This window comes from Hordeum vulgare, chromosome 7H (genome assembly GCF_904849725.1).
Source record: "Hordeum vulgare subsp. vulgare chromosome 7H, MorexV3_pseudomolecules_assembly, whole genome shotgun sequence".
Taxonomy (NCBI): domain Eukaryota; kingdom Viridiplantae; phylum Streptophyta; class Magnoliopsida; order Poales; family Poaceae; genus Hordeum; species Hordeum vulgare.
In genome coordinates this window covers 417,470,323-417,542,411 of record NC_058524.1, presented here as the reverse complement: position 1 = coordinate 417,542,411, position 72,089 = coordinate 417,470,323, and positions in this window count along the sequence as shown.

Here is a 72,089-nt window from a genome sequence, read left to right as displayed (position 1 = left end):
AGGCCATGACATCCTGCGGAAAGCTTCACCCAGGCTCAAAGAGACGGACAGATATTTTCAAGACCCAATGGCTTACCTGCACAGCCACAAGTCATTATGGGCTCTGGCTTGGTTGGACAACGCGGCGACTCTGGACAGGCGATGCTAGCAGATGTAGAAGAACGGTAGGATTGGATGGGTACCGACAAGGATTCAGAGGGACCCGTTGAAAGACCATGTTTTGATCATCCGGTCTTCAAACACCCTGAAGTGCGAGGACATACACGGAGGCGATCAAATCTTGTGGGGAACGTGTGCAAAACTCTGCAGAGTACTCAAACCTAATTGATTAGCCGTGTCCACGGTCATGGACAACTTGAGCCAAAGGAACTGAAGTTATCTGGATTTCTCAACACCATTATATATATATATTTGATGAGGGTAATTATTGACAACTCGGGTACGAGAACTGGTTGGCGGAACCATGTCGTTAAGAACCAACCTTTGTAGTAATATTTTGCTTTTAGCCCCTCTTGTTGTATGAGAAAATTTTGCTTTACGCTAAAACTTACAACCCCACCTGCCATATATGCATATAGTATAGATGACATTTTACCCCTCTCTTATGTGACTTGCCGGCATATTCAATATGCTGACCTACACGGCTGCAACGTCTTATGTTGCAGATATTTTTCTTCGACGAGTAAGAGTACGATTCAGGGTTACGGTCTACACTCAACTTGCCGTTGGTGTTTATTGGGACTCCACTCCCTTGACTGCTTCCGCTGAGATATTTAAGGTATATATCAGTTTTACGCTATTTTACATGTGATTGCACTTTGATATATACATTGATGTACTGTGTGTGCCAGCATACTGATCCAGGGATGGCACAGATACACAGAGGCTTGACTCGTCTTGTGTCGGGTCGCTACAAGGTTAATCATAAGTGGGATGCTTGTCCAAGTAAGGGCAATACCCAAGCGCTGGTCCACCCACATATCAAACTATCAAAGTAACGAACGCGAATCGTATGAACATGATGAAACTAGCATGACAGAAATTCCCGTGTGTCCTCGGGAGCGTTTTTCCTCCTATAAGACTTTGTTAAGGCTTGTCCCTTGCTACAAAAGGGATTGGGCCACTTGCTGCACCATTGCTACTACTTGTTACTTGTTACTTTTTTCTTGCTACATTTCACCTCGCTATAGAATCACTTGTTACCGCTACTTTCAGTGCTTGCAGTTATTACCTTGCTGAAATCCGTTTATCAGAGCCTTCTGCTCCTCATTGGGTTCGACACTCTTACTTATCGAAAGGACTATGATTGATCCCCTATACTTGTGGGTCATCAAGATTCTTTTCTGGCGCCGTTGCCGGGGAGTGAAGCGCCTTTGGTAAGTGGAAATTGGTAAGGAAACATTTTTATACTGTGCTGAAATTTATTGTCACTTGTCACTATGGAAACTCTTTCTTTGAGGAGTTTGTTCGGGGTATCTTCACCACGGACGGAAGCACAAGGAGTTGCTCCTCAACCTGAGGTACCTACTGAAAATATCTTTTATGAAATTCCTTTGGGCATGCTTGAGAAACTGCTAGCTAATCCTTTTACAGGAGATGGATCTTCACATCGAAACTTTAATCTAATCTATGTAGATGAAGTTTGTGGTTTATTTAAGCTTGCAGGTTTGCCCGAGGATGAGGTGAAGAAGAAAGTCTTTCCTTTATCTTTGAAGGATAAGGCGTTGACATGGTATAGGCTATGTGATGATGCTGGATCATGGGGCTACAATCGGTTGAAATTGGAATTTCATCAAAAGTTCTATCCTATGCATTTAGGTCATCGTGATCGGAACTTTATTTATAACTTTTGGCCTCGTGACAGAGAAAGCATAGCTCAAGCTTGGGGAGGCTTAAATCAATGCTATATTCATGCCCCAATCATGAGCTCTCGAGAGAAATCATCACTCAAAACTTTTATGCTTGGCTTTCTCATGAAGATCGTACCATGCTTGACACTTCTTATGCCGGTTCTTTTATGAAGAAGGATATTGATCACAAGTGGAATTTATTGGAGAGAATCAAACGCAACTCTGAAGATTGGGAGCTGGATGAAGGTAAGGACTCAGGTATGAATTTCCAGTTTGATTGCGTTAAATCTTTTGTTGAGACAAACACTTCTAGAGATTTTAGCGCTAAATTTGGACTTGATCTGAGATAGTAGCTTCTCTATGTGAATCTTTTGCTGCTCATGTTGATCTTCCCAAAGAGAAGTGGTTTAAATGTCATCCTCCTGTAGAAAGCAACGTAGCCAAAACCAATCTAGTTGAGGATAAAATCATAGCTTTTAGTGACCCTGTTGTTCCTTGTGCTTACAATGAGAAACCACCTTACCCTGCTAGGATAAAGGATTATTCTAAAGCTCCAACTGTGATACGTAGGGGTTACATTAGACCACTTGCACACCCTGAGGAGATTAGAGTTGAACCTAGTGTTGCTATTATCAAAGATCTCTTAGCCGAAGACATAGACGGGCATGTTATTAAATTCTATGAGGACTCCGCTAGAATTGCTAAACCTCACGCGAAAGACAAGCCCAGACCTCTAGTTGGCCTGCCCGTTGTTCCTGTTAAGATAGGAGATCACTGTTACCATGGTTTATGTGATATGGGAGCTAGTGTTAGTGCAATACCCCGTTCTCTATATGATGAAATCAAATATGAGATTGCACCTGCTGAGTTAGAACCATTTGAAGTCACTATTACGCTAGCTAATAGAGACACTATCTGCCCTTTGGGAATTGTGAGAGACGTAGAAGTCCTGTGTGGTAAGACGAAGTATCCTACTGATTTCCTCGTTCTTGGTTCTGCACAAGATAGCTTTTGTCCCATCATATTCGGTAGACCCTTTCTCAACACTGTCAATGCTCACATTGATTGCATTAAGCAGACTGTCACCGTAAGTTTCGAGGGTGTGTCTCATGAATTTAACTTCTCCAAGTTTGGTAGACAAACCCATGAAAGAGAGTCGTCTGGTAGAGATGAAATCATTGCTCTTGCCTCTATTGCCGTACCTCCTACGGATCCTTTAGAGCAATATCTGCTTGAGCATGAAAATGATATGCATATGCAGGAGAGAGATGAGATAGATAGAATTGTCTTAGAACAACATCCTATTCTCAAGAATAATCTGCCTGTTGAACTGCTTGGGGATCCTCCCCCACCAAAGGGTGATCCTGTGTTCGAGCTTAAACAGTTGCCTGATACTCTTAAGTATGCCTATCTTGATGAGAAGGAGATTTATCATGTCATTATTAGTGCTCTCCTCTCAGAGCGCGAAGAGAAGAAGTTACTAAAAACTCTGAGGAAGCACCGCGCTGCTATTGGATATACTCTTGATGATCTTAAAGGTATTAGTCCTACTCTATGTCAGCACAAGATTAAAACCGATCCTGACTTTAAACCAGTTGCTGATCATCAAAGGATATTAAATCCTAAGATGAAAGAGGTCGTTAGAAAACAAATATTAAAGCTTCTGGATGCAGGAATCATTTATCCTGTTGTTCATAGTGATTGGGTAAGTCCAGTACATTGCGTACCCAAGAAGGGAGGTATCACCGTCGTTCCTAATGATAAGTATGAACTAATCCCACAAAGGATTATTACCGGCTATAGAATGGTGACATACTTCCGGAAACTGAACAAGGCAACGAGGAAAGATCATTATCCTTTGCCGTTCATCGACCAAATGCTAGAAAGGCTATCAAAACACACACACTTTTGCTTTCTAGACGGTTATTCAGGTTTCTCGCAAATACCTGTTGCACAATCTGATCAAGAGAAAACCACTTTCACCTGCCCTTACGGTACCTTTGCCTATAGACGTATGCCTTTTGGCTTATGTAATGCACCTTCCACCTTCCAAAGATGTATGGTGGCTATATTCTCTGACTTTTGTGAAAAGATTGTCTAGGTTTTCATGGATGACTTCTCCGTTTACGGGTCTTCCTTTGATGATTGCCTCAGGAACCTTGATTGAGTCTTATAGAGATGCGAATAAACCAACCTCGTCTTGAATTGGGAGAAGTGCCACTTTATGGTTAATGAAGGTATCGTCTTAGGACACAAAATCTCTGAAAGAGGCATTGAAGTTGATAAGGATAAGGTTGATGCAATTGAGAAAATGCCTTGCCCCACATATATCAGAGGTACACGAAGTTTCCTAGGTCGTGCTGGTTTCTATAGAAGGTTCATTAAAGACTTCTCTAAGATTTCTAGGCCTCTTACCAACCTCTTGCAGAAGGATGTTCCTTTTGTTTTTGATGAGGATTGTGAGGAAGCTTTCGAAATACTTAAGAAGGCTTTGATAACCGCACCTATTGTTCAACCACCTGACTGGAACTTGCCCTTTGAAATCATGTGTGACGCTAGTGATTATGCTGTTGGTGCTGTTCTAGGACAAAGAGTTGACAAGAAGTTGAATGTCATTCACCACGCCAGTAAAACTCTAGACAGTGCCCAAAGAAACTATACCACTCCGGAGAAGGAATTTTTAGCAGTCGTGTTTGCATGTGAAAAGTTCAGATCTTATATAGTTGACTCCAAAGTACCTGTTCACTCTGATCATGCTGCTATTAAGTACCTTATGGAGAAGAAGGATGCTAAGCCTAGGCTGATCAGATGGGTTCTCCTGCTACAGGAATTTGATTTGCACGTCGTTGACCGAAAAGGTGCTGATAACCCTGTAGCAGATAACTTGTCTAGGCTAGAGAATGTCCTTGATGACCCACTACCTATTGATGACAGCTTTCCTGATGAGCAACTAATTGTCATCCGCACTTCACTTAGTGCACCGTGGTATGCCGATTATGAAACTATATCGTAGCCAAATACATACCACCCAGTTTCACCTATCAACAAAAGAAGAAATTCTTCTTTGATTTGAGACACTACTTTTGGGATGATCCTCACCTTTATAAGGAAGGAGTAGATGGTGTTATTAGACGTTGTGTGCCTGAACATGAACAGGGACAGATCCTACGGAAGTGTCGTTCCGAAGCCTACGGAGGACACCATGCTGGAGATAGAACTGCCCATAAGGTATTGCAATCAGGTTTCTATTGGCCCACTCTCTTCAAGGATGCCCGTAAGTTTGTCGTGTCTTGTGACGAATGCCAAAGGATAGGGAACATCAGTAAGCGTCAAGAGATGCCTATGAACTATTCACTTGTCATTGAACCATTTGATGTCTGGGGCTTTTATTATATGGGACCCTTCCTGAGTTCCAATGGGTACACTCACATCTTAGTTGCTGTGGATTACGTTACTAAGTGGGTAGAAGCTATCCCCACTAGAAATGCTGATCACCACACCTCTATTAAGATGCTTAAAGAAGTCATATTCCCAAGATTTGGTGTCCCAAGATACTTGATGACTGATGGCGGTTCACACTTCATTCGTGGTGTTTTCAATAAGATGCTAGCTAAGTATGATGTCATCCATAGAGTTGCATCTCCTTATCATCCTCAGTCCAGTGGTCAAGTTGAGTTGAGCAATAGGGAGATCAAGTTGATCCTACAAAAGACCGTCAATAGATCTCGAAAGAACTGGTCTAGCAAACTTGATGATGCACTATGGGCTTATACGACTGCTTATAAGAATCCCATGGGCATGTCACCGTATAAAATGGTTTACGGTAAGGCCTGTCATCTACCTCTTGAGCTGGAACACAAAGCTTATTGGGCAATCAAAGAGCTCAACTTTGATTTCAAACTTGCCGGTGAGAAGCGGTTGTTTGATATCAGCTCGTTAGATGAATGGAGAGCCCATGCATACGAGAATGCCAGGTTGTTCAAGGAAAAGGTTAAGAGATGGCATGACAAACGAATATAGAAACGAGAGTTCAATGTAGGTGATTATGTCTTGCTATACAATTCTCATTTGAGATTCTTTGCAGGCAAGCTTCTCTCTAAATGGGAAGGTCCCTATGTTGTTGAGGAAGTATATCGTTCCGGTGCCATCAAAATCAATAACACGGAAGGAAATTTTTCTGGAGTGGTAAATGGGCAAAGTATCAAGCATTACATCTCTGGTACTCCCATAAATGTTGAGACCAATATCATCAATGTCATAACTCCAGAGGAGTACATAAGGGATGTTTATCAGCGTGTTTCAGACCTTGAAAACGAAGATGTATCTGTTTCGGCAAGAAATTGGACTCTGATACTTTTCCAATAGGAAATTTCCTCAGTTTTGGAATTTTTGGAAAATTAGAAAAATAGAAAGCAGTCCGGAGAGCAAACGAGGAAGCCACAAGGGCCCACTCCGCCACCACCCCCTGGTGGCGGTGGGCAAGCTTGTGGGCACCTCGTGTGCCTCCTGGACTCCGTTTTCTTGCGGAGGACTCCTTCTGGCCCAGAAAAAAATCAATATATAGTCACCCGAAGGTTTTGATCTCTGTATCGCGTAGTTTTCCTCTGTTTTTGTTTCGAGCTTGTTTCTGACACAGATCTAGGCCAAGATGTCTTCTCAAGATTCAGAGGGAGAGAGCTATGTGGCTGACTACCTTGCTAGCCCCAAGTTCTATGGGGACTTGGAACCATATGGCTGGACCACTGATGAGGAAGAGGACTATGAGCCCAAGGGGAAGGAGTAAACGAGTTCCGATGAAGATGAGGCACCTCTACCTCAACCTGCAAACACCCATGTGGAGTTCAAGAAGTCAAGCCTCCCTGACCATAGGAACAAGCCTAAGACCTTGTTTATCCCTTCTCGTTTCTCGTAGGAGAGTAAGAAGGAACTTTGCCATAGAGTGTTTAAACTTGAGGAGGAAAATGACGATCTAAGGGAGCAAAACCTTTTGCTCAATTGGAAATTAGACAAGCTCAAGACTTCTCCAACAATACCACCATCACAACCAAAGGAAGACAACTGAGCATTGGTATAGACAATCCCCTTGGCTTCTGCCAAGCTTGGGGGAGTTGCCCTGGTATCGTATCACCTTTATATCTTTTGCTTTTAGCTTTGTTTTAGTTCTTTCCTTTTCAATTTTTATTTCTTATTTTAGAGGAATAAGTCTTTAGTTTTTAGTTTGAGTCTTTTGCTTTTGTCTCTCCCCCGATGTATTCGAGTTTACGAGCTATATAATAAAGAGTTCTTAGTTAAGGGCTTTGCTTTGTGCCATGATCAAAAAGTATGAAAAGAACGATAGCATGAATGATCATGAGACGATCTTATGGAAAGTGATAACTTCACTTATGACAAGTATGATGATTGAAACTTGTTGAGAATAAATCAACATAGACATTAGTCATTGTTGCAATTAATAAGAAGTAATAAGGAAAGAGAGGTTCACATATAAATATATCATCTTAGACACTTTTTACAATTGTGAGCACTCACTAAACTATTACATGCCTAGGAGTAGATGTTGGACAAGGAAGACAACATAATGAATTGTGTTTGCTTGGTTCCAAACAATGTTATATGATTAGAGATCCCCTAGCATGTGATGATTGCTTCCACCTCATATTAGCCAAAACTCCCGCACCAAGTAGAGATACTACTTGTGCATCCATAAACCTCCAACCAGTTTTGCCATGAGAGTCCACCATACCTACCAATGGATTGAATAAGATCCTTCAAGTAAGTTTTCATCGGTGCAAGCAATAAAAATTGCTCTCTAATATGTATGATCTATTAGTGTGTGGAAAATAAGCTTTGTACGAACCTGTGATGAGGAAGACATAAAAGCGACAGACTGCATAATAAAGTTCTTTATCACAAGAGGCAATATAAAGTGACGTTCCTCCGCACTAAGAGGACACGCATTCAAACCTCAAAAGCGCATGACAACCTCTGCTTCCCTCTGCGAAGGCCCTATCTTGTACCTTTACTTTTCACCCTTGTAAGAGTCATGGTGATCAGCACCAATTCCCTTTTTGCCTTTGTCTTGGCTACCGTCACATGCTTGGGAGAGATCTATATTCATATATCAACTTGGAGTTGAGTACTCATGCTTTATTATAGTTGACTTTACCCTTGAGGTAAACCGTTGGGAGGCAAAACTATAAGCCCCTATCTTCCTCTGTGTCCAGCTAAAGCTTTGACACCATGAGTACCACGTGAGTTATAAAAATTGTGGAAAACAAAAGAGATGGTTGAGTATGTGGGTTTGCCTTACAAGCTCTTATTTGACTCTTTCTGATGTTGTGATAAATTGCAATTACTTCAATGACTATGGACTATTGTTGGTTACTTCTCGGTAAGGTTTTTTGCTTCATGCTTTGCTTTGTGAAGGGATTGTTACTTTCCCATAAGAATCTTTATGATAAATTGATGTTCTGTGTGTGATCATGATGCCCTCATGTCCGTATTATGTTTTATCGACACCTTCGTCCCTCAACATGTGGACATGTTTATGGAACTTGGTTTTCGCTTGAGGACAAGCGAGGTCTAAGCTTGGGGGAGTTGAGACGTCCATTTTGCATCATGCTTCCATGTTGATATTTATTGCTTTTTGGGCTGTTATATTACTTGTGGTACCATATTTATGCCTTTTCTCTCTTATTTTGCAAGGTTTATTTGAAGAGGGAGAATTCAGGCAGCTGGAATTCTGGACTGGAAAAGGAGCTAATCCTAGTCCACTATTCTGCACATCTCCAGAAGTCCTAAAAAGTTACGGTAATTTTTTCTGGAATATATTAAAAATACTGGGCGAAAGAACTACCAGAGGGGGCCCACCAGGGCCCCACAAGCCCCCACTCCGCCACCACCCCCTGTTGGCGGTGGGCAAGCATGTGGGCTGCCTGAAGGCCCACCAGCCCCCCTCTTTTGCTATATGAAGCGTCCTGGTCTGAAAAAAAAATCAATCGGGAGCTTTTTCGTGGTTTCGCCGCCGCCACGAGGCGGAACTTGAGCAGATCCAATCTAGAGCTCCGGCAGGACGATCCTGCCGTGGAAACTTCCCTCCCATAGGGGGAAATCGTCGCCATCGTCATCACCAACACTCCTCTTGTCGGAGGGGAGGCATCTTCATCAGCACCATCTCCTCTCCAATCCCTAGTTCATCTCTTGTAACCAATCTTCGTCTCGCAACTCCGATTGGTACTTGTAAGGTTGCTAGTAGTGTTGATTACTCTTTGTAGTTGATGCTAGTTGGATTACTTGGTGGAAGAGTTTATGTTCAGATCCTTGATGCTGCTATTCATTACACCTCTGGTCATGATTATGATTATGTCTTGCGAGTAGTTACTTTTGTTCCTGAGGACATGGGATAAGTCATGCTGACAATAGTCATGTGAATTTGATATTCGTTCGGTATTTTGATATGATGTATGTTGTTTTTCCTCTAGTGGTGTTATGTGAACGTCGAATACATAACACTTTACCATACTTGGGCCTAGAGGAAGGCAATGGGAAGTAGTAAGTAGATGATGGGTTGCTGGAGTGACAGAAGCTTAAACCCCAGTCTATGCGTTGCTTCGTGAGGGGCTGATTTGGATCCACTAGTTTAATGCTATGGTTAGACTTTGTCTTAATTCTTCTTTTTTAGTTGCGGATGCTTGCAAGAGAGGTTAATCATAAGTGGGATGCTTGTCCAAGTAAGGGCAGTACCCAAGCGCCGGTCCACCCACATATCAAACTATCAAAGTAACGAACGCGAATCGTATGAACATGATGAAACTAGCCTGACAGAAATTCCCGTGTGTCCTCGGGAGCGTTTTTCCTCCTATAAGACTTTGTTCAGGCTTGTCCCTTGCTACAAAAGGGATTGGGCCACTTGCTGCACCATTGCTACTACTTGTTACTTGTTACTTTTTGCTCGCTACGTTTCACCTCGCTACACAATCACTTGTTACCGCTACTTTCAGTGCTTGCAGTTATTACCTTGCTGAAATCCGTTTATCAGAGCCTTCTGCTCCTCGTTGGGTTCGACACTCTTACTTATCGAAAGGACTATGATTGATACCCTATACTTGTGGGTCATCACATACCAACCAAAATTTTGATTTATCTCTGTTTTAATGCTCAAGCTCTGGCACCTGTGCAAATCAATGCTTCCCTCTGTGAAGGGCCTATCTATTTTACTTTTCTGTTGAGTCGTCCTCTTCTTATAAAAAGCACCAACTGTAGAGAGCATAGTTGTCATTCTGAGTGTAATGTGCATTGTACCAAAGCACCATATTGTCTTCTGCATGATTGTGGTATTACTTATTCTGAAAAATTTATTTCTAGTCTACTTTAATACTCCACAGGAGCGTTTGCATTTATATTTTGCTTCACTCTTGGGGGCTAGCGAGATACCACTCTAGTATATCCAAATCATGTGCATTGTGATCTTGTTATGATTTTCAATTACATATTGTTCATTCTTAGTTGTTTGAAACTCTTCACATGATCGAATGATTGATTCGTGCATTGTCTTTGTAGCATTACTTCAATACTTGTTGGACTTGTTCGTAGTGCATGTTTATATACATCTGATGAAGCAAAAGAGTTTGTCAAAGTCTTCTTTGTCGCGTTCAGTTCGTTGAACTGAATTGCTTGAGGACAAGCAATATGCTAAGCTTGGGGAGTTGATACGTCTCAAATGTATCAACTTTTCGAAACACTTTTGCTATTGTTTTGGCCTCATTCTGGCATGATTTGAATGAAACTAACCCGGACTGACGTTGTTTTCAGCAGAGCTGCGTGTATGGTTTTCTTGTGTGCAGGAAAATGGATATTTAGACGTCCCAGAAAATTCCCATAAAAATAGAGAAAATCCATGCACTGGGAGGGACCATGGGCCAGAGGGGAGCCACAGGGCCCCCAGGCGACCTGCTGGCGCGGCCTGCCCCTGGCTGCGCCGGGAGGCCGCCTGGGTGGGGCCCACCCCCTGTGATGCCCTACTTCGGCTCCTATTTTTACCCGTGACGGAGAAATCCCAGAACAGAAGTCGTTTTGCAAGTTCTCAACGCGGAGCCACCGCCACCCTCGGTTCTTCTTCGGGAGAGCTAATCCGGAGGCTGTTTTGGCCTCCGGAGAGGGAAAATCGTCGCCATCGTCATCACCATCACCACTCCATCATCCTTCCATGGCTTATCCCATCATGTGTGAGTAATTCCCTGCTGTAGGTGAAGTGGATGGGAGAGATTGGATGAGTTAGATCATGTAATAGTTTGTTAGATTGTTGGGGGCATGTTGCCTATCATCTACTATGGTATTTATCATCTTTGCTAGTACTTGTTACTCTTAATGCTTGTCACTTTGGGCCTGAGTGCCATGATTTCAGATCTGAATACCTTATGTTTTCATGAATATATTTGTGTTCTAGATCCTATCTATGAGTAGTATCACCTACTATAGTCCGGAACCGACGATCCCAATGGTGACATCTTGGGACACCAAAGGGGATGTGCTATAGTTTGAGGATTCCATGTATTCATTGATTGTTAATGCTTTGTTTCGGTGCTCTTTGACAGGAGCACCTTAATCTCCATAAGTTCCTTTTGGCCCCGTTGATAGCGGGATGGTAGGACAATAGATGGTGTGCAAGTTCTTATTGCAAGCACGCACGACTACTCCTAATGTTTGATATATGCCTAGATGATCATTACTTTTCTATGTGCCTTGCCCCAAGTTGAATACATGATATCTCTCATCCATGACCAACCATCCATCTCCTTAGCCTACAGTGTTTTAATCCTGCTGGTCACAAGTAGCTTTACTTTCGCTGTTTTACTTTCGTTGCTTTGCCACTATTATTTCCATTGCTACCATCACCTCCTTTTCACCGTTGCTACTAATATTTCGTTGCCAAGCAAGTATCTTTCAGGTGCGATTGAATTGACAACTCAACTGCTAAAGCTTATAAATATTCTTTGGCTCCCCTTGTGTCGAATCAATAAATTGGGTTAACTTACCCGCGGAAATTGTTGCGATCCCCTACACTTGTGGGTTATCAATCCTACACAAGTGTCACTCTGAGGCCTACGGAGGACATCACACTGGAGATAGAACAACACACAAGGTATTACAATCTGGTTTTTATTGGCGTACTCTCTTCAAGGATGCTCGTAAGTTTGTCTTGTCTTGTGATGAATGTCAAAGAATTGGTAATATTAGTAGACGTCAGGAAGTTCCTATGAATTACTCTCTAGTTATAGAACCATTCGATGTCTAGGGTTTTGATTATATGGGACCTTTTCCAAAGTCCAATGGGTATACTCATATTCTAGTTGCTGTTGATTATGTTACTAAGTGGGTAGAAGCTATTCCAACCAGGAGTGCTGATCATAACACTGCTATTAAAATGCCGAAAGAGGTTATTTTCCCTAGATTTGGAGTCCCTAGATATTTAATGACTTGTGGTGGTTCACACTTTATTCATGGTGCTTTCCGTAAATTGCTTGATAGGTATGATGTTAATCATAGAATTGCATCACCTTATCATCCTTAGTCTAGTGGGTAAGTAGAATTGAGCAACAGAGAAATTAAATTGATCTTGCAAAAGACCGTTAATAGATCTAGAAAGGATTGGTCTAAGAAAATTGACAATGCATTATGGGCTTATAGAATCACTTACAAAAACCCTATGGGTATGTCTCCTTATAAATTGGTTTATGGTAAAGCATGTAACTTACCTCTAGATCTAAACATAAAGCTTATTGGGCAATTAAAGAGCTTAACTATGATTTCAAACTTGCTGGTGAAAAGAGGTTATTTGACATTAGCTCACTTGATGAATGGAGAACCTAGGCGTATGAGAATGCTAAGTTGTTTAAAGAAAAGGTTAAGAGATGGCACGATAGAAGGATACAAAAGCGTGAATTCAATATATGTGATCATGTCTTGCTATACAACTCTCGTTTAAGATTTTTTGCAGGAAAACTTCTCTCTAAATGGGAAGGGCCTTACATTAACGAGGAAGTATATCGTTTCGGTGCCATCAAGATCAACAACGTTGAAGGCACAAATTTGAAAGTGGTGAATGGACAAAGAATCAAACATTATATCTCAGGTACTCCCATAGATGTTGAAACTAATATTATCAATACCACAACTCCGGAAGAGTACATTAGGGAGACCTATCATAATGTTTCGGACTGCAAAAAGGAATAGTTATGTGTTACTGTAAGCAAACTGACTCCAAAACTTTTCCAATGGAAATTTTGATCAGTTTTGCAATCTTTAAAAAATTAGGAAAACTGAAAGCAATCTGAAGAGTGCACGAGGAGGCGACAAGCCAGGAGGGCACGACCTACCCCCCTGGGCGCGCCCTACCGGCTTGTGGCCACCACGTGCACCCTCCAAACTCCGTTTTCTTGTGGAATACTCCTCCTAGTCGCCAAAAATTCATTATATAATCTTTCGAAGGTTTTGACCTCCACATCACGACAATATCTTGTGTTTTTGTTTTGAGCTGTTTCTGTAACAGATTTAGATCAACATGACGTCTTCAAGTACTCTAAAGGACAAGTTCTTTGAGATGGTCATCAACCCCTACCTTGCGGAGGTGCTGCAACGCTCTCAAACCATTGAGATGCATGAGGGGGTGCTGCACATCCGTGATGTTGAGGGGCCAAAGCAGATCGGAAGCGTGGAGACAATGCTCGAAGCAATGTAGCAACAAGTCTTCAAGTGCCAAGGGATGGTGGAACGAGGACTTAATGCCAATCACCTGATGATCGTGGAGTTTACCCATAAGCAAAAGCTAGAAGACAAGGACCTCTGGGATCACTTCTTCAACATTTACGAGAAAATTGATCACCTCCAAGCCCAGATCTATGACCCGCAAAACCAAAACTGTGAGTATGAACACAAATTTAAGAAAATGAGTTTGGCTGCAGGCTTTAGGATCCCGGACACTAGTTCATCTTTTCATGATGGTGAGCCCATGCCTTGGAAGACGGAGGACAAACCTTCAACCTCACCAACAACTCCAACATCACCACCTATGAAAAAAGACAACAAGACACATGGGTATAAGCACTCCCCTTGGCTTGTGCCAAGCTTGGGGGAGGTGCCCCGGTATCGTATCACCATCACACCTTTTACTTTCTTCGTTTTTCTTCGTTCGATCCTTTTGGTTATATCTTAATCTAGTAGAATAAAGTTTTAGTGTGATCTAGCTTTGAGTTTTTCTTTATGTCCCCCCTAAGTAAGCAAGTCCGAGAGTTATATAATAAAGAGTAGTTTTGAGTCGAGGGCTTTGCTTGCTGATACGTCCCAAACGTATCTATAATTTCTGCTTGTTCCATGATCTTTTGGGTGATATTGTTATATGTTTTGCTACACTTTTATATCATTTTACACATATTTGGGCTAACCTGCTAACTCAGTGCACCCAGTGCCAGTTTCTGTATGCTGATGTCTATTTTGCGGGGGCTTTTACCCAATTTTCCGAAGCCCAAAAAATTCCAGGAAAAATATATAAAAAATAGGCGAAACAGAAGCTTCGGGATCACCGAAGATGGGCCAGAGGGGGGCCACGGGCCGTCGAGGCGACCTGCTGGCGCGGCCTACCCCCTGGTAGCGCCAGGAGGCCGCCTGGGTGGGCCCCACCTCCTCTAGTGCCCTCCTTTGGCCTATATTTACCCCTTGGACGGGAAATCCTGATTCTGGAACCCTTTTCTCCAAAAGCAATTCCGATCTTCGCCGCCATCGCCAACAAGTTTCGGGGTACCAGAATTCCTGTGCCAGCACCCTGCCGGGATGGGGAAGTGCCCCCGGATTCATATCCATCGACGTTGCTTCCTCCCTCCATGAAGAGGGAGTAGTTCCTCCTCGGGCTGCGGTCTTCTACAATAGCTATGTGGTTAATTCTATCTCTCATGATGTGATCTCGATTGTGATCACGGGCTATGTTAATCTAGGGTGATCCCATGATGTTTCCCCTTCTTCTATGTATTGGATTGATGTACTCACTTGATCTTATCTAGTATAATCCCCGAGACCATGGTGACAGCGGTGTTGGACATGGATTAGATGAATATTTTCATGAGTGATTTCCTCTTTTGTGAATTGATTGAAGATTGAGAGTCTCTTGGTGCTTGTCTTTGACTATCCTTGAGATACGTTGTGGTGATTGTGGTACCCTGTTTGGATGGCCGTGGTGATATTGGGAAATCCATAGATGAGAACTACGAACTCTGAGGTGTGCTATTGTAGCCCTACGTAATTCTCGTCCTCTTTTGATCACAAAGGAATGACCTCCGAGTACGTCTCCGTTGCATGTTTTAGTGGAAATATCATGTGATTAGACTATGTTAACATTTTTGGGAGTTGCCACTAGTGCAAGTATGAAGTCTAGGCCCAGTTTCTCACCATTGTTACATCGTTTGCTCACTTTTGTCACTTGCTACCTTCTGTCATTTTTATTTCAGAATTATATTACCTTACTTTGCCACACCTATCACCCATATTTCACCATCTCTTCGCCGAACTAGTGCACCTATACAACTGACAATTGTATTAGGTGTGTTGGGGACACAAGAGACTTCTTGTATCTTAATTGTAGGGTTGCTTGAGAGAGACCATCTTGAACCTATAGTTCCTTGAGTTCGATAAACCTTAGGTCATCCACTTGAGGGAAATTGCTGCTGTCCTACAAACCTCATTGCTTGGAGGCCCAACATAGTCTACAAGAATAGAAGCGTGCATAGACATCAAGCTATTTCTGGCGCCGTTGCCGGGGAGGTGAGTGCTTGAAGGTATATCTTTAGATCTTGCAATTAAATCTTTTCGTTTCTTGTTTTTATTTTCACTAGTTAGGCTTAATGGAAAACAACCAAAATATGGGAGAGATTTATAAACTTTATCTTGAACTAGGACATGAAGTGTTTAAGAGAAAATTAAAAACCTATGGAACTTCATTATTTGCATTACAATTGTGATGGTGGAAATGTTATTAGTATGCTTCCTTTGAATATCAATATTGCTAATGAAATGGAAAGCTCTAAGCTTGGGGATGACGGGTTTGATGAACATGATATTTTTAGTCCCCCAACTTTTGAGGAGAAAATTTGCTTTGATAATGATAGTCCTACTCCCACTATTACCAATAAGAAAGATTATGCTTATGTGGAGAGTAAGAGTACCTTTTTGCATGTGGATCATGGTAACAATGCTTTATGCGATACTTATATTGTTGAGTTTATTCATGATCCCGCTGAAAATTATTATGAAAAGGGAACATAAGCTTATAGATATTCCAATAATATCAAGTTCCCTCTCTTTATGTTGAAGGTTTTGAAGCTGCAATTGTTTTGCCTTCCTATGCTTATTGCTTTGTGCTTCAATGAATTGTTCTATTGCAATATTCGTATGCATAGGAAGCATGTTATACTTAAATGTGTTTGGTATTTTATTCTTGATGCTCTCTTTTGTTCTACAACTCTTATTCCTACGAGAGCATCATTAAAATCTTAAGCCCATCTTTATGGCTATAAAGAAAGAGATCTAGGGAGACAACCCTTGTTATCTTTACTTTGAGTTTTTACTTTCAGTTTTTAGTGGTCTTGATGTGTGTTACTACTGTAGCAACATCATTGTATCTTTATTTTTAAGATTTGTGCCAAGTTTTAGCCTCTGATTGCAAGAAAGTTCAGAAGTTGTGACATGCTGTCCAGAAACAGATTATGTGTGCTTGACAGAATAATTCACCCAAATTCACCAGATCATCCTTTTGATATTTTTTTTTTGACAGTATGACCTATAAAATTGGCTTTCTGGCGCCTCTTCTGATTTTTTTGATTTGAGTTGCAGAAGTTCCCCGAATAAATTATTTACTACCTGCTGTTCTGTTTTTCACAGATTCTGCCATGTTTTGCGTTTCATCATTTTGCAAATCCTAAGCTTACTTTTTATTCGCAAAACCCTTTTTGCAATCATGAGAAACAATATTTTTTCATGAAAATCTTTATTTCCAGCAGGTAATGAATTATTTTATTAAGGGTACTAGCCACTCTAATCAGCTTATGATGAGTTTCGTATGAAGGGAGTTTTCAAGTATGCGATGGGAGATGATGAAAGAAGATACAGAAGTGTCAAGCGCTCAAGCTTGGGGATTCCCCCATGCACCCCAATAAATATTCAAGGAGACTCAAGCGTGTAAGCTTGGGGATGCCCCCGTGCATCCCCTTCTCTATCAACAATCATCAGTTCGTCCATCTCCATGCTATATTTTTATCACTTCATATGTTATGTGCTATGCTTGGAGCGTCCCTCTCTTGACTTTTTAGTTTGTTTTAGTTTTGCTTGCTGTTCACAACAAGTCGGAACCTATCCTACCTTGTTTGGTACAAAAACACACCGGATTCCACTCTAGAACACAACATAGGTTTTCATGTTTATCTTTTTTGTGTGTTCTTCATCTTTCTATAGCTAGTGTCATGCTTAGGTCTTAGTTTTCATGCCTATCTTTTTAAGAGCTTTTATTTTGCTTCTAGAGCTCTCTTGAGTTATCATGCTCATCTTGTTTAGAGAGTTGGCTCGTTGCGCTGAGTTGTGTGTCTTGCATGAGTAGGTAATTGAGGGTGCTATTTAAGTATAGTAGTAACTTGCAATAGTTTCGAGGTATTTATTTGAGTAATATTGGACTATTGGTGCCAAGAGCTTGACCCTATTAGTGAAAGGTGTTGTATTTTGGGAAATCCATGTGTTTTTAAAAACTAAAAATTGTTGGGAACTCTAGCTACTAAATTGATCGCTAACCTCTGGAGGGGTTGGAATATATAGAGTACCCTCACGTTACCATGAGTCGAGGATGCGCAAGGATAACCAAACCCCCAAACACTCCTCCTCGGGGTACTTGTTTCTTTGTGAATTTCCTAACTAGATAGAGAGTTATCGATAATAAGTGTATGAGTTCTTCGGACTAATGTGAGTATTCGATTGTTGGCACTTCCACTATCCATATTTTGCTAGCCTCTTCGGTACCGTGCATTGCTCTTTCTCACATTGAGAGTTTGTGCAAACTCCACCGATGCATCCAAACCCATGACATGATACGCTCTGTCATACATAAGTGTCATTATATCTTTCCTCAAAACAGCCACCATACCTACCTATTAAGGCATTTCCATAGCCTTTCCGAGATACATTGCCATGCAACATCCACCATCTCATGACTTGATCTTCATGTCATACATGCTTTTGTTTGATCGATGAGCCGCATGATAGTTGGGCCTTGCCCAAATTATTGCTACATGACGCGCTAGTATCATTGCATATCCTGCTACACTGGCATAGGCATACATTTGCATACATCATGATAGTTTTCACTTGTCTTTATGTTGAGTACTTCTATTAAAGTGTGATGATCTTCTTTTTATTCATGTAAAACATAGAGTGTTGCCCTTAAGTGAGGAAAAGATCCCAAAGAGGACAAACAAAAGATCCCAAAGAGGACAGATGAGAGATAAAAAGAAAGAGCCAAAGAGGCCACAAAAAAATAAGAAAAATAAAAAATAAAATAAAAAAATAATATAAAAGAGAGAAGAGGGCAACACTACTATTCCTTTTGAAAGATCCACACTCGTACTCCATTGCTATATTTGTACTACATGGAGATTATCATTCAGGCATAACTATGTGGGGACCCTTACACTATAGAACTTTGTTTGCATATTCCAATGATGAGCCTCCTCAAATGAGCTCTAGGTCTTCATGAGAAAACAATTTGGATGCACCCCACTAGTTCCGTTGGAGAGCTTACCTTAGCTCGTATGTGCATCCGTTACATGGCAATCCCTACTCCTCACATCTTATCTATCATTTGGCTTTCTATCTCCTATGGTTGTCCTCATTGATGTGAGGTTTTCACACCTTTTTGTCTTCCTTCCCCATCATTATTCTATTTTCCATCCTAAGTGCCAACATATCTTGCTTACGCTCATCCATTGCATGAGTGCTCAAAGTCGAAAGGTAGAGGATCATTTTGACTTGTGCCTGACTAGTGGTCTGGCGACGAGTCAAAATATGATTCCGAAGGAGACCAAGTGTGAGGTTTAGTAGATTGAGTTCTCAATTAAAAAAATATATAGTATGATATCAACCCATCTCCCACTTCTTGCACGCAAACACCATTTAGAGACATTCGTGTCACGGACAGCGAGAGCTCTTGCACCTTTATGTTCTTACTTTGCTAATTTCAATACTAGATATAGACTCTTGCTTGTTATTGTCTTGACTTGAATTGCATATCTTACTTGCTTTACTTTGAAGTTAGTATATGTGTGTTAGCATGTCACCACAGAAATTATTGTGTTATCATTTATCTACTCGAGGATGAGCATAAATTAAGCTTGGGGATGTTGATACGTCCCAAACGTATCTATAATTTCTGCTTGTTCCATGATCTTTTGGGTGACATTGTTATATGTTTTGCTACACTTATATATCATTTTACACATATTTGGACTAACCTACTAACTCAGTGCACCCAATACCAGTTTCTGTTTGTTGATGTCTATTTTGGAGGGGCTTTTACCCAATTTTCCGAAGCCCGAAAAATTCCAGGAAAAATATATAAAAGATCAGCGAAACAGAAGCTTCCGGATCACTAAAGATGGGCCAGAGGGGGGCTAGGGGCTGTCCAGGCGACCAGCTAGCACGACCTACCCCCTGGCCACACTAGGAGGCCGCCTAGGTGGGCCCCACCTCCTCCGGTGCCCTCCTTTGGCCTATATTTACCCCTCGAACGGGAAATCCTGATTCTGGAACCCTTTTCTCCAAAAGCAAATCCGATCTCTGCCGCCATCGCCAACAAGTTTCGGGGGACCAGAATTCCTGTGCCGGCACCCTGCTGGGACGGGGAAGTGCCCCCGGATTCATCTCCAACGATGTTGCTTCCTCCCTCCAAGAAGCGGGAGTAATTCCTCCTCGGGGCTGAGGTCTTCTACAGTAGCTATGTGGTTAATTCTCTCTCTTATGATGTGATCTCGATTGTGACCATGGGCTATGTTAATCTAGGGTGATCCCATCACGTTTCCCCTTCTTCTATGTATTGGATTGATGTACTCACTTGATCTTATCTAGTATAATCCCCGAGACCATGGTGATAGCGGTCTAGTGGACATGGATTAGAAGAATATTTTCATGAGCGATTTCCTCTTTTGTGAATTGATTGAAGATTGAGAGTCTCTTGGTGCTTGTCTTTGACTATCCTTGAGATACGTTGTGGTGATTGTGGTACTCTCTTTGGATGGCCTGGTGACATTGGGAAATCCATATATGAGAACTACGAACTCTGAGGTGTGCTTTTGTAGCCCTACATAATTCTCGTCCTCTCTTGATCACAAAGAAATGACCTCCAAGTATGTCTCCTTGCATGTTTTAGTGGAAATATCATGGGATAATACTATGTTAACATTGTTGGGAGTTGCCACTAGTGAAAGTATGAAGCGTAGGCCCTGTTTCTCACCATTGTTACACCGTTTATGCTCACTTTTGTCACTTGCTACCTTTCTGCCATTTTTATTTCAGAATTATATTACCTTGCTTTGCCACACCTATCACCCATACTTCACCATCTCTTCGCCGAACTAGTGCACCTATAAAACTGACAATTGTATTAGGTGTGTTGGGGACACAAGAGACTTCTTGTATCTTAATTGCATGGTTGCTTGAGAGAGACCATCTTCAACCTCTACTTCCCTGAGTTCTATAAACCTTAGGTCATCTACTTGAGGGAATTGTTGCTATCCTACAAACCTCTGCGCTTGGAGGCCCAACATAGTTTACAAGAATAGAAGCATGCATAGACATCACTTGCTTGCTATGATCTTGAGAAAAAGAAATAGAAAGAAGTATAGAATAAAAGCAAAAGAGCATACATAATGATCTTATGGGGAGTGATGACTTCACATATAAAAATTATGTCGATTGAAATTTGTTGTGCGTTGACAAACAAAGCTATATGTCATTGTTGCAATTATAAGGAAGTAATAAAGAAAGAGAGGTTCACATATAAATATATTATCTTGGACATCTTTTATGATTGTGATCACTCATTAAAATATTATATGTTAAGAAGTTTATGTTGGACAATGAAGACAACATAATGAGTTATGTTTGCTTATTTCTGAATAGAAGTTATATGGTTGTAGATCCTTCAACATGTGTCGTTGCTTCCACCTCATATTAGCAAAAAAATTCTGCACCAAGTAGAGATACTACTTGTGCATCCGAAAACCATTAACGCAATTTTGCCTTGAGAGAGTCCACCATACCTACCTATGGATTGAGTAAGATCCAGTAAGTTGTCATCGGTGCAAGCAATAAAAATTGCTCTTTAAATATGTGTGATTTATTAGTGCGAGGAAAATAAACTTTATACGAACTTGTGATATAGAAGAAATAAAAGTGACATAATGCATAATAAAGTTCTTTATCACAAGGGTCAATATAAAGTGACGTTCTTTTGCATTAAGGGATCGCACATCCAACAATAAAAGCGCATGACAACCTATGCTTCCCTCTGCGAAGGGCCTATATGTTACCTTTACTTTCTAGTACTTAGCTTTATGTAAGAGTCATGGTGATCTTCACCATTTCCTTTATTTCGCCTTTATCTTCCGGCAAGTGTCATGTGTTGGGGAATGATCTAGACAAATATATCCACTCGGATGTGGGTGATCATGAGTTAATATTGTTGACATTACCCTTGAGGTAAATAGTTGGGAGGCAAAATTATAAGCCCATATCTTTCTCTGTGTCCGATTGAAGCTTTGACCTCATAGGTACCGCGTGAGTGTTAGCAATTATGAAAGACCATAAGATGATTGAGTATGTGGATTTGCTTTACAAGCTCTTATATTGACTCTTTCCTACGTTGCGATAAATTGGAATTGCTTCAATGACTGAAATCATAGTTTGTTAGTTCTCAATAGAGTTCTTGATTCGTACTTTACCTTTGAATGAATTGTTACTCTAGCATAAGATATTCTATGTGAATATGTGTTGTTGTTCTAAAGATAACCGTGATGCCTTCATGTCCGTATTTTATTTTTTTGACACCTCTATCTCTAAACATGTGGGCATATTTATCGATCTCGGCTTTCGCTTAAGGACAAGCGAGGTCAAAGCTTGGGGGAGTTGATATGTCGATTTTGCATCATGCTTTTATATCAACATTTATTGCATTATGTGTTGTTAATATACATTATGGTACAATACTTATGCCTTTTCTCTCTTATTTTACAACGTTTACATGAAGAGGGAGAATGCTGGCAGTTGGAATCCTGGATCAGAAAAGGAGCAAATCTGGGAGACCTATTCTGCACAGCTCCAAAAGTCTTGAAAAGTTAGGGAGAATTGTTTGGAATATATAAAAAATATTGGGCGAAAGAAATACAAGAGGGGACCCACCAGGAGATCCCAAGCCATGGGGGCACGACCTACCCCCTTGGCCGCCCCCTGTAGGCTTGTGGGCCCCCTGGCAGGCCTCCGGTGCCCATCTTCTGCTATATCAAGGGTTTTGACCTGGAAAAAAATCATATCAGAGCTTTCGAGACGAAGCGCCGCCGTCTCGAGGCGGAACTTCGACAAAACCAATCTAGAGCTCCAATGGAGCTATTGCACCAGGGAAACTTCCCTCCTAGAGGGGGAGATTGAAGCCATCGTTATCACCAATGATGCTCTCATCGAGAGCAGGTAAATCTCCATCAATATCTTCATCAGCACCATCTCTTTTCCAAACCCTAGTTTATCTCTTGTATCCGATCTTTGTCACAAAACCTTAGATTGGTATGTGTGGGTTGCTAGTAGTGTTGATTACTCCTTGTAGTTGATGCTAGTTGGTTTATTTGCTGGAAGATTATATGTTAAGATCCTTAATGATTATTAATACTCCTCTAATTATGAACATGAATATGCTTTGTGATTAGTTATGTTTGTTCCTGAGGACATGGTATAAGTCTTGTTATAAGTAATCATGTGAATATTGTATTCGTTCGATATTTTGATAAGATGTATGCTGTCTCTCCTCTAGTGGTGTCATGTGAACGTCCACTACATGACAATTCACCATTATTTGGGCCTAGAGGAAGGCATTGGGAAGTAATAAGTAGATGATGGTTTGCTAGAGTGACAGAAGCTTAAACCCTAGTTTGTGTGTTGCTTCGTAAGGGGTTGATTTGGATCCATATGTTTCATGCTATGGTTAGATTTATCTTGATTATTATTTCATAGTTGCGGATGCTTGCGAGAGAGGTTAATCATAAGTGGGAGGTTTTTCCAAGTAAGGGCAGCACCCAAGCACCGGTCCACCCACATACCAAATTATCAAAGTAACAAACGCGAATAGTATAAGCATGATGAAAACTAGCCTAACATAAATTCCCATGTGTCCTCGGGAGCGCTTTTCTTTATATAAGAGTTTGTTCAGGCTTGTCCTTTGCTACAAAAAGGATTGAAGCACTTTGTTGTACCATTGTTACATTTGTTACTTGCTACCCGTTACGAATTACCTTATCACAAAACTATTTGTTACCGATAATTTCAGCGTTTTCAGAGAATATCTTACTGAAAACTGCTTGTCATTTCCTTATGCTCCTCATTGGGTTCGACACTCTTATCGAAAGGACTACGATAGACCCCCTACACTTGTGGGTCATCAAGGTATATATAGGCGGCACACAAAATCCAACCGTTACACCAAAAGTGGCAAACGCGGTGACACCAAAGTGGCAAACTCGATGGTACCGACATGCACTAAAAACATCAACTTTTTAATCTCGGTGAGACCGATATACACAACTCGGTGTTACCGAAAAAGTGACTAACGGTCAGATGTGCAAACTTGGTGACACCGATACTGAAACTTGGAAATTCTGATTTTGTGTACCGAGGAAACCAAAAGTTGGTCACCCAAACTCGGTACCACCGATATGGTTTCGGTCGCACTGATTTGGTGGAAGTGGGTAGGGTTCTGCCTGAGGTCAAACTCGTTGGGGTCGAAATGTGAAAGTTGGTAGCACCGAATTTGAGTATGTTGTTTTGGACATAATGGTTATCTGGGAAAAATTACTGAGTATTTTGGTGGCTAACTTTGAGCATTTGAACAACTAGTTCATTTTAATACCTCACCGCCTTTTAATAGTATTGGCTTTCCTATGGACTCAAAAGTGATTTCTGACAAATATAAAATGAAGAGTCTTCTAGATTGAAGCTTCAGCCAATCCTAATCCTTTCTTGCATCAAGGGGCATCTCCACATAAGCCTTTAGCCAAAGCATCTTTTGAACTTTTCTAAAATATACTTGGATAAACATATTAGTTCAATGATGCATATGTTGTGATCAATTATCAAAAGCACCCTAGGGAGCAATTGTGCCTTCACTTTTTGACTGTCTACTACAAGAAGTTTTGCCCGACTCGGTGAGGGAGGGGCGATGACGATGGTGTGCCTTCGGCTCGCTTCAGTGCTTGTAGTTGTCGCTAGTTGGTCTATAAATCTGGATGTAATATTATTAATTCTGGTGTTCATTGTACTACCATGCTTGAAGATGAATGGATGAGATGTTTTCCCACAAAAGAAATACAAATATGATCCTAGGCATCCCGGACTCCTTAGAAGGCAAGCGACTACCGTATCGAAGGAGGACATAGGAGAAACTGAGACTCCTAAGCTCCTCGATAACACCCTCGAGAGAGGGGTGTCACAAAGTGTCGTTGGTGCCAAGACACACCTGTAAGTGCATCTAGTGCCCTTAGTGATTTTGGTGGTTTGAAGACTTATAGGTTAAGTAACTAATGTGTTTGTAAGTGTACACATGCTTTATAAGTTGCTAAGGAGTTTGAGTTATGCGATGAATATCGACCCCTAAATATGTCTAAGCTTGAAGACTTTGATCGCGAATAAATTGCGATGAAATTGATATTCCTCATGAAGATATTGAAGATGAGAAATTCGATGTGTCCTGAAGTAAATTAGTCTGAAGACTTTGGAGCATGAAGATTTACTCTTTCTGTTTTGTTTTCTTTACTCTTGAGTCATAGGAACACCCTACTGTTAAAGGGGGTCCTAGTAATACTACAAAATGAATTTCCTCATGATGCTCAACCCAAGCCTAAACCTACCAAATCCTCAAAGTGAGGAATATGAGAGACATGAGGACTCTCACAGTTTAAAGTTCCGACCGTTGCCGCGACACACGCCACCTCACTGACCTTATCCATCCAACGGTCACATTATTTAAGGGCATTTATGTCAAATCATGTCGGGATGCTCCCAAGCTATAAATAGCCTCTCCCACAACCACTAGCTGGTTGGCCGCTCTGAGAGAAACTGACACTTGTCATTTAGAGCAACCCAAATTCCTCAGAGTCTTTGAGAGTAAATCATCAAGTGAGGAAATATCCCAAACACCAAACTCAAACCAAAACCAAGTGATTGGGCATCACTGAAGAATTTGTTCTTGTGTGGAACTAAAGCCTTTTACCTTTGAGGACTGTGCATCCTCCAGACGGTTAGGCGTCATGGTCTAGAGCATCCAGCAGTCAATTGTGGATTGCCGGGTGACCGAGTTTGTGAGGGTTTGGAAGTCTGCCCTGAAGACTTACCACGAGTGTTGAGTGAGGACTGTGTGTCCTTAGCTCAAGGAGAATATGGTAGGGACTGTGTGTCCCGAGACTGTGTGTTCTTTGGTTTCAATACCAAGCCGCTCCAAACCAGACGTACGACTGTCACAACAGTTGGAACTGGGTCATCAACAACTGTCTTCATCGTGATACGGGTTCTATTTCTTCATCTCTTTCATTTCCTCTGAATTGTATGTTGAAGACTTTCATTTATACTGTTTGAAGAATTTGTCTGAAGACTTTCTCTAAATATCCTCAACCTCAAATTCTTTGGTCAAGTTAATCTTCACATGAGTTCTCTTTACCTGCGTTCTGTGCAAACCGATTCTCGTAATCTTCACCAAGTAATCTGTTGTTGTAATCTTTGCACATCTGTTCCTGCGCTATTTCCGCTGCACTTAATTGATCAGTGAGGAATTTCCTCATGAGAAATTTCCTTAGCGATGACATTCTAAAAATCGCCTATTCACCCCCCTCTAGTCGATATAACGCACTTTCAATTGCTCTGAGAGCAAGGTACTCCCTTGTTCTGTGTGATTTTGGTTTAACCACCTGGAGTTTTAGTTATGTCGACTGGAGGTATGATCAAGGTTACTGCAGGATGTCCTACCTTCGAAGGAAAGGACTTTCCCTACTAGAAGACTAGGATGCAGATGCATCTTTAGGCTATTGACAAAGATCTCTGGTACATTGTGGAACATGGTGTTCCCTCCATCGCCGCGACTGTCTCTACTGCTGATGTGAAGAAATTCAAGGAACTTGATTCTCAAGCGAAGATTATCATTTGTGTCCATCCGAGCAAAGGTCAGCTAAGCTTATCTGGGATAGGTTGTCCAAAGTCAATGAAGGAATTTCAACTCAGCGTGACTCTCGTGTTGATGTTCTTCGCAATTTCTTCAATCGCTTCAAGAGGCTAGACAATGAAAGCTGCCAAGACACCTTTGATCGCCTCACTGACATCTCAAATGAACTGCAAGCACTGGGAGCTCGAGACATCACTGAGCATGAAGTTGTGACGAAACTGCTAAGATATCTTGATCCATCATTTGATACACTAGTTCTGATGATTCAAGAAAGAGGAGACTATAAGATGATTGATCATGCTGATATACTTGAAAGACTCAATACACATGAATTCCAATAGGAAAAAAGAGAGATATGTATGGACCAAGCTACTCAAGACCTCGTGCGCTGAAGGCCAAAGCAATTTCCTCATCTGAAGAAGAAGACTCAGACTGCAGCATTGGTGATCCTGAAGAACTGGGACAGGAGCTTGCAATGCTCGTCAGGAAATTCCAGAAGTTCACAAGGCATGGCCAGTTTGGTAAATCTTCAAGAAGAGACACGAGGAAATCATAATCTTCATATGAGGACTACAAGAAAAGAACCTGCCACAAATGCAAGAAATCTGGACACTATATTGTTGCTTGTCCTTGCTGGGTGAAGGAATCAAAGAATAAGAAATACAAGGATGAAAGTTCTGCGGACTCGAAGAAAAAGAAGAAATCTTCAAAATCCTCATCCTCAAAGTCCTCATCGCACAAGAAAACTAGTTTCAGAAAGGCTCGGGCACTCATTGGCAAGGAAATGGATTCTGAGGAAGAATATGAGGAATGTGATGAAAAGGAAGGTTCTGAAGAAGACTCAGAGTCTGGTGTGGCAAGTCTTGCACTGGCTACCACATTCGTCAGCAAGTCAATCTTCAACCTTGAAGAAAATGACAATGCTATCTACACTGATGACTATGCTGATGACTTCGCTCCAACCTACTGCTACATGGCAAAAGGTTCCAAGGTAACGAATGACACTTCCTCCTCTGATTCAAGTGACTGTGAACCTGATGATTATAAGAAACCCAGTTACAATAAACTTGCCAACATTGCAACTAAACAACAAAGTGCCGTTGAAAAGCTTCAAAAACTGTTAGACATGAGCGATGATTTGCTGAATGGTGAAATGAATTGTACTCAAATCCTCACTGAAGATTTGAAAAGTCTTCAGTCTAGATTTGATAGTCTTCAAGATCGTATGATACACTCTTGGCTGATCATGAGAAACTTTCCTATGAATTTCTTCAAAGGAAACTTCATCTTAAGAAGTTGAAGATGTTTCATGATGATATTTGAAGGGAAAACGATTCATTGCTTGCTCAACAGATCAGTACCGCTCAGGTTGAATTCACTCCACCATGTCTCAAATGTATCAAGCGTGAAACTACCAATTCTTCACCAGAATCATCAAATGATTATATTGCTACAAATTCTTAAATTGCTCCTGTGGTATCAAATTCTTCACTTGAGGAAACAACAAACGCTACTGACGAAAATGCAGGGCTGAAGGAATTGTATGTGACATGATGTACAAAAGTCTCAAAGGGCATCAAACCCTTTCCGATGTGCTTAAAAAGCAGATTTCGAACAGGAACCCGAGGAAAGAAGGAATTGCCTTCGAGAGGAAGTTGAATGCTGATGGATCATACTGGAATCTTGAGCAGTACCCCAAGACCCCATGGGTTGCTACTAAAGGACCTCATGTTGATCCATCTACTCTAACATGCTTTGCATGTGAATTATCCTATTCCTCATATGAGTCATTTGACTCCAACTATAAAATGTTCAAAAATCAATCCGGTGAAGTATTTGCTCGATATGTTGGAACTGACTGCAGGAATGGACCACCCTTGAGGAAAATCTAGGTCCCCAAAATTTTCTTGGAAAATCTTCAAGTGAATGTCCTCATGACACCACCCTTGAAGAATCTGAACCCCGGATCGAATTCCTCAGGTGGACCAAAGTCTTCAAGAGGATCAAAATCCTCAACTGGTCAAAACTATGCTCGTACTCGTATTAATGCTTTTGATATGCATGGAAAATACAAGGGATATGAATATGAGCATTATCCCTCAAATCATTATGTTCATAAATCCTCAACGAACTTCTCTGCCTATGCATTTGAGTATTCTAACCCCCCTACTGTGAAACAAAGCGCATTAGCTTCAATGCCCCCTTTCTCATATGGTGCTCGCAGGATGATGAACTCTTTGCCACCCCTTCAGATGTTGGTGTTTAAGAAATTGAACTAATCACTTCTGCAGGTCAGGTCTCCAGATGAAAATCATCATCTGAAGAATTTGCTGGAGAGCTGAGGAAAATTCTTGATTGGACGCAAGCTAAAATTGATGAGATGATAAAAATTCACACGTCCTCAATGTACTGTTTATGATGAAATTCCTATCTGATGAAATTGAAATCATATTCTTCAAGTCTGAAGTATATGAGATGGTAAGGTGTACTAATTCATCTGCTGGATGACAAACCCAACAGTACTTAGTGGGTTCTTGATAGTGGTTGCACAAACCGCATGACTGGTGATAGAAGCTTGCTGATGAATATGCCACTGACTCCATCACCTATGAAGCAAATCACTTATGCCGACAAAGGTAAAAGCAAGGTATTGGGACTTGGCAAAGTGGCTATTTCGAAGGACACGCACATGGACAAAGTCATGCTTGTCGAATCCCTTGGGTTTAACCTCATGTCAGTATCAATGCTTTGTGATCTTGATATGGTTGTTATCTTTGGAAAATATAGATGTGTAGTCATCATGGAATCTGACAGGTCCAAAGTCTTCGAAGGCTTTAGGAGAGGAGATTTCTACATTTTTGATTTTTCCACAGGTCCTCAACCACCCACATGCTTACTAGAAAAACGTCGGAAGGCTGGCTATGCCATCGAAGAGTTGGTCATGCAGGCATGCGGAATTTGCACACACTGGCGAAGAATAAGCATGTCATTGGCATCGAATCAGTCAAATTCCTCAAGGACCACCTCTGCGGTGCTTGCGAGTCTGGAAAAATGACAAGATCCAAACACACCTCAAAGACTATCATGACTACCACTCGTTTGTTTGAATTGCTTCACATGGATCTATTGGACCTACTCATTATGCTACTCTAACCAATGCAACATCCTTATATGTCTTTGTCATCGTTGATGACTATTCTCGATATACTTGGGTGCATATCATTCTGTATAAAACTGAAGTGCAGGAAGTCTTCAAACGATTTTCCTCAAGGGCCTTCACAAACTTCGGCGTCAAGATCAAACACATCAGGAGTGACAATGGGACATAATTCAAAAACATTGGTCTTGATGATTATCTTGATGAACTTGGTATTACTCACGAATTATCTGCTCCTTATACTCCTGAGCAGAATGGCATTGTTGAACGCAAGAACATGACCCTGGTTGAAATGACACGAACCATGCTTGAAGAATATCAGACTCCTCGTCGTTTCTGGCCTGAAACAATCAACACTGCTTGCCACATCATCAACAGGGTATATCTTCACAAATCCCTCAAGAAAACCTCATACGAACTCCTCATTAATAAGAAACCCAATGTAAGTTATTTCGAAGTCTTCGGTGCAAAATGCTGGATTAGAGATCCTCACCATAGCTCATAATTTGCACCTAAAGCACATGAGGGTTTTATGCTTGGTTACGGAAAGGACTCACACACCTACAGAGTCTTCAACACCTATCACGACAAGGTTGTTGAAACTGTAGATGTGCGGTTCGATGAAACTAATGGGTCGCAAAGAGAGCAATTGCCTCCTGTGCTAGACAAATTATCTCTTGAGGAAGCAATCAAGTTCAAAGCTACTGAAGACATCGTTCCCACTAAGGAAATTTCTAAAGAAATCGCCTCCAGAACTGATGATATTCAAGAAGGTGCACCTAAGGATATTGCTCCAGATCAAATTCCTCAGCCTAGACAAAATCCTCAACCAGCTCATCCAAGGATTGCAAATGAAGTAGAACTTGACAAAATCCTCGATGACATCAATGCGTCAGGTCCTCTCACTCGCTCAAAAGCTTCACATTTAGTTAACTTTTGTGGGCATTTCTCTTTTATGTCTATCACAGAACCCTCAAAAGTTGCTGAAGATTTCATGGAACATGAGTGGATTCAAGCCATGCAAGATGAACTTCTTCAATTCAAGCTAAATGACGTGTGAGAACTCGTCAACCTACCAGATCCTCGCAAGCACAATGTCATCGACACCAAGTGGATTTTCCGAAACAAGCCAAATGAGGATGGTCAAGTGGTGAGGAATAAGGCACGACTTGTAGCCCAAGGCTACACACAGGTTGAAGGAATTAATTTCGATGAAACTTTTGAACCTGTTACTAGAGTTGAAGCTCTTCGAATACTACTTGCTTATGCTAATCATCATAATATTACTCTATATGAAATGGATGTGAAAAGTGCATTCCTCAATGGTAAGCTTGAGGAAGAAGTATATGTTGCTCAACCCCCAGGTTTTGAGGATCTGAAGCATCCAGACAAAGTTTTCAAACTCAAAAAGGCACTCTATGGCCTCAAGCAAACCCCTCGCGTGTGGTATGATACATTGAAGGAATTACTCACGAAGATAGGCTTCAAACCTGGTTCACTCGATCCAACTCTTTTCACAAAATCCTATGATAATGATCTATTTGTGTGCCAAATATATGTCAACGACATTATATTTGGTTGTACTGACAAACGTTACAGTGATGAATTTGCTTACATGATGAGTGAAGAATATCAGATGTCTATGATGGGGGAGCTGAAATTCTTCTTAGGTCTTCAAATTCGTCAACAACGCAATGTCATCTTCATATCACAGGAGAAATACCTCAAGGATGTTCTGAGGAAATTCAACATGCATGAATGCAAAGGCGCCAAGACTCCTATGCCGACCAACGGCCACCTCTACACTGACAAAAATGGTAAAGATTTCGATCAGCAGGTATATCGCTCGATGATTGGCTCTTTATTGTATCTATGTGCATCTAGGCCAGATATAATGCTTAGTGTTTGCATGTGTGCTTGTTTTCAAGCAAAACCGAAGGAATCACACCATAAGGCTATGAAGCATATTCTTCGATACTTAGCTCACACACCAACACTAGGATTATGGTACCCCAAGGGCTCAAATCTTCATCTTGTTGGATATTCTGATTCTGATTATGCTGGTGACCGTGTGGATCGCAAGTCAACATCAGGGACATGCCATTTCCTTGGAAGATCATTAGTCTCCTGGTCCTCAAAGAAGCAGAACTGTGTCTCTCTCTCCACTGCCGAAGCTGAGTACATTGCTGCTGGATCCTGTTGTGCTCACTACTATGGATGAAGCAAACCCTTAGAGACTACGACATCAACATGAAGAATGAGCCCCTCTACTGTGACAATGAGAGTGAAATCAAGATATCCTACAACCCGGTACAACACTCGAAGACTAAGCACATCCAGATTCATCATCATTTTCTTCGGGACCATGTCCTCAAGGGCAATATCATCATCGACCATGTGAAGACTGACGAACAACTAGCAGATATTTTCGCTAAGCCCTTGGATGAGAAAAGGTTTTGCAAGTTGAGGTGTGAGCTAAATATCCTAGAGTCTTCAAATGTTTTGTGAAAACATGCACACATCCTAACACTTATACAAAATTGATGACTTAGATGTACAACACACAAAGAATCGATTTTCTTCAATCAATGAAGAATATCACTCTTAGTGTGAGGAAACTAATGAAGAATTTGGTTCCCAGAGCCCTACGACAATTGTACGTGGCGCTTGAAATCATCATTCTTATACGGTGGGTCACGCCACCACCCAACTTTGAAATTCTTCAAGCTGTTTTTCCTCGAAGTTGAAATTCATCAATCTCACACTTCGTCACAAAATCCTCAAGTTTTTCAAAATCTTCAAAATCTTCAAATTCTTCAAAACGATTGATGGTTTTCATTTGTATATATAGACTTAGATTTTAAAGTTCTCAACATCATTCACTTATAGCTCAGTCTTCAATTTGATATTTCATCTAATTGAATGTGATCGGACCCGACTCCCCTGTATGCTAAGGTCAACCCAATCTATTCATTTCTTCATATGCGTTCTACTTGACACTTGTTCAAAATCCTCAGTGTGTGCTTGTCAGCTGAGGACTTTGCAACGAAATCTTCAAATCTTCAAAAATCATTTTTGTGAAGTTACACAGTAACTGGAACCACTTCCCACGACCGGATAACCACGAACTCCACCGCTTCAGTCGTGGGCTCCACGTGTCATGCGGAGACGAATGGGCAAGGGCAGTTTGGTCCGAAAGTTTTGGCTGAATAGTTTTTCACCTCACCTATAAATAGGCCCTTACCCCCCTCAGTCAAAACTCTTTGTCCTCTCTTCCTCTCCGCTCAAACTCAACCCTAGCGCCACCGCTAGCAATCTCGTCGCCGGTGAGGAAAAGCTTCGGTGCCTCACCCTCGCCGTCGCCGAACTCATGCAGGACGCGTAATCTCTTCCTCCGTCGCCGTCGTAGCTGATTTCTGTCGCCAAGTTAGCGTGCAGAAGATGTGAACCGAAGAGCTTCTCTCTTTTACTGCTTCAGTTCTTCGTGTTCTTCGCTCAGGGTAATTAAAATCCTATTTTATTGTATCTGTTGATCTATTATTTCACTTTAGACTCGCGAAATCTGTTTTTCCTCAGAGTGTATGTCAGCCACACACACTCATTCCTCAAACACTTTATGAATTTCACTAAGCCTCTCAAATTCTTCATGAGATTCCTAATTGTGTAAATTCTCGAATCTGCACAACTCTGGAACCCAAGATCAGAATGCTTAGTCAAATTCCTCAACTACTATTTTTTTCAATTTCTTCAAATCCGAGAATGCACGTACCTCTCCAAATTCTTCGCACCTATACTATGTTCAGAGGTACAACATGCGAGCCGATGAATCAATAGGTTCTCATCAACTTAACTCGTTTGCAGCATTTCTCGAAGAAACTTTACCAGTGTCATCAGAATCTTCAAGAGTTCATATTCCTGAGCAAAATCCTCAATTGAAGAAAATGGAAGATGACCGGAAGCAAAAGGGAGGAAAGAAGCTTGAATAGAGCACAACATTTGAAATTCTTGAAGACATATACGCTGACTACTGCACTCCTGATGAGGAAATTCATGGCAAAGAAACCATGGCGAAGCGCAAGATAAGGCTTCATAAAATTGAACGCAGGTGGGCTAAGGAGTGGAAGGAGTGCAGGTATGTTACTCCTAAGTATGCGAATTTTTTTCCCTCAAGCCACCTTGCAAGAGGCCTCCTCAGGGTGATCAACAAGCTGCTCACCCCTCCAGCAGTGAAACCATTGAGGACTATGCAGATGAGAAGAGCAAATTTCTGTCTAAGCTACAGAAGAAGGCAGAAGTAGCAGTGAAGAAATTCAATGATGACTCTGCTGCTACAGGCACAGCCGCCACCTCTTCAGCTGTTGAGGCCTCTGCGACAGCTATTCCTTAGAAGAATACTGTGCCGAAGAAACCCACAACCTTAGTGCCTAAAGAGCAAATACCTCAGAAGGCTGCACCAGTGGCAAAATCTTCAACATCACCACACTCTTCACAACCTCAACAGAAGCAGCTCGTTAAGCATCAACATGCTAAGTCAAGTTCCTCAGTGCCGTCTGTGGCAAAATCTTCCACAAAGTCTTCACCACCTTTGTTGAAGACTAAAATGACTGCTAGAAGACGCGTCGGGCCAAGTCCAAACAAAGTCATCAACGTTCCTTCTGCATCAGAAGGAAGTGAATAATTTGATGAGGAGACTCTCCAAGCTATCATCAGAAACAAGCAGGAACGAGTTGCTCAATCCTCAGGCAGCTCCATTCCTCTTTCTATGAACCCGAAGGTTTTGCTGGATTTCATCGATCTCTGGTATGAAGATCCAAACACTCCTATTGATGACTTAAATCTTCCTCCTGGTGTAAGCCACATGATAGCAACTTTCATCAATGAGGCAAAATGGAAAGAACAGCAAGCCAAGCAAGCAAATGCTGCTAAACTCAATAAGGAGAAATTCCTCAAGCAGAATGTCCTCAAGTTGACGCGTGAGGCACTTGTATTAACTCAGGCTGAACTTAAAACCCTGACATATAAGTACACAAGTCTATCTGATTGTCAAGGTGTCAAGGTGAATTTCATCAAGGCTGCAACAACCGTAGTTGATGAATACAACAAGAGAACTGCTCCTCCCATGCAGCAACAACCACCTCAGTCTAGCTACAACATTCATCTGATTAAGGAAGATGAAACTGATGAACGAGCTGCTGAAGAAATTCCTCAAGATATTCCAGCTGAAGAAACTGATCCACCTAAAGAAATTGCTCCAGCTCATGAATCTGCTAGACCTGACACTGCACCAGTGCCTGATGAAACTATTCCTTCACCACAACCCTCAAAGGTGAAGAAGATGATTCCGTCTGCATCAGACATGAAGAATACTAAAGCTACTGAGAAAGAAGCAAAGAAGAGAAAAGCTTCAACGACCTCAGAAACCTCAGAGGCCAAGCGACAGAAGGTCACTCAGTCAGTGTCTTCAAGTGCTCCGGTGGATGCTACTCCTCGTAATGTAGATCCATCTAACTTGATCGTTCCCTTTGGAGTTGACTATGTCATTCCTGAAGATGATGAAGAAATGGAGGATGCTGAAGATGAAGAAATCATGGATGAGGAAATACTGATTGACGATATTCCTCAGTCCACCATTCCTCCAATAACCTCTAAAGAACGAGTGGGTGATGATGAAACTGGGTGCAACACTCCAGTGATTCATGATGACTTCTGGGAAGAGACTCATCCTCGCTCACCGAGGTCAACTCAAATTCCTCCGACTCCTGCTGCATCAGAAATCCTCACAGGTTCTGATGGAAAAACCTTTCGTGAGGAATCTCCTCAAAAATCAGCTGCATCAGTTGAAGACAATGCAACGACAAATACTCCAACTGCCTCCTCCATCAAGCAAATTCCTCAAGCTGAGGAAAATCCTCAACGTTAAGAAAATGCTCAGAATGAAGAAAATGCTCCTGTCCCAAACATTGAAGCTGCTATTGTTGTGGTAAAGACAGAAACAACAATGATAGTGGCTCCTCCTCAAGAACAACAACATAATCTTCAACCACAACAGAATCATCCTTTCTCCAAAAGGCCAAAGTTTCAAAAGGAGGCATTTATGAAGAATGCATGTACTTCACTGGCGAAAATCCTTATGATAAGCTTCGCATCAGGCACAGTAAGTTTTGGAGAAGGAACAAACTCAACTATTATGCTTCAGTGCTCTGTGGGAGGAACAAGATATTTCAATACAAACATACTCCTCACTGTGATATGGAGGATATACCTTGCTTTACTCCAGTCCTCAACGTTCTTCACGAAGCTGGATTATTGCCTTTCTGCACTAACATAGGCGACTGGAACTGTGACATCATTCTTCAGTTCTACGCCACTCTGCACATCTCTGGCAACCCAAACGATGTCAACACTTGGGTTTTGGATTGGATGACTCAGCACACGCTCTACAAAACGCCTGCCACTGAATTGCTTCGAGCTCTTCCAATCTCAATTCCTTCAGAAGATGCAGTGATGATGTATGATGAACGTGAGCTGCCCAACAGACTGATGGAAGTCCTCATGAAGCCTTTGGCCAAGGACCAACCTCCATGGACTCGCTTTCTGGTACAAGACTTGAAGTATGAACAAAGAACAGTCTACAAAATCCTGTCCAATGTCATTGCTCCTATCAAAGGGCACGATGATGAAGAAGATGTCGTAGTCATCATGAAGAATATCGTTTTCAATGTCATCCATGGCATACCAATGAACCTTCATGATTTCTTCTTGAGGAATTTGGCTGATAATGCACTGCCACCTTTTGAAATGAAGATTTATGCACCGTGGATCATGAGATTCATCAGAAATAGGTCAGGCATCAACTACCATGCTGATTTTCCGAATCACAACGAATATCTGTCACCAATCAGAGTCATCAAGAAATCATTTGAGCCTGTTGAAGGCAAAGGCAAACCTGTGATTGATGAAGGAAATCGGCCCCTTGATGGCCAGTTTCGCCAAGCAGAGTCATATTCTTCATATGATGACACTGCTGCCCAAGATCCACCAAGCCCAACTGCCCCAGAGTGATGATTAATAGTGAGCTACTCCCCAGTCTTCATCAGAAGGTCGATCGTAATCACAAGTGGGTTAAACGACAATTCAATGCCATTGTGAAAACCCTCAATGAAACTCAGAATACAGTGAAGAAAAATCACTACTATCTTCATGAGGTGTTTGATCAAACTGGGCCCACCTTAGCTCATCTTAAGACTAAAGAGGAACTTGAGGAATTGGAGTTTACTCAAGACTTCGACTGGTCGTGGCCTCCCAAGAAGAAATTCAAGCCAATTCTAGTTCCTGACTTGGAAGACAGTTCTTTTTCTTCATTCCGCACTGCTGAGTCAGATGAAGAACTAGAAGACACTGCAACTAGTCCAAGGAAGAAGCATGTCTCCAAGAATCCTCACGCCTCTTCATCAGCCAAGAAGTGAATTTCTTCAACGAGCGTTAGTCCTTAGTTTTGTCCCTTTTTCGTCACTTGATGACAAAGGGGGAGAAATCTGAGTTAGTCTTCAAGCGGGATCTATTTTGAGGCTTATAAACATTATTAAGTTACAAACTCTTGGTTCTTCTGAAGTGTTTTGATGTAATGAGTTGTAACTTAAGCCCGATGGTGCTCTGACTGTTTTGAAGTTTTTCTTCGCATGCTTATTCCTCAAAGTCTATTAATGCAGGCATGTTAAAATTCGCCAGACACCATTTTTCATCATGCATTTTTAAATTCCTCATATTATATGTAAAATCTATGCATGACTTACAAGATATAGGGGGAGATCTCCATGATATAAATCATCAATGTACATCTGTTGTGCAAAGAAAATTCCCCAAAATATGCACATCTTGAGGGGGAGTCTGTGAGTATCTTGATTTCAAAATTCCTCAAACTCAGTACTTACATTTCCTACTTTTATCCCCATTGAAAACTTAACCTAGTTGTCATCAACCACCAAAAAGGGGGAGATTGTAAGTGCATCTAGTGCCCTTAGTGATTTTGGTGGTCTGAAGACTTATATGTTAAGTAACTAATGTGTTTGTAAGTGTACACATGCTCTATAAGTCGCTGAGGAGTTTGAGTTATGCGATGAACATCGACCCCAAAAAACGTATGTCTTCGGCTGAAGAAATTGGTCTAAGCTTGAAGACTTTGATCACAAAGAAATTGCGATGAAATTGATATTCCTCATGAAGATATTGAAGATGAGAAATTCGATGTGTCCTGAAGAAAATTAGTGTGAAGACTTTGAAGCGTGAAGATTTACTATTTCTGTTTTATTTTCTTTACTCTTGAGTCATAGGAACACCATACTGTTAAAGGGGGTCGAAGTAATACTGCAGAATGAATTTCCTCATGATGCTCAACCCAAGCTTAAACCTACCAAAGCCTCAAAGTGAGGAATATGAGAGACATGAGGACTTCCACAGTTGAAAGTTCCGACCGTTGCCATGACATGCGCCACTTCACTGATTTTGTCCACCCAACGGTCACAATATTTAAGGGCATTTATGTCAAATCATGTCGGGATGCTCCCACGCTATAAATAGCCGCCCCCACAACCACTAGCTGGTTGGCTGCTCCGAGAGAAACTGACACTTGTCATTTAGAGCAACCCAAATTCCTCAGAGTCTTCGAGAGTAAATATTCAAGTGAGGAAATATCCAGAACACCAAACCCCAAACCAAAACCAAGTGATTGAGCATCACTGAAGAATTTGTTCCTATGTGGAACTGAAGCCTTTTACCTTTGAGGACTGTGCATCCTCCAGACGGCTAGGCGTCAAGGTCTAGAGCAATCCAGCAGTCAATTGTGGATCATCGGGTGACTGAGTTTGTGAGGGTTTGGAAGTCTGCCTTGAAGACTTACCACGAGTGTGGGGCGAGGACTGTGTGTCCTTAGCTCAAGGAGAATACGGTAGGGACTGTGTGTCCTGAAACTGTGTGTCCTTTGGTTTCAATAACGAGCCGCTCCAAACTAGATGTACGACTGTCACAGCTGTTGGAACTGGGTCATCAACAACTGTCTTCATCGTGATACATGTTCTATTTCTTCAACTCTTTCATTTCCTCTGAATTGTATGTTGAAGTCTTTCATTTTTACTGTTTGAAGAATTTTGTCTGAAGACTTTCTCTGAATATCCTCAACCTCAAATTCTTCAGTAAATTCAATCTTCACCCGAGTTCTGTGTACCTGCGTTCTATGCAAACCGATTCTCATAATCTTCACCAAGTAATCTGTTGTTGTAATCTTTGCACCTCTGTTCCTGCGCTATTTCCGCTGCACGTAATTCATCAATGAGGAATTTCCTCAGCGATGAAATTCTAAAAGTTGCCTATTCACCCCCCTCTAGTCGATATAACGCACTTTCAACACCACACAGGGGTCTTCAACCGGAACTCTAACGTGAAGAGGAGATCCATGATGACATCTTCAAGAAGAAAGCAGCGCCCGGGAGTGTCACCCTCGCTAGCACAAAAGTGTGAAGCTTTTGCTCGACACCCGACCCTTGTCACCACGAGGCCCGATGGTAAGCGCGACATGCCTAAACCCTAGACCCCAGATCCAGGCAATGCCAACCGAGGATGCGGGAGAGCCACCAATCGCTACTCCATCGTTGCCCAAACGAGCAAGGAGATAGCCACTACCACTGCCATGGCGCCCGCCGGAGAGCCAACCATGCGCACCAGCATCCGGAGTTGCCGCCCTGGCATCCATGTCCAGGACATCACCCATCACCCACAAAACAGTTTAGCAACCATGGTAGGAGGAGTAAAAGGCAGCTCCTTCCACTCCCAGCCCAGCATCATACGCAGAGTTTGGAACTGCGCCACCACTGTATGCCCCCCTGTTAGGGAACGAAGCATGGAAAAAATCCTATGAACACCTAATATCTATCTATGGAGATGCACAACAATGAGAGGGGAGAGTGTGTCTACGTATCCTCATAGACTGTTAAGCGAAAGCGTATATTACGTGGTTGATGTAGTCGTAGTCGTCATGATCCAATCGTGATACAATCGGATCCAATGTCGAACGGACAACTCCTCCACGTCTAGCAATGCGTGGCTCGGTGAAGTCTCCTCCTCCTTGATCCAGCAAGCAAGGACGGAGAAGTAGATGGGATCACAACCAGCACAACGGTGTGGTGTGATACTTGTGAACTGCGTTGGGATTTTCCTCGAAGATGAGGGGATGATGCGCGCAATAGATGTATGTATTTCTCTCAGTGATGCTTTTAGAGAAGTTATTGTTTGGCAATTGATAGAAAAGCGGATAGCCATGCAATATTTATTCACGACAATGATCATGTATATATAAATCACATCCATAAGCAAGTAAATCGACTCCTGTGAGCATATACTACTATTACTCCACCCATCAACCGCTATCCAACATGCATCTAGAGTATTAAGTAGAAACAAGGTAATGATTGGAGGATGATGACATGATGTAGACAAAGTAAATCCAATTAATATGGATAAACCCCATCATTTTACCCTTAATGGTAGCAATAAAATACGTGTCATGTCCCTTTCTATTACTGGGCTTGAGCACCGTAGGATTAAACCCGCTACAAGGCACCTCTCCCACTAAAGATAAATCAAACTAGTTTGCCAAACCAAACCGATAAATCTGAGAGAATTACGAATCTATAACAATCATGCATATAAGAATTCAGAGAATACTCAAATATTTTTCATGAATAATCTGAACATAAACCCACAATTCATCGGATCCCAACAAACACACCGCAAAGATGACTACATAGCGTAGATCACCGCGGCACTCGGGATGATATTTGCATTGAACAAAATTGAGAGAGAGAGAGAGCCATCTAGGTACTAATTACAGATCCATAGGTCTATGGTAAACTACTCCATCACCATGGGGGCAGTAAGGTTTATGTAGGTGCCCTGCGTGATTGATCCCTTCTCTAGCAAGGCACCGGAAAAGGGCTCCACATGGGCAAATGGCAGAACACAGACTTGCGGCGAAGGAAAAAGTGTTTGCGAAGGCTCCCCACGGTTTCGCCAAATATGTGAATTTATAGCAAAGAGATTAGGGCCACACAAGCTGGGAGGGGGCCCCAAGCCACCAGGGCATGGCCACCCCCATGGGTGCACCCTGTTGGCTTGGAGTCACCTCGTCTGCCCTCCGGTCTTCCTATGAAGCTCCCAGGTCTTATTTTTGTCCAGAAAAAATCATCAAAAAGTTTTGGGGTATTTGGACTTCGTTTGGTATAGTATTCCCAAAAGGCTAAAAACATGCACAACAACTCACACTTGGCACTAGGTTAATAGGTTAGTGCTCAAAAATAATATAAAACAACAAGTAAATGCTTAAAAAGTATCCTATAATGATAATATAATAGTATGAAACCATCAAAAATTATAGATACGCTTGGAGACGTATCAATATCCCCAAGCTTGATTCATGCTCGTCCTCGAGTAGGGAAATGGTAAAAATAGTATTTTTTATGTGACATGCTACCCAACATGTTATCTTTTTCAGGTATGGTCATTGGGAAACGATGAATCAACAAAGATCAATATAGTAATATCCATAAGCATAAGTAACACACTCAGGACCTTCAAAATATACGACCCTTAAAGAATGCTTACCCCCATTCCTTTTATCATATTAGCATGGCATGGCTCCGTCTTCACCACATAAATACAAATGTCAAGCACCACGGTGTTAAGCCAAGCAATTGGATCATACTTTTTAACGCGCTTCAGCATTTTAGACTTCACTCAATACATGAGAGTGAACCATGGACATAGCATATAGGTGGAATAGAATATGGTGGTAGGTTTCAAAGGGGGTAAAAGTGGAGAATAAAGTCTTGCATCAACTAGGCAGATCAACGGGCTATAGAGATGCCCATCAGTCGATATCAATGCAAGGAGTAGGGGTTGCCATGCAACGGATGCAATAGAGCTATAAGTGTATGAAAGCTCTATTGAAGTTAAGTGGGTGTGCATCCAACTTGCTTACTTATGAAGATCTCGGGCATTTGAGGAAGCCCACCATTGGAATATATAAGTCAAGTTCTATAATGAAAAAAAATCCCGCTAGCATATGAAAATGACAAAATATAAGACTCTCTATATGAAAAACATGGTGCTACTTCGAAGCACAAGTGTGGAAAACGAGGTAGTAGCACTGTCCCATCTCTCTTTTCTCTCATTTATTTTTTTGCTTTTTTCTTTTTTTATTTATTTTCTCTTTTTATTCTTTTTTTTTCACTGACGTCTCATCTCGACTTGTGGGGGAATCATTATCTCCATCATACTTTCCTCTCTCAGACAATGCTCAAATAATGAAAAACATCACACTTTTATCTACTTACAAATCGATATGGAAAACTACTAAACAAGATGACTCTATATGAATGCCGCTCGCGGTGTATGATGATGTGTAATGATCTAGTATAACATGTAAACAATGAGGAAAGTTGGCTTTGCGAGAAATACTATGTCAGCTATATGATCAGGCAAAGCAATATAACTATGAACACACAAGTCATGAGACGTAACTACGGAAGTTGAATGGCAATATATCTCAAAATTTCCATGGAAATGCCATGATAGGTAGGTATGGTGACCGTTCTGAGAAAGATATAAGGTGGCTTATGTCCAACAGACCATATGATGTTGCAGGGCTTGGATGCGTCGACGAAGTTTGCACAGATCCTCGAGGTGAGAATGAGCAATGCACGGTACCGAAGAGGCTAGCAAATATGAGAAGGTGAGAGTGCATACATTCATGCATTCACATTAGTCATAAGGAACTCACATACTTATTGCAAAGATTTATTAGCTCTTTCGAAGCAAAGTAATACTCGCATGCCCCTAGGGAGGAGGTTGGTAGGAGTTAACCACCGCGCGCCCTGGTCCTAAGCAACACTATGATTTCAGCCCGGAATAAAAATGCTCACACATCATCACCATGTCATAACCAATATTTAGATGAACAACAAGACAACACCCTTTAACTATTGATATTTCTACTAACCGACAACCATGCATTCACGCCCTTTCATATTACCACATCAATATCATTAACCCACAATTTCTCTTTTATTTGCTACATGAAGGTTTTGGTTATGCATTCCTTGAATACCTATTATTTTTGGACTAGTCCTAAAACCGATGCCAACTACCATAACTATTTATTAAATTCTCAAACAAATTTAAGTGAAGAATGAGAGTACAATTGTTTCTATAAAATCTATACGCCATCGTGCTCTAAAAGATATAAGTGAAACACTAGAGCAACTGCTTAGCTCAAAATATAAGTTAAGAAGATAGAGTATACTAACAAATCATGGTGAACATGTGTCTCTCTCAAGAAGGTGTGTCCAGCAAACAATGATTGTGCAGAACTAAAAAAAGAGAAAACTATAACACAGGACGCTTCAAGCAAAACTCATATCTTGTGATGAATAAAAATATTTTAAGTATTTGGAATATTTCTATAAGAAATATTATCAAATAAATCCAGGAAAATTTTAGCATGTCAGACATGCCATATGTGATGATCTTGCCAAGTTTCATCTCAATCCTAATCATTTTAGTTCACCAAAATGCCCCAAAACCCAGTGTGACTAGATCCAAATTTGAGCAACTTTACATTGTCAAGTTTCTCCATTTGGTCCCAAAGTTTGTGGGCATACTCTTATACCCAAATGATGTTGCCACACCAAGTCGTGCATCAAGGAGAACATATTTTCATGACTAGATCTAAGGAAACCTATTTTTTTGATTTCTAAGGTTTTCCAAAGTTGCATTGGCAACTTTCTTAAAAAGAGCTCAAACCTGGTGAACAACCTCTTTTTATCCACCACGTGATCTTGTGAAATCTCATAGCAAGGAGAACATTTTATCCTGCCCAAACCAACATCAGACACCTTTTGGTCATTTCTAAAAGTTATTGTATTCACCCCTTAACATGTTCTCCTAGAGCCAAGATTTGTACTACATTTCCACCTAGCTACCTTCTACCCCTCACAAAGATTTCAGGCCCCCAACTCAATTTTTGTAGGGGTAAAACACCCATTTCCTTCACTATTTTACGAAGTCAGCACTCTCCTCCCTCCATTTTCTTTTACTTTTATCTCTACCTTGGCTTCCATGGCTCCTAGGGAATCTCTTGTAACCCCCAAAAACTAAAGGACAAGCCGAGACGCGTCCAGAGCATGCATGTCATGCATGGCATGCCAAAAGCATGCTCTCGAGCGCGCTATAGTGCGTCCTCGCACAACAACTACAACATTCCCAGCCCCCCAACCACATTGGGATGCCGGACCATGTCTCCTGACACCTCTTCGATGTGTACGGCACTCCCAACGGTCGCCTCCTCCTCTCTCTCCCCCTGTCACCCCCAGCGCGCTTGCCCGAGCGCTGCCCGACTCGGCTAGAGAGCGCACTCACACACACAAGCCCCTGGTGTTCGCCCGCTCTCTCTCTTCCCCCTCCTGGTCATGGACCTTCTCCAGCAACGCCCCAGACTCACCCTCTCGAGCTCGTGTGGCCTTCAGTGACAGCTACAACCTCGCTGGTGCACGGGCCTACGATGCACCTTGCTCCTCCTATTTAAGAGCCTCCCCGAGCCTTCTCTTCCCCTCTTGACCCTTTCTCTCTCGCCTAATCGACAACCCAACCACCTCAAGCGACCTCCCGGAGCCCGTGTGCTCGGGATCGTCTGGAGCTCTGCCGCCTCGGGCCTCCGGTTATAGGGAGATGTTGTGGCCTTCTTGTTCTCCTCTGAGTCACTCTCAGCTGTGTGACATTCCCCCTATTTCCCATGCAGATTGCGGTTTGAGACGAACGGAGCGAGCACGCCGAAGCTCCTCTCGTTGTCGGCGACCCTGGCTACTCAGCGACTCCAACCACCCCCAAACGGCGGCAGCCTCTTGAGTCTTGTAATATCCCAAAGGCACAATGCCCTTTTCTTTTTCTTGTTCCGTCCGTTTTCCAAAAAATCTACACGATTAAATATTGTCCAACTCTAGTGATTCCAACTCCTAAAATCTTGTAATAATCCAACGTATTTAATAATGCCACTTGTGCACCATTTGGAAATTATTTCCTATACTTTTTGTATTTAAAACCCTTTTTAACGCATTTTAAATCTTCATTAAAATACTTTTCACCATTTTTGACACTCCAAAACAAAAAACTAATAATTTTGGCATTGTTAGTTTTCACCCTAGTATTTTGCAAAAATGGTTTGACATTTTTAGGGGTGATGTGTTCTTCCTGTTTTTGTCTTGGCCTTATTTTTTCCCCATTATATTGCTACGATAGATTGCGTTGTTGACAAAGAAGTTGGACGAGAAGGATTTGAGGACCCCAAAGACTTTGTTGAGCTAGGCAAGCATCCCTTTTACGACGCTCATGAAACCCTTTATTTCCATGACATATAGCACTTAATTTGTTTCGTCGAAGCATGATGTAGTGGTGACCACTTTGGTGGGTTGCCTCCATTACTTTCCCCGTGGATACTTGCATTGCCATGACCCTCCTTTCTACTTAGAGTTGTGTGGGTGAGAAGTAGATAGGATGCTAGTAGATGCTGCACAAGAGGGACGGGAGTATGCATGGTGTTGGAAACAAAAGTATTTTTAAAGACTTTTTGAAAACCCCGTCACGTGCCACTAATGCCCAAGGGAGATGGTGTTGAGCTAGGTAACCACTTGACCAAAAAGTGGTTTACCGAGGCAAGTGAGTGTGTTGTTGTCGAAAATATACTGGTTTAAGTTGCGATCGGTACTCCAACCTTACATGTACAACCACGATACCCCTTATGGGATTGGTATTTGTTGACTACTTTGGTCGGTACTAGCACAGAGCAAACATTACTAGTGGATGAAGTGACGTGGTCACTCTTGATACGGGGTCGTGCCACAAGGGACGACCATGGGCTGTTTTCACAGACACCAGGCACACCGTTGGTCCCTACATGGATGATACTTGTGATATACATCACGCAGGCCGTGTGCCGATTAGTGGACTCCTTGTTAGTATTGTCGGAGGAATGCAATGTTCGGGTATTTACCACGGATATGACAAATACCGCGAGTCGTAACTTGACACGGAAGTTTCCCAAGTCTTGTGGGTAAAGTGTGCAACCTCTACAGAGTGTAAAACTCTTCGAATAGCCGTTTTCACGATCAAAGACAGTTGGATGACCGCTATTGGGCTACGTCCATTGTTTACAAAACCTGGTGTGTGTGTGTGTAGGAAATGAGATGCATGAGTTGAATCACATGAATAAATATGATGATTAAACTAGAGTTGTTCCTATTGGAAATATGCCCTAGAGGAAATAATAAATTAGTTATTATTATATTTACTGGTTCATGAAAATTGTTTATTATCCATGCTATAATTGTATTGATTGGAAACTCAAATACATGTGTGGGTACATAGACAACACACTGTCCCTAGTGAGCTTCTATGGACTAGCTCGTTGATCAAAGATGGTCAAGGTTTCCTCACCATAGACATGAGTTGTCATTTGATAACGGAAGCACATCATTAGGAGAATGATGTGATGGACAAGACCCAAACTATGAACGTAGCATGTGATTGTGTCAGTTTATTGCTACAGTTTTCTACATGTCAAGTATCTGTTTCTATGACCATGAGATCATGCAACTCGCGGGAACCGGAGGAGTACCTTGTGTGTATCAAACGTCGCAACATAACTGGGGGACTATAAAGGTGCTCTATAGGTATCTCCGAAGGAGTGTGTAGGGTTGGTGTGAATCGAGACTGGGATTTTTCATTCCGTATGATGGAGAGGAATCTCTAGGGCCCACGTAGTAATACAACATCATAATGAGCTTGCAATCAATGTGACTAAGGAGTTATTCACGGGATCTTGTATTACGGAACGAGAAAAGAGACTTGCCAGTAACGAGATTGAATTAGGTATGGACACACCGACGATCAAATCCCGGGCAAGTAACATACCGATGGACAAAGGGAACAATATACGGGATTGATTGAATCCTTGACATCGTGGTTCGACATACAAAAATCTTCGTATTATATGTAGGAGACAATATGGGCATCTAGGACCCGCTATTGGTTATTGAACGGGGAGTGTCTCAGGTCACGTCTACATAGTTCCCGAATCTGCAGGGTCTGCATATACAGATTCGGTGACGTTTCGGTATAGTTGAGTTATTTATGTTGGTGACCAAAGGTTGTTCGGAGTCTCGGATGAGATCCTGGACATCACGAGGGGTTCCGGAATGGTCCGGAAACAAAGATTGATATATAGCAAGGAGGTATACGGGTTTCGCAAAGGTTTCGGGCATTACCGGTAAAGCACCGGGAGTGATGAAGGGGTTCCGGTGGTTCATCGGGAGGGGCCACCCACCCCGGGGGGGGCACATAGGCCTAAAAGGTGGTGCACCATCCCCTATGGGCCTATGGGCCCAAAGTGAGGAGGTGGATGGGAGTCCGAATAGGAGGAGGACTCCTCCTAGCGCCTCCACCACCCAAATTGGAGGAGGAGTCCTCCTCTTGGGGCCGCCGGACAACCCTAGGGATTTTCCCTCGGGTGCAACCCCTTCCCTTCCTAAAGTGTCGTTTCTAAAGGTTTGGGGCTGTGATGCTTATGTCAAAAGGCTTTAGCGTGATAAGCTCGAACACAAAGCGGATAATTGCATCTTCATAGGATACCCAAAGGAATCAGTTGGGTATACCTCCTATCTCATATCCGAAAGCAAAGTGTTTTGTTGATGAGAACAGGTCCTTTCTCGAGAAAGAGTTTCTCCCGAAAGAATTGAGTGGGTGGATGGTGGAACTTGATGAGGTTTTTGAACCGTCACTTCAACCATAGAGTAGAAGGGCGCACAAAATTGTTCTTGTGGCGCCTACACTAGTTAAAGTGGAAGCTTATGATGGTGATCATGAAGCTTCAGATCTAGTTTCTACCAAACCTCATAGGTCGACAAGGACACGTACTGCTCCAGAGTGGCACATTAATCCTGTCTTGGAGGTCATGTTGCTAGACAACAATGAACCTATGAGCTTTCGAGAAGCGATGGTGGGCCCGGATTCCGACAAATGGCTGGAGGCCATGAAATCCATGATAGGATCCATGTATGAAAACAAATTGCTTGACTTTGGAAGAACTACTTGATGGTCGTAAGGCTATTAAGTACAAATGTATCTTTAAAAGGAAGACAGACAATCATGGTAAATGTCAACATTTAGAAATCTCGACTTGTCACAAAGAGGTTTTTGACAAGTTCAAAGGAGTTGAATACGATGAGACATTCTCACCCGTAGCGATGCTAAAGTATGTTGGAATTATGTTAGCAGTTGATGCATTTTAAATTATGAAATCTAGCAGATGGACGTCAAAACATCGTTTCCTTAACGGTTTCCTTGAGGAAAGGTTGTATGTGATTCAACAAGAAGGTTTTGTCGATCATAAGTATGCTAACAAGTATGCAAGCTCTAGCCATCCTTCTATGGATTGGAGCAAGCATATCAGAGTTGGAATATATGCTTTGATGTGATGATCAAAGCTTTTGGGTTTATACAAAGTTTATGAGAAACTTGTATTTCCAAGAAAGTGAGTGGGTGTCGTGGTTTTGTCACGGTAGATGTCCTCGTGAAAGGGCTTAGTGAAGGAGCCATCACACCTTGGTGGCGACTCAAAGGGGGTGAGCAGAAGCGAGACTCAGATTTACACAGGTTTGGCCCTTCGTGTGGAGGTAAAAGCCAACGCCCTGCTGATAACCCACAAGTATAGGGGATCGCAACAGTTTTCGAGGGTAGAGTATTCAACCCAAATTTATTGACTCGACACAAGGGGAAGCCAAAGAATATTCTCAAGTATTTCAGTTGAGTTGTCAATTCAACCACACCTGAAAGATTTAGTATCTGCAACAAAGTATTAGTAGCAAGGTAGTATGATAGCAACAGTAGCAACAGTAACCAGTAGCAGCAATGACAGCAGTAGCAACAAAGTAACGTAGCAAGGACCAGTAGGAAAAACTCGTAGGCATTGTATTGGTAATGGATGATTATGCCGGATGCTATTCATCATGCAACAATTTTAACACGGAAAATATGTAACTAGCTCCAGTTCGTCAATATAATGTAGGCATGTATTACGTATGTAGTCATACGTGCTTAGGGAAAAGAACTTGCATGACATCTATTGTCCATCCCTCCCGTGGCAGCGTTGTCGTAATGGAAACTACGGGATATTGAGGTTCTCCTTTTAATAAAGAACTGGACCAACGCATTAGCACTTAGTGAATACATGAACTCCTCATACTATGGTCATCTCCGGGAGTGGTTCCGGCTATTGTCACTCCGGGGTTGCCGGGTCATAACACATAGTAGGTGACTACAACTTGCAAGATAGGATCAAGAACACACATATATTGGCGACAACATAATAGGTTCAGATCTGAAATCATGGCACTCGGGCCCTAGTGATAAGCATTAAGCATGGCAAAGTAGTAGCAACATCAATCTCAGAACATAGTGGATACTAGGGATCAATCCCCGTCAAAACTAACTCGATTGCATGATAGATCTCATCCAACCCATCACCGTCCAGCAAGCCTACGATGAGATTACTCACGAACTGTGAAGAGCATCATGGAATTGGCGATGAAGGAAGGTTGGTGATTGATAATCCACAAGTGTAGGGGATCGCAACAGTTTTCGAGGGTAGAGTATTCAACCCAAATTTATGGATTCGACTCAAGGGGAAGCGAAAGAATATTCTCAAGTATTAGCAGCTGAGTTTGTTAGATTCAACCACACCTGAAAGATTAGTGTCTGCAAGCAAAGTATCAGTAGCAAAGTGGTATGATAGCAATGGTGCCAGAAAAAGATCTGTTGACGGCAGACCATTCCTAACTTGTTGTATCAATGGCGCCAGTAAATAGCACGTTGACGGGGGATTATTCTTGAGAATAATGCTTCCCTGGCTACGGCTCTAGAAAAGTCTTGCAACAAGTAACAGCAAAGTAGCAAGTAACAACAGTAGTGACAACATCAGCAAGGAACAGCAGTAACCAGTAACAGCAGAGTAACATCAGTAGCAACAGTAGTAGCGACAAAGTAACGTAGCAAGGACCAGTAGTAAAAGACTCGTAGGTAGTGGATAGGTGATGGATGAGTATGACGGATGTGATTCATCATGTAACAGCTATAACACAGAGAGATAAGTAACTAGCTCCCGTTCGTCAATCTAATGTAGGCATGTATTCCGTATGTAGTCATACATGCTTAGGGAAAAGAACTTGCATGACATCTATTGTCCATCCCTCCCATGGCAGCGGGGTCCTAATGGAAACTACGAGATATTAAGGTTCTCCTTTTAATAAAGAACCGGACCAACGCATTAACACTTGGTGAATACATGAACGCCTCATACTATGGTCATCTCCGGGAGTGGTTCCGGCTATTGTCACTCCGGGGTTGCCGGGTCATAACACATAGTAGGTGACTACAACTTGCAAGATAGGATCTAAAACACACATATATTGGCGACAACATAATAGGTTCAGATATGAAATCATGGCACTCGGGCCCTAGTGACAAGCATTAAGCATGGCAAAGTAGTAGCAACATCAATCTCAGAACATAGTGGATACTAGGGATCAATCCCCGTCAAAACTAACTCGATTACAAGATAGATCTCATCCAACTCATCACCGTCCAGCAAGCCTACGATGAGATTACTCACGAACGGTGAAGAGCATCATGGAATTGGCGATGGAGGAATGTTGATGATGACGATGGCGACGATCTCCCCTCTCCGGAGCCCAAAATGGACTCAAGATCTGCCTTCCAGATGAAGAATAGGAGGTGGCGGCGCCTACGTATCGTAAAACGGGATGAATCCTTCTCTCTGATTTTTTCCGGGCAAGACGGAATAAATAGAGCTGAGTTTAGAGGTGGTGGTGCCACGTGGGCCCCACAAGCCCTCACGACGCGGCCAGTGGGGTGGTGGCCGCGGCCCATGGGCTTGTGGCCCACTGGCACACCTCCTCCGGTGGATCTTTACGCAGGTATTTTTCATTCATTCCAGAAAAATTCTCCGTAAATTTTCAGGACATTCCGAGAAATTTTATTTCTGCACGAAAACAACACCATGGCAATTCTGTTGAAAACAACGTTAGCCCGGGTTAGTTCCATTCAAATCATGCAAATTAGAGTCTAAAACAAGGGCAAAAGAGTTTGAAAAAGTAGATACGATGGAGACGTATCAATCATGACGATGGCGACAATCTCCCCTCTCCGGAGCCCAGAACAGACTCGAGATCTGCCCTCTAGAGGAAGGACAGGAGGTGGCGGCGCCTCCGTATCGTAAAACGCGATGAACTCTTCTCCTTGATTTTTTTCCTGACGAAAGAGGCTAAATAGAGCTGAGATTGGAGGCGGTGGAGCTTCATGGGCCCCACAAGCGTGATAGGCGCGGCCAAGGGGGCCCGCGCCTGGTGGGCTTGTGGGCTCCATGCTCCACTTCCTCCGTTGATTCTTGAGCCAATATTTTTTATATATTGCACAAAAATTCTCCATAAATTTCCATGTCATTTCGAGAACTTTTATTTCTACGCAAAAACAACACCATGGCAATTCTGCTGAAAACAACGTTAGTCTGGGTTAGTTCCATTCAAATCATGCAAATTAGAGTCCAAAACAAGGGCAAAAGAGTTTGGAAAAGTAGATACGATGGAGACGTATCAACTCCCCCAAGCTTAAAACCTTGCTTGTCCTCAAGCAATTCAGTTGACAAACTGAAAGAGACAAAAGAAAAACTTTTACGAACTCTGTTTGATCTTGTTGTTGCAACTATGTCTAACTCATAACCAGAATTTCAGTAAGATCACAAGCTAACCACATAATCAAATGACATCTAGGTCTCACGGTAAACTCATATCAATGGCATAATCAACTAACGAGCAATAATAATAAGTTTCAAATGTCAACACTTCAATCAAAACAATCATGAAGCAGTGCAAATAGGTGGTATCTCGCTAGCTCTTTCTGAGACCGCAAAACATAAATGCAGAGCATCTTCAAAGACCAAGGGCTGACAAAACATCGTAATTCAAGGCAAAGAAGATCTAGTGACAGTCATACTCAATATCAGTCAAAAGCAAAGCATAAAAATGACAGAGGTGCTCTCTAATTGGTGCTTTTATAAGAAGAGGATAACTCAACAGGAACATACATAAATAGGCCCTTCGCAGAGGGAAGCATTGATTTGCAGAGGTGCCACAGCTCAAGCTTTGAAAACAGAGATAATAATTTTGGGTGGCACGCTTTCATTGTCAACGCGTTCTCACCATCTTCCATGCTACACATGCTATAGGCGGTTCCCAAATAGAAAAGTAAAGTTTTGACTCCCCCACCACTGATTAATCACACTCCACGACTGGCCTAATACTCGGGTGCCGTCCATACCAACATCAATCTAGGGGGAGTTTTGTTTGCAATTATCTTTTCGATTTGAGCATGGAACTGGGCATTCCAATTACCGGCCCCTTTCTCGTGAATGATAGTGAATAAACAGATATCGAGGGTAACATGACTAGCACGGAAGATACTGATAGCCCCCTGTCACCACATGAGCGGTTTGGGCATGCAAAACAGATTATTTCTAGAAGGTTTAGAGAGTGGCACATGAAAATTTACTTGGAACGGCGGGTAGATACCGCATATAGGTAGGTATGGTGGACTCATATGGAACAACTTTGGGTTTATGGAAGTGGATGCACAAGCAGTATTCCCGCTTAGTACAAGTGAAGGCTAGCAAAAGACTGGGAAGCAACCAACTAGAGAGCAACAACAGTCATCAAAATGCACTGAGATTAACCAACATTGAGTGCAAGCATGAGTAGGACATAAATCACCATGAACATGAATATCATAGAGGCTATGTTGATTTTGTTTCAACTACATGCGTAAACATGCGCCAAATCAAGCCACTTGAATCATCCAAAGGAGGATACCATCCTATCATACTACATCATAGTCATCTCAAAATTCATGTGGACATCCAAGACACACCATTATAAGCTCCTAGCTAATTAAGCATGGCATCAGAAACTACGATCTCTAAGTTGTCATTGCAAATATGTTTCTCTCACAAAAAAGCTGAACTAGGAACGGAGAGCTAGTCATATTTACAAAAACAAAATAGATCGAGTTCATACCAGCTTTTCCAGGCTCAGTCACTTCATCATATATCGTCATTATTGACTTTCACTTGCACGACCGAACGATGTGAACAATAATAAGAGTGATCGTGCATTGGACTAAGCTGGAATCTGCAGGCAAACACAAAGGAGAAGACAAAGTAATATGGCTCTATAAGAGATAAACAGATATGCATGCGAGAGCCACTAAACATTGTAGCCATGGTCTTCTACCTTGACCCAAAGAAAAAGAAAACTATTTACACGGGAAAGCTCCCAACAAGCAAAAAGAAGAAAAGAAAATATTTTTGGGTTTTCTCAAACTAGACAAACACACGAAACGGAAAGGAGAAAAATAAAATAAACTAGCATGGATGATACAGTGGCAATGTGTGAACACCGACTAACAAAGTGAAAGTGTAAGCAAGAATATAAAGTCGGTGAGAAACACGTACTCCGCCAAGCTTAGGATTTTGGTCTAACTTGGTCTACTCCCATGGATGGTCCGGCCAATACGCAAAATCATAATGGGGGTTGTACGGGAGCGCTGCAGCCACTGCCTGAATAGCTGTCTCACGGAGACGAGCAGCCTTTGCCTCCCTCTCATACTCCTCTGCCTCTCCTCTGGTTATGTAATATCTCTGTTTTACCTGAAAGTCAAAGAAGGCAGGAGCAGGAAGGGTAATATGGAAAACACGCTGCCGATTAAATATTAGACGGTATAGGATGGATTCATCATCCCTCTCTATTAATTGATAGCGTGTCAAAGCGACGCGATCAAGGAAAGCTGTATGGACTGGGGGATCTCCTTCGCGGATGGGTACTCCAAGAAAATGTGCTATGCGAGTGGCATAGATCCCACCAAATAAATCCCCTTCATTAGCATTATTATTCAGCCTCCTTGCTATTATAGCTCCCATGTTGAAACTTCTATCACCCGTAACTGCGCTCTTAAGAATACTAAGGTCGGGTGCGCAGAGGTGACAATGCTCAATCTTGCCATTAATGCATCTACCTATGAAGAGGGCAAAATAATGCAAGGCAGGAAAATGAATGCTCCCCATGGTAGCCTGTGTAATATCTCTAGTTTGTACGACAGTTATACCAGAGAAAAAAAAATCTCTAACCGAAGATTTAGGATGATCATTGAGGCTACCCCAAACAGGTACCTTGCAAATTCTATTGAAATCCTCTAAATCCATGGTATACGATTTGTCATAGAGATCAAACAGTACAGATGTATCACGGCCAACTGAAAATTTGAATCTACCAACAAAAGAGGCAGTGAGAGGAACATACTGTTCACATTTATCGGAGATGAATTCTTCGAGTCCGACGTTGTGAACAAGTGTATCAAACTCGTCTTTGAAACCTGCCTCAATCATGAATTCATCAGAAGGCCATTCACATGGTTGTACCTGTGCGTTCCTGAAAGTGCGTTATATCGACTAGAGGGGGGGGGGGGTGAATAGGCGATTTTTAGAATTTCATCACTGAGAAAATTCCTTTTGAAGAAATTCCTCACTGATGACTAACTTACAGCGGAAATAGTAAAGGATCAGAAGTGCAAAGTTTCACAACATCAGTTTTTCGGAGTGAAGAATGTGAAAACAGATTGCACTATGAGCAGGCACGCAGAATACATATGAGGATTAACTGACGTGAAGAATTTGGGGTTGAGGAAATTTAGAGAAAGTCTTCAGCAAATTCTTCAAACAGTCGCAGTGAAAGTCATCAACACATAATACGAGGAAAGTAAGGAGTTGAGGAATTAGAACCCGTTTCTCAGTGAAGACAGTCGTTGATGACCCAGTTCCAACTGCTGTGACAGTCGTACATCTGGTTTGGAGCGCCTTGGTATTGAAACCAAAGGACACACAGTCCCGGGACACACAGTCCCTACTGTATTCTCCTTGAGCTAAGGACACACAGTCCTCGCCCAACACTCGTGGTAAGTCTTCAGGGGAGACTTGCAAACCCTCACAAACTTGGTCACCCGGCGATCCACAATTGACTGCTGGAAAGCTCTAGACCATGACGCCTAACCGTCTGGAGGATGCACAGTCCTCAAAGGTAAAAGGCTTCAGTCCCACACAGGAACAACTTCTTCAGTGATGCTCAATCACTAGGTTTGGTTTGTGGTTTCGGTGTATGGGGTATTTCCTCACTGATGAATTACTCTCGAAGACTCTGAGGAAATGGGTTGCTCTTATGACAAGTGTCAGTTTCTAACGGAGCAGCCAACCAACTAATGGTTGTGGGGGGTGGCTATTTATAGCCTGGGAGCATCCCGACATGATTTGACACTACTGCCCTTAAATAATATGACCGTTGGAGTGGATAAGACCAATGACTTGGCATGGCTATCGAAACGGTCGGAACCCTCAACTGTGAGAGTCCTCATGTCACTCGTATTCCTCACTTGAGGCTTTTGGTAGGATTAGGCTTGGGTTGAGCATCATCAGGAAATTCATTCCAAAGTGTAACTTCGACCCCCTTTAACAGTACGGTGTTCCTATTACTCAAATGCGAAGAAAATAAAACAGAAAGTGTAAATCTTCATGCTTCAAATTCTTCAGAGTGATTTTCTTCAAGACACACCGGATTCCTCGATATCAGTATCTTCATGAGGAATATCAATTTCATCGCAGATTCCTCGCGATTCATTTTTTCAGCTTCAGACCAATTTCTTCAACTGAAGACATATATTTTTAGGGGTCGATATTCTTCAAATATTTCAAACTCCTCAATGACTTATAGATCCTGTGTACACTCACAAACACATTAGATACTTAACCTATAAGTCTTCAAACCACCAAAATCACTAAGGGGCACTAGATGCACTTACAATCTCCCCCATTTTGGTGGTTGATGACAATTAGGTTAAGTCTTCAACAGGGATAAAAAATATGAAGTGTAAATACTCATTTGAGGAATTTGAAATCAAGATTCAGAGAGACTCCCCCTGAAGATGTGCGTATCTTGAGGATTTTGCTTTTCACAGCAAATGCACATTGATGATTTATATCATGGAGATCTCCCCGTGAGTCTTGTAAATCGTGCATACATATAACATATCATATGAAGAAAATGAAAATGCATGATGACAAATGGTATCTGACGAATTCCAGCATGCGTGCATTAAAACTTGAGGAATAAGCATGCGAAGAAAAACGTTAAAAAGCGTCAGAGTACCATCGAGCTTAAGTTACAACTCATTACATAAAAACTTCAGAAGAGCCAAGAGTTTGTAACTTGAATATAGTTCATAAGCCCCAAAAATATCCCGCTTGAAGACTAATGTCCGTGAAGACTTCACTTCGTGGCAGTTGAGGAAGAGCCGTGATGCTTCTTGGGAGTAGTCTTCTTCCTTGGACCGGTAGCAGTGTCAAGATGTTCTTCATCAGTTTCAGCAGTGCGGAATGAAGAAAAGGAGCTGTCTTCAAGGTCTGGCACTGGAATAGGCCTGAACTTCTTCTTGGGAGGCCACGACCATTCAAAGTCTCGCTCAAAGTCCATTTCTTCAAGCTCAGTCCGTGTCTTCAGATGTGCAAGTGTAGCCCAGGTGCGATCAAAAACCTCATGCAGATAATGATGGTTGAGCTTCACAGAGTTCTGTGTGTCAATGAGGGTTTTCACAATGGCGCCAAACTGGCGTTTGACCCACTTGTGATTGCGATCCACCTTCTGGTGAAGACTGAGGAGGAATTCTCTTGTATTCATCACGCGAGGAGGAACGGGGCTTGCTGGACGAGTCTCAGTATCATCCCATGAAGAATAAGCTTCTGGTTCTCTGAACTGGCCATCAAGGGGCCTACTGCCTTCTTCAATCACAGATTTGCCTTTTCCTTCAATGGACTTGAAAGTCTTCTTGTTGACCCGGATGGGAGGCATATAACCAACATGGTTTTGGAAATCGGCGTGGAAGTTGATGCCTGTCCTTGTCCCGATGAATCTCATGATCCATGAGGCATATATCTTGTGATCAGAAGGACACATAACATTGTCGGCCAAAGTCCTCAAGAAGAAATCATGGATGTTGACAGGAATACCATGAATGATGTTGAAGAGGATATTCTTCATGAGGCCTACAACATCTTCATCATCATCATGGCCTTTGATTGGCGTGAGCACACTGGAGAGGATTCTGTAAACAGATCTATGTGTGTACTTGAGCTCGTGGACGAGGAAGGTTGTTCTCGGAGGTTTTCCTTCAGCCAAAGGCTTCATGAGGACTTCCATCATCCCATTGGGCAGCTCACGCTCACCATAAAGCTTCACAGCCTCATCTGAGGGAATTGGTATAGGCAGTTCACGGAGGAGTTCAGTAGCAGGAGCCTTGTAGTGAGTGTTTTGTGTCATCCAATCAAACACCCAAGTGTTAATGTCTTCAGGGTGGCCGGATATGTGAAGAGTGACATAAATCTGAAGAATTAGCTCGCCGTTCCAGTCAGAGATGTCGGAGCACATTGGGAGGAAACCAACATCATGGAGTACACTGAGGACTGGCTCCAGGCACGGTATTACTTCAAGTTCAACATGAGGAATATGCCTGTGCTGGAATATCTTATTTCGTCCACATAGCACAGAGGCATAGTAGTTCATCTGAGTCCTAGTCCAAAACTTCAGATGCCTCATTTGAGGCTTGTCATAGGGGTTCTCTCCAATGAAGTACATGCGTTCCTCAAAGAAATTTTCCTTTTGAAACTTAGGACGCTTGGAGAATGGCTGACACTGAACTGGCTTAAGATTTTGCTGAGGAACAGGAGGGGAGACAACAATGGCAGTCTCTGGGTTGAGCACGATTAATGCATTGTCTTGGTTAGGTGCATTCTCCTCAGCACTTTCCTCAGGGTGAGGAATTTCAGCGGCTGGTACTTCAGGCTAAGGGGATGGAGCTGGCTGGGCTTCAGGCTGAGGGGCTTGCTCTGGCTGTGCATCAGGCTGAGGAATAGCTTCTTCTTGCTCAGTTGGAGGAGTTGGGTCAGCCTGTTCCTCATCTTGAGGATTTTTCTCAGAGCGTTCAATGTCATCAGTTTGGGGATTTTCAGTTTGTTCTTCCTCAGCTGGCTTGGTGGCAGATGCAGTTTCATCAGCTGGTGCAACTGATTCTTGAGCAGTGTCTTTCTGAGGAATGAAAGGCTGAGGACTGTCGTCTATATGAATTTCCTCGTCAGTGTGTTCCTCAGAGGCGGCATCCTTCATTTCCTCATCTGCCTTTTTCGCTGGATCATCAATGATGACCATTTCATAAGAAGGAGCGACATTCAGGGGCACAGGGTCCAGAGGAGCAGTTTCTTCAAGTGCTTTGAGGCGCTTGGCCTCTGTTTCTTCTTCTGCTGAGGAGGCCTTTCTCTTTTTGGCTTCCCTCTCAGCAGCCCTGGTTTTCTTCACATCTGATGCAGACGGAGTCATCTTCTTCACCGTTGAAGCTTTTCGTGAAGGGGTTCTCTTGACAGATTCTTCAGCTGGTATTGAGGAACCAGCTGGAGCAGAGTCATCAGCTTGCTTTGGTGAAGCAGCTGGGTCAGGGGCAGTCTCATCAGCTGCAGAAAATTCATCAGCTGGAGTTTCCATGATGATTTCTTCAATAGCCGGTTCATCCTCACGGTGTTCTTGGTGTACTTCCTCAGCTTGAGGAGTTTCCTCATCATGAGGAGATTCATCTGCTGGCTCCTCAATCAAGGGCTGAGAAGTTGGTGCTAGGGGTGCAGCCTTCTTGTTGTAGTCATCAACAACACTAGTGGCCAGCTTGATGAAGTTGCTCTTGAGACTCTTACGATCTGACATCTTTGAATACTCGTCAGTCAATTTCTTCAGCTCTACCTGTGTTGATACTAGTGCATCAGGAGTCAACTTGAGGAGATTCTGCTTGAGGAATTTCTCCTTTTTAAGCTTTGCAACTTTGGCCTGCTTGGCCTGATGTTCTTTCCACTTGGCTTCATTGATGAAAGTGGTCACCATGTGGCTGATGCCAGGGGGAAGTTTCAAATCATCAAGGGGAGTGTTTGGGTCCTCATACCAGATGTTGATGTAGTCAAGGAGGACCTTGGGGTCCATTGCCAGAGGAATAGTACTGCCTGATGCTTGAGCTACTCTTTCCTGCTTGTTTCTGATGATTGCTTGCAGGGTTTGATCATCAAATTCATCACTGCCCTCTGATGCAGACGGGATGGTGATGATTTTGCTGGGGCTTGGCAGAGTTGCACGTTCAACAGATACCTGAGTCTTCGCAGGAAGTGTTGAAGACTTTGTCTCCGAGCTTGTTCCATCTGGGAGTTAGGAGCTGGAGCTGGCGGTCATAGGCTTCATGACTTGCTTCTGTACTGGTTTCTCTTGAGGCTTTGGTGGTGGTGCTGAGGATTTTGGAGCTGAGGAGATTGGTACTGAGGGCTTTGGCGCTGATGGTTTTGGTGTTGAAGGTTTTGGTGCTGAGGGTTTTGTGATTGAAGCCTGAGCAGACTTCTCTTGAGGCTTTGGAGCCCTTGGTTTTGACGGTACAGACTGCTTTTGAGGAATTTCTAAGCCAGAGGTCTCAGCGGCACAGGAAGTAGCAGCAGCTGAGGATTCATTGAATTTCCTCACTGCAGTTTCTGCCTGCTTCTTGAGCTTAGCCAGATGCTTTTCCTTCTCATCTGGATAGTCATCAATGGTCATGAGGCTTGAGGGATGTGCTACTTGATGATCCTCAAGTGGGGCCCGTCTGCCAGGGGGCTTCAGAGCGAATTTCTTCGCATACTTGGGAGTCACAAACCTGTATTCCTTCCATTCCTTCGCCCATCGGCGTTCTATCTTTTGCAGCCGTATCTTTCTCTTGGCCGTTGTCTCATTTTCATCAGGCGTGCAATAGTCCAAGTAAATATCCTCAGGGAAATCCATAGCTGTGTTTTGCTCAAGTTTCTTTCCTCCCTTCTGTTTTCTGTCATCCTCCATTTTCTTCAGCTCAGGATTTTGCTGATGAGATTGAACTCTTGAGGATTCTGATGAGACTTGAAGATTTTCTTCCAGAAACGCTGCAAATGAGTTAATGTGATGAGAACCGAGAGATTCATCAGCTGACATGTGTGTACCTGTGAACAGAATATAGTTGCTAGGAATTTGAAGAGGTCATATGCGTTCTCAGATTTGAAGAAAATGGAAAAGTTTGACAGTTGAGGAATATAACCAGTGGTTGAGGAATTTTCGTAAGCATACTGTTCTTGGGTTCCAGAGTTGTACAGATCCGAAAATTCGCACAATTGAAGAATCTTGTGAAAATCTTAGATGCTTAGCATAGTTCATGAATGATGTGGTGATAAGCAGTGTTTGACGAATCAAGTGCTTATCGATTCTTGAGGAAAAACAGATTTCACATAGAAGATGTAAAATTTTAGATCTAACTTGCTGTAAAATGGGATTTATTTACCCTGGAAGGTGCACACGAAGAACACAGAAAGGTGTGTAGAGAAGCTCTTCGGTCGCGTGTCCAATGCACCCTAACCCGACGACAGAGGACGTCTACGGCGGCGGCGGATGAAGATGGTCCGACTCTGGCGTGGTTCCGGCGACGGAGAAGTCGAGGAAGTGAAGCTCTTCCTCACCGGCGACGAGACTACCAGCGATGGCGCTAGGGTTCGGTGGTGTTTGCTATGGCAGAAGAGCGATGGAGCGAAGAAGAGTATGCCGAGGGGGATAAGGACATATTTATAGGCAAAAGTTACTGTTGGCGCAAAAATTTCGGACCAAACAGCCCCTGCCTCTACGTCTCCGCAGGACACGTGTAGCTCCCGAACAGTGTGGTGGAGATAGTGGAGATCGTGGTTATCCGATCGTGGGAAGTGGGGTTGAGTTACTGTTTATTAAAGAAGCAATTTTTGAAGATTTGAGGATTTTTGTTACAAAATCATCAGCTGACAAGGACGCAGTGAGGATTTTGAACACAGTTTCAAGTAGAACGCATATGAAGAATTGAATAGACTGGATGAGTATAGCATAGAGGGAAAGTAGGGTCCGATCACATTCACTTAGCAGAAATATCAATTTGAAGAAATAGCAATAAGTGAATGCTGTTGAGGACTTGAAATCACAGTCTATCTAGTCAAATGAAAGTCATCAAGTATTTTTGAAAATTTGTGATAAATCGTCATACTGAAGAACAACTGTTTTGAAGAAAAACACATTTTGAGGAAATAGAACATTTGAAGAAAATCAACTTGAGGAATTTCACATTGGGCGGTGGCGTGACCCACCATATAAGAATGTTGATTATAGACGCCGCGTACAATTGCCGTAGAGCCCTGAGAATCAATTTCTTCGTTGATTTCTTCACATTCAGAGTGACATTCTTCATTAGTTGAAGAAAATCGATTCATCATGTGTTGCACATCTAAGTCATAAATTTTGCTTAAGTGTTAGGATGTGTGCATGTTTTTACAAAACATTTGAAGATTCTAAGATATTTAGCTCACACCACAACTTGCAAAACCTGTTCTCATCCAAGGGCTAAGTGAATATATCTGCCAGTTGATCATCAGTCTTCACATGGTCGATGAGGATATTGCCCTTGAGGACATGGTCCCGAAGAAAATGATGATGAATCTGGATGTGCTTGGTCTTCGAGTGTTGTACTGGGTTGTATGCAATCTTGATAGAACTGTCATTGTCACAGTAGAGAGGCACATTCTTCATGTTGATGCCGTAGTCCTTGAGGGTTTGCTTCATCCATAGTAATTGAGCACAGCAAGAACCAGCAGCAATGTACTCAGCTTCGGCAGTGGAGAGTGATACACACTTTTGCTTCTTTGAGGACCAGCAAACTAGTGATCTTCCGAGGAAATGGCATGTGCCAGAAGTTGACTTGCAATCCACACGGTCACCAGCATAGTCAGAATCAGAATACCCTACCAGATGAAGATTTGAGCCCTTGGGATACCATAATCCTAGTGTTGGTGTGTGAGCTAAGTATTGAAGAATATGTTTCATAGCCTTATGGTGTGATTCCTTCGGTTTGCTTGAAAACGAGCACACATGCAAACACTAAGCATTATATCCGGCCTAGATGCACATAGATACAATAAATAACCAATCATAGAACGATATACCTGCTGATCAAAATCTTTACCATTTTCATCAGTGTCGAGGTGGCCGTTGGTAGGCATTGGAGTCTTGGCACCTCTTGAATTTGAAGATTCCACTGCGTTGTTGACGAATTTGAAGACCTAAGAAGAATTTCAGCTCCCCCATCATGGACATCTGATATTCTTCACTCATCATGTAAGCAAATTCATCAATGTATCGTTTGTCAGTACACCAAATATGATATCATCGACATATATTTGACACACAAATAGCTCATTATCATAGGATTTAGTGAAAAGAGTTGGATCGAGTGAACCAGGTTTGAAGCCTTTCTTCATGAGGAATTCCTTCAATGTATCATACCATGCCCGAGGGGCTTGCTTGAGACCATAAAGAGTCTTCTTCAGTCTGAAGACTTTGTGTGGATTCTTTGGATCCTCAAAACCTGGGGGCTGAGCAACATATACTTCTTCCTCAAGCTTACCATTGAGGAATGCACTTTTCACATCCATTTCATATAAGATGATGTTATGATGATTAGCATAGGCAAGTAGTATTCGAATAGCTTCAAGTCTAGCAACAGGTGCAAAAGTTTCATCGAAATATATTCCTTCAACCTGGGTGTAGCCTTGGGCTACAAGTCGTGCCTTGTTCCTCACCACTTGACCGTCCTCATCTTGCTTGTTTCGGAAAATCCACTTGGTCTCGATGATGTTGTGCTTGCGAGGATCTGGTAGTTTGACGAGCTCCCATACGTCATTCAGCTTGAATTGAAGAAGTTCATCTTGCATAGCTTGGATCCACTCCGGTTCCAGAAAAGCCTCAGCAACTTTTGAGGGTTCTGTAATGGATACAAAGGAAAAATGCCCACAAAAGTTAACTAAGTGTGAAGCTTTTGAGAGAGTGAGAGGACCTGGCGCGTTGATGTCGTTGAGGATTTTGTCAAGTTCTACTTCATTTGCAATCCTCGGATGAGCTGGTTGAGGATTTCGTCTGGGCTGAGGAAGTGGTTCTGGTGCAATTTCCTGAGGAGCATCTTCTTGATTTTCATCAGTGATGGGAATCATTTCTTCACCAATTTCCTCAGTGGGGACAATGTCTTTAGTAGGTTTGAGCTTTATTGCTTCCTCAGGAGACAGCTTATCTGGATCAGAAGGCAATTGCTCTCTTTGCGAGCCATTAGTTTCATCGAACCGCACATCTACAGTCTCAACTTTGTTGTGATAGTTGTCGAAGAGTCTGTAAGTGTGTGAGTCCTTTCCATAACCGAGCATAAAACCTTCATGTGCCTTAGGTGCAAATTTTGAGCTATGGTGAGGATCTCTAATCCAGCATTTTGCACCGAAGACTTTGAAATAACTTACATTGGGTTTCTTGTCAGTGAGGAGTTCATATGAGGTTTTCTTGAGGAATTTGTGAAGATATACCCTGTTGATGATATGGCATGTAGTGTTGATTGCTTCAGGCCAAAAGCGATGAGGAGTCTGATATTCTTCAAGCATAGTTCTTGCCATTTCAACCAGAGTCCTGTTCTTCCTTTCGACGACACCATTCTGTTGAGGAGTATAAGGAGCAGATAATTCGTGAGTAATACCAAGTTCATCAAGATAATCATCAAGACCAATGTTTTTGAACTCGGTTCCATTATCACTCCTGATATGTTTGATCTTTATGCCAAAGTTCGTCGAGACCCTTGAAGAAAATCGTTTGAAGATTTCCTGCACTTCAGTTTTATACACTATGATATGCACCCAAGTATATCTGGAATAATCATCAACTATGACGAAGCCATATAACGATGCTGCATTGGTTAATGTGGCATAGTGAGTAGGTCCAAATAGATCCATATGAAGCAATTCAAATGGACGTGTAGTGGTCATGATAGTCTTCGAGGGATGCTTGGATCTGGTCATTTTCCTAGATTCACAAGCACCGCAGAGATGATCCTTGAGGAATTTGACTGATTCATGCCGATGACATGCTTCTTCTTCGCGAGCGTGTGCAAATTCCTCATGCCTGCATGACCTAGTCTTCGGTGCCACAACCATCCTTCTGAGGTTTTTGCTAGTAAGCAAGTGGCTGGTTGAGCACCTGTAGAGAAATCAACAATGTACAAATCCCCTCTTCTTACACCTTCGAAGACTTTGGATCTGTCAGATTCCATGATGACTACACATCTATATCTACCAAAGATAACAATCATATCAAGATCACAAAGCATCGAGACAGACATTAGGTTAAAACCAAGGGATTCAACAAGCATCACTTTGTCCATATGCCTATCCTTGGAAATAGCCACTTTGCCAAGTCCCAATACCTTGCTTTTACCTTTGTCAGCATATGTGATTTGCTTCAGAGGTGATGGAGTTAATGGCATATTCATTAGTAAGCTTTTATCACCAGTCATGTGATGTGTGCAACCACTATCAAGAACCCACTTAGTATTCTTGGGTTTGTCATCCTACACATGAATTAGTACAGCTTACCATCTCATATGCTTCAGATTTGAAGAATATGATATTGATTTCGTCAGATATGAATTATATCATAGCAAAAATATAAGGACGTGTGAAATATTTCTATTTCATCAATAATTAGCTTGCGTCCTATCAAGCATTTCCTCAGGTCTCCAGCAAATTCTTCGGATGATGATTTTCATCTAGAGACCTGACGTGCAGTAGTGATTAGTTCGATTTCTTCACCACCCACATCTGAAGGGGTGGCAAAGCATTCATCATCCTGCGAGCACCATATGAGAAAGGTGGCATTGAAGCCAATGCACTTCTCTTAACAGTAGGGGGGTTAAAGTACTCATATGAATATGCAGAGAACTGGTTTGAGGATTTATGAACATAATGATTTGAGGAGTAACACTCATATTCATATTCCTTGTAGTTTCCCTGCATGTTAGACGCATTAGCACGGGTACGAGCATAGTTTTGACCAGTTGAGGACTTTGATCCTCTTGAAGACTTTGGTCCTCGTGAGGAATCTGATCTGGGGTTTAGATTCTTCAGTGGTGGTGTCATGAGGACATTCACCTGAAGATTTTCAAGACAGCTTTTGGGAACCCAGATTTTCCTCAGGGGAGGGCCATTCCTGCAGTTAGTTCCAACATATTGAGAAAATACTTTACCAGATTGATTTTTGAACAGTTTATAGTTGGAGTCAAATTACTCATCTGAGGAATAGGATAATTCACATGAAAAGCCAGTTAGATTAGATGGATCAAAAGGAGGCCCAGTAGCAGCAACCCATGAGGCTTTGGGATACTACTCAGGTTTCCAATAAGATCCATCAGCATTTAATTTCCTCTCAAAGGCAATTCCTTCTTTCCTCGGGTTCCTGTTCAAGATCTGCTTTTTGAGCACATCACAAAGGGTTTGATGTCCTTTGAGGCTTTTGTATATGCCTGTCACGTACAATTCCTTCAACCCTGCATTTTCATCAGTAACATTTGTGTTTTCCTCAAGTGAGGAAATAGACACAACAGGTGCAGTTGAAGAATTTGTAGCAATAGTAGCATTTGATGATTCTGGTGAGGAATTAGCAGTTTCGCTTCAATGCATTTAAGACATGGAGGAATGAATTCAACTTGACCAACGCTGATCTTTGAGCTAGTAATGAATCATTTTCCATATGAAGATCATCATGAGACATCCTCAGCTTCTCAAGATCAAGCTTCCTTTGAAGAAATTCATAGGAAAGCTTCTCATGATCAGTGAGGAGTGTATCATAACGATCCTGAAGATTATCAAATCTAGACTGAAGACTTTTCACATCTTCAGTGAGGATTTGGGTAAGGTTCATTTCATCATTCAACAGATCATCACTTTTATCTAGAAGTTCCGAAGCTTTTCCAGAGCAGTTTGTTGTTTAGTGGCAGTGATAGCAAGTTTACTGTAACTGGGTTTCTTATAATCATCAGGTTCACAGTGTTGGGGAACGTCGCATGGGAAACAAAAAATTTCCTACGCGCACGAAGACCTATCATGGTGATGTCCATCTATGAGAGGGGATATTCGATCTACGTACCCTTGTAGATCGCACTACAGAAGCGTTAGTGAACGCGGATGATGTAGTGGAACGTGCTCACGTCCCTCGATCCGCCCCGCGAACCGTCCCGCAATCAGTCCCACGATCTAGTGCCGAACGGACGGCACATCCGCGTTCAGCACACGTACAGCTCGACGATGATCTCGGCCTTCTTGATCTAGCAAGAGAGATGAAGAGGTAGATGAGTTCTCCGGCAGCGTGACGGCACTCCGGAGGTTGGTGGTGATCTAATCTCAGCACGGCTCCGCCCGAGCTCCGCAGAAACACGATCTAGAGGTAAAACCGTGGAGATATGTGGTCGGACTGCCGTGGCAAAGTTGTCTCAAATCAGCCCTAAAACCTCCGTATATATAGGGGGAAGAGGGGGAGCCTTGCCTTGGGGTCCAAGGACCATCAAGGCGGTCGGCCGAGCCAAGGGGGAGTCCTCCCCTTCCAAACCGAGTCCAACTAGGTTTGGAAGGAGGAGTCCTTTCCCTTTTTCCCACCTCCTCTTTTTTTTCTTTTCTCTTTGATTTTCTTCCTATGGCGCATAGGGCCTTCTTGGGCTGTCCCACCAGCCCACTAAGGGCTGGTGCGCCACCCCCAAGGCCTATGGGCTTCCCCGGGGTGGGTTGCCCCCCCGGTGAACACCCGGAACCCATTCGTCATTCCCGGTACATTCCCGGTAACTCCGAAAAACTTCCGGTAATCAAATGGGGTCATCCTATATATCAATCTTCGTTCCCGGACCATTCGGGAAACCCTCGTGACGTCCGTGATCTCATCCGGGACTCCGAACAACAGTCGGTAACCAACCATATAACTCAAATACGCATAAAACAACGTCGAACATTAAGTGTGCAGACCCTGCGGGTTCGAGAACTATGTAGACATGACCCGAGCGACTCCTCGGTCAATATCTAATAGCGGGACCTGGATGCCCATATTGGATCCGACATATTCTACGAAGATCTTATCGTTTGAACCTCAGTGCCAAGGATTCATATAATCCCGTATGTCATTCCCTTTGTCCTTCGGTATGTTACTTGCCCGAGATTCGATCGTCAGTATCCGCATACCTTTTTCAATCTCGTTTACCGGCAAGTTTCTTTACTCGTTCCTTAATACAAGATCCCGCAACTTACACGAAGTCACATTGCTTGCAAGGCTTGTGAGTGATGTTGTATTACCGAGTGGGCCTCGAGATACCTCTCCGTCACACAGAGTGACAAATCCCAGTCTCGATCCATAATAACTCAACGAACACCTTCGGAGATACCTGTAGAGCATCTTTATAGTCACCCAGTTACGTTGCGACGTTTGATACACACAGAGCATTCCTCCGGTGTCACTGAGTTATATGATCTCATGTTCATAGGAACAAATACTTGACACGCAGAAAACAGTAGCAACAAAATGACACGATCAACATGCTACGTCTATTAGTTTGGGTCTAGTCCATCACATGATTCTCCTAATGATGTGATGCCGTTATCAAGTGACAACACTTGCCTATGGTCAGGAAACCTTGACCATCTTTGATCAACGAGCTAGTCAACTAGAGGCTTACTAGGGACAGTGTTTTGTCTATGTATCCACACATGCACTGTGTTTCCAATCAATACAATTATAGCATGGATAATAAACTATTATCATGAACAAAGAAATATAATAATAACTAATTTATTATTGCCTCTAGGGCATATTTCCAACAGTCTCCCACTTGCACTAGAGTCAATAATCTAGTTCACATCACCATGTCATTTCAACGAATCCAACACCCATATAGTTCTGGGGTCTGATCACGTCTTGCTCATGAGAGAGGTTTTAGTCAGCGGTTCTGAAACTTTCAGATCCGTGCGTTCTTTACAATTCGTTATGTCATCTTATAGATGCTGCTACTACGTGCTATTCGGAAATGCTCCAAATATCTACTCTACTATACGAATCCGTTTCACTACTCATAGTTATTCGGATTAGTGTCAAAGCTTGCATCGACGTAACCCTTTACAATGAACTCTTTAACCACCTCCATAATCGAGAAAAATTCCTTAGTCTATTTAGTTACTAAGGATAACTTTGACCGCTGATGGGTGATTCAATCCTGGATCACTCTGTGTACCTCTTAACAGACTTGCTGCAAGGCACACATCAGGTGCGGTACTCAGCATGGCATACTTTAGAGTCTACGGCTAAGGCATAGAAGACGACCTATGTCTATTCTCTTTATTCTGCCGGGGTCGGGTTTTGAGTCTTACTCAAATTCACACCTCACAACGCAACCAAGAACTCCTTCTTCGCTGATCTATTTTGAACTCCTTCAAAAACTTGTCAAGGCATGCATCTTGTTGAAACTTCTATTAAGCGCTTTCGATCTATCCCCATAGATCTCTGATGCTCAACATTCAAGTAGCGCAATCCAGGTACTCCTTTGAGAACTCCTTTCAAACAACCTTGTATGCTTACAGAAATTCTACATTACTTCTGATCAACAATATGTCAACCACATATACTTATCAGAAATTCTATAGTGCTCCCACTCACTTCTTTGGAAATACAAGTTTCTCATAAACCTTGTACAAACCCAAAATCTTTGATCATCTCATCAAAGTGTATGTTCCAACTCCGAGATGCTTGCACCAGTCCATTGAAGGATCGCTCGAGCTTGCATACTTGCTAGTATCTTTAGGATCGACAAAACCTCCTGGTTGTATCACATACAATGTTTGCTCAAGGAAACCGTCGAGGAAACAATGTTTTGACATCCTATGTGCAATATTTCATAAATAATGCATCAACTACTAACATAATTCTAACAGACTGTTAGCATCGCTACGAGTGAGAAAGTCTCATCATAGTCAACTGTTTGATCTTGTCGGAAACATCTTTGCGACAAGTCGAGCTTTTCTTAATAGTGACTTATCACCATCATCGTTTGTCTTCCTTTTAAAGATCCATCTTTACTCAATAGTCTTACTACCATCAAGTAGTTCTTCCAAAGTCTACACTTTGTTTTCATACATGGATCCTCTCTCGGATTTCATGGCCTCCATCCATTTGTCAGAATCCGGGCCCACCATTGCTTTCTCCATAACTCGTATGTTCACTGTTGCTCAACAACATGACCTCCAAGACAGGGTTACCGTACCACTCTACAGCAGTACGCGACCTTGTCAACCTACGAGATTTGCAGTAACTTGATCCGATGCTCGATGATCACCATCATCAGCTTTCACTTCAATTGGTGTAGGCGCCACAGGAACAACTTCTTGCGCCCTGCTACACACTGGTGAAGTGATGGTTCAATAACCTCATCAAGTTCTATCACCCTCCTACTCAATTCTTTTGAGAGAAACCTTTCCTCGAGAAAGGATCCGTTTCTAGAAACAAACACTTTGCTTTCGGATCTGAGATAGGAGATGTACCCAACTGTTTTGGATATCCTATGAAGATGCATTTATCCGCTTTGGGTTCGAGCTTATCAGACTGAAACTTTTTCACATAAGTTTCGAAGCCCCAAACTTTCAAGAAACGACAGTTTAGATTTCTCTAAACCTCAGTCTATACTGTGTCATCTCAACGGAAATACGCGGTGCCCTACTTAAAGTGAATGCGGTTGTCTCTAATGCATAACCCATAAATGATAGTGGTAATTCGATAAGAGACATCATAGCATGCACCATACCAAATAGTGCATGGCTATGACGTTCAGACACATCATCACACTATGATGTTCCAGGTGGCATGAACTGCAAAAAAATTCCACATTGTCTTATCTGCGTACCAAAACTCGTAACTCAGATATTCATTTCTATGATCATATCGTAGACAGTTTATCCTCTTGTTACGACGAACTTCACTCCGAAACTGAGTTGAACTTTTCAATATTTCAGACTTGTGATTCATTAAGTAAATACTTTAGTATCTACTCAAATCGTCATTGAAGTAAGAACATAATGATATCCACTGCGTGCCTCAGCACCCATTGGACTGCATACATCAAAATGTATCACTTCCAACAAGTTACTATCTTGTTTCATCTCAATGAAAACAAGGCCTTGCTCATGTGGTATGATTTGCATGTCACTAGTGACTCAAAATCAAGTGAGTATAAAGATCCATCAGCATGGAGCCTCTTCATGCAATTTACACCAACATGACTCAAGCGGCAGTGCCACAAGTAAGTGGTACTATCATCATTACCTCGTATCTTTTGGCACCAATATTATGAACAGGTGTAACACTACGATCGAGATTCAATAAACCATTGAAGGTGATTTATTCAAGAAAATAGAGTAAACATTATTCTCTTTAAATGAATAATCGTATTGCAATAAACACAATCCAATCGTGTTCATACTTAACGCAAGTACCAAATAACAATTATTTAGTTTTAACACCAATCCCGATGGTAGATGGAGTGTGCGACGTTTGATCATATCAACCTTGGAAATACTTCCAACACGTATCGTCACCTCGCCTTTAGCTAGTCTCCCTTTATGCCGTAGCTTTCATTTCGTGTGACTAATCACTTAGCAACCGAACCGGTATCTAATAGCCTTGTGCTACTAGGAGTACTAGTAAAGTACACATCAACATCATGTATATCAAATATACTTCTTTCGACTTTTGCCAGCCTTCTTATCTACCAAGTATCTAGAGTTGCCCCGCCTCAGTGACTGTTCCCCTCATTACAGAAGCACTTAGTCTCGGGTTTGGGTTTAATCTTGGGTCTCTTCATTAGTGCAGCAACTGTTTTGCCGTTTCACGAAGTATCCCTTCTAGCCCTTGCCTTTCTCGAAACTTAGTGGTTTTACTAACCATCAACTATTGTTGCTCCTTCTTGATTTCTACTTTCGCAGTGTCAAACATCGCGAATCGCTCAAGGATCATTGTTTCTATCCTTGATATGTTATAGTTCATCACGAAGCTCTCACAGCTTGGTGGCAGTGACTTTGGAGAACCATCACTATCTCATCTGCAAGATTAACTCCCACTTGGTTCAAGCGATTGTCGTACTCAGACAATCTGAGCACATGCTCAACGATTGAGCTTTTCTCCTTTACTTTGTGGACAAAGAATCTTGTCGGAGGTCTCGTACCTCTTAACAAGGGCACAAGCATGAAATCACAATTTCATCTCTTTAGAACATCACTTATGTTCCGTGACGTTTCAAAACGTCTTCGGTGCCTTGCTTCTAAGCCATTAAGTATTTTGCACTGAACTATCGTGTAGTCATCAGAAACGTGTATGCTGGATGTTCACAGCATCCACAGACGACGCTCGAGGTGCAGCACACCGAGTGGTGCATTAAGGACATAAGCCTTCTGCGCAGCAACGAGGACAATCCTCTGCAAAGTTTGCTACTATCAACTTTCAACTAAATTTTCTCTAGGAACATATAAAAATAGTAGAGCTATAGCGCAAGCTACATCGTAATTCGCAAAGACCATTAGACTATGTTCATGACAATTAGTTCAATTAATCATATTACTTAAGAACTCCCACTCAAATAGTACATCTCTCTAGTCATTTGAGTGGTACATGATCCAAATCCACTATCTGAAGTCCGATCATCATGTGAGTCGAGAATAGTTTCAGTGGTAAGCATCTCTATGCTAATCATATCAACTATACGATTCATGCTCGCCCTTTCGGTCTCATGTGTTCCGAGGCCATGTCTGCACATGCTAGGCTCGTCAAGCTTAACCCGAGTGTTCCGCGTGTGCAACTGTTTTGCACCCGTTGTATGTGAACGTTGAGTCTATCACACCCGATCATCACGCGGTGTCTCGAAACGAAGAACTGTCGCAACGGTGCACAGTCGGGGAGAACACAATTTCGTCTTGAAATTTTAGTGAGAGATCACCTCATAATGCTACCGTCGTTCTAAGCAGGATAAGGTGCATAAAGGATTAACATCACATGCAATTCATAAGTGACATGATATGGCCATCATCATGTGCTTCTTGATCTCCATCACCAAAGCACCGGCACGATCTCCTTGTCACCAGCGTCACACCATGATCTCCATCAACGTGTCGCCATCGGGGTTGTCGTGCTACTCATGCTATTACTACTAAACCTACGTCCTAGCAATATAGTAAACGCATCTGCAAGCACAAATGTTAGTTTAAAGACAACCCTATGGCTCCTGCCGGTTGCCGTACCATCGACGTGCAAGTCGATATTAACTATTACAACATGATCATCTCATACATACAATATATCACATCACATCGTTGGCCATATCACATCACAAGCATACC